A 72089-nucleotide genomic window follows, 5' to 3' on the forward strand; every position below is an offset into this window, starting at 1 on the left:
GTGGCTGATAAAGGGATAATCTTTATATTCTTGTTGATATTTCAGTGTGTTTCTGCTGAGGCTCAGTGATGTGATGTGGAGCACATCCCTAGACAATGGCTGCTTCACCCAGTAATGGGTCAGTTCCACAGCTGGGAAACAGGGCCTTTGAAACGGGTGCAGGAGTAGGCCATTCAGCCCCTCGAGCCAGAACCGCCATTCAATATGATCATGGCTGATCATCCACAATCAGTATCCTGTTCCTGCTTTCTCCCCATATCCATTGATTCATTTAACTCCAAGAGCTAAATCTAACTCTCTCTTGAAAACATCCTGTGAATTGGCCTCAACTGCCGTCTGTGGCAGAGAATTCCACAGATTCACAACTCTCTGGGTGGAAATATCCCGTTGGAATCCGTTAGCCCTGAGCTCTATCTAACTCTCTCTTGTAAACACCTAGATACCATGCCCTTGTTGACCAAGTTTGCCCAGTGGCCTCGTCCCATTTGTCTGCCTTTGGCTCAGAGAAGCTCAACTCTCCCTGAGCCGTGAGGAGCTGCTGGAGGATGTTGAGGCTGATCAGAATGTTAAATTATGAATGTATCTCCAATGGCTGCAGAGAGCTGCTTGGCTGAGAATGTCGCTGCCTTCTGATCGGGCAGTATCTCACAATGTTTCCAGTGCTGCACTATATGTAATCAATTCATCATGACTGTAAAACGTTAATGTATTTAAATATGGGAATGTAGTCAGTCAGCTGCAGGGGGACTGGAATCACCCTGCATTGTAGAAACATCTACACATATTGATCACGGCTGACACAGGCTCTGCAGATGGGATGGAATCAACTGAGCTGGTTAATTACACCCGTATAATTCATATATTTTCAGCTCGACAGCTAATTAATGAAAAGATATGAAAGGTTTTTGAGCAAATTGATTTTGTGCTACCACAACTTAAAAATGTCCATTGATTAAAGAGCTGGTTTCATTTCCCAGTGGAATGGTTTAACTAATGTGTTAATGAAACTATTCTTTACTGTCAGAACACAATATAACACTGTACTGCACGGCCCTTCACAGCGGGTAGGAAGGAACTGCAGATGCTGGTTTACACCGAAGATAGACACAAAGTGCTGGAGTAACTCAGCGGGACAGGCGGCATCTCTGTGGGGAAGGGATGGGTGATGGTTTGGGTGGAGACCCTTCTTCAGACTGAGACGTGTACTATCTTCACAGTGGTGCCGATGGTACACATGTGGCAAATGTTCAGAGTTCACCTGGGTTTGCCAACCCTGGTGCTGTGTGTATTACTGACCCACGCTGGGCATTGTTGTAGGGAGAGTGTAGGAGGATGTATGATGTAAATGACACTGTTGGCATTGGCCACTTGTAGTTGCTGCAGTGGGTTAGTGATAATGTTTCACATTACAGCTGGCACGGTGACTCGAACAGTTGGCATCCAATCACATTATATTGTCAATGGCACTCATTTGTAAAACAAAAAAATTCGACCAATACAATCTGAATGCCCAAAATTAAATGAATGCGAGTCATTCCACAAATGACCAATTTTCAATTTGACGCAAAGCCATGATTTGCCCTCCGTGAATAAAATCATTTTAGTTAATTTGCCCGTTTGTTAGAATTGGTTTTGGGAATGTTGGAGCTAAATAAAGTTCCAATTCACACGGGCGGGCTGTGGGGTGGTGATTGTGGGCAGTGGTGGGTGTAGGGGTGGGGTGGGTGGTGGTGTGGCAGGAAATGAGAAACCGCACATCTACTTGGGCTAAGATGGGATGATCTGTGAACACACAACAATAATAAACTCATCTCTTGATGCTTATTCTATTTGAGATACTGAGTGGGTCTCGTTATTTACTGGGTGACCTTGCGATGCCTTTAGCAATGCAGACATCCAGAGAATTAAGGTGCAAATTGTGGAGCAGGATTGTGAAGAAATCAATTCATTTTGCACCATGAAGCAGCTTGAAAATTCTGTGTTATGAACAAATAATTCTTGTCTTTTCGGGAGAAAGCTTAGCAATCGAAGCATGATTTTAATTTTTAATCTCGTAATATAATCTAAAACAAATTGTTTTCTGGATTTCCTTCCCTGGTTTTTAGTTCCACTCTGAATTAGTACCTTTTTATTTCACAAACATGAACTCATTTCCATTGCCGTCTGAAAAGCAGTTTCAAAAACGGATTAAATGTACAGTAGAAGCAAGTATTCTCTGTCGAGTGTTGGAGGTTTAGTCTACGCGATTGTTCAGGGTTTGTGGATGAATCGGCAGCAGCAGTGAATGTTCAGCTGGTTTTAAATATTAATATTTGCTGTAATCTCCACGTCAGATTCTGTGACTTGATAGATGATGAGATGTAAAATGTACAGCAGCCAGCCTGACGGCGATTTGTTGGATGATCTTTTTTCTATTCAGAATTAAAATTTCGTTAACATTAATTTATTCCTGTGTTGAAGATTTCAGTGTTGAATTTACTCGACCAGCTTTGAGTTAAAGCAGCCACAAGAGGTTAGATACTGTGGTTAATAGTCTAGATCTCAGTCCAGAGCACCGATCATGATCGCACTGGTATTGGTGATCAATCGATTGTGTTATTGATTATTGATTATCTGTTTGTGGGGCTTTAGAAATGAAGCCGGTATGAAGTTAATTGTCCCGTTGTTGGTGCATGACCATTAGACAAATTGACTGGTGACTGAGGGGGAGGGAGGGAGGGGGGGGGGGGGGGGGGGGAGGTGGGGGGGGGGGGGGGGGGGGGTGGGTGGGGGGGGGGGGGGGGGGGGGGGGGGGGGGGGGGGGGGGGGGGGGGGGGGGGGGGGGGGGGGGGGGGGGGGGGGGTGAGGGGGGGGGGGGGGGGGGGGGGGGGGTGGTGAGGGTGAGGGCCAGGGCCACACGTCCAGCTCATCACTGTCCCAGTACCGGGCTCCACAACGGTGAAAGTCCACTAACTCCAGGAAAATTCACCAGAACCCTCCGGTTAAAGAAACTTGGGGTTTTTTTTAGTTTCAAATTAATTGGTTCTTATCATAGAATGGAAAAAGAGATTTCTGGGAGAACTAACTATGAGCGGCACGGTGGTGCAGCGGTAGAGTTGCTGCCTCGCAGTGAATGCAGCGCTGGAGACCCAGGTTCGATCCCGACTACAGGCGCTGTCTGTACGGAGTTTGCACGTTCTCCCAGTGTCCGCGTATTCCTCGAGATGGGGATCTAGAATAAAACCAGTATTAGGGCAGCACGGTGGTGCAGCGGGTAGAGCTGCTGCCTCACAGCGCCAGAAACCGGGTTCGATCCTGACCTTGGCTGCTGTCTGTGGAGTTTGTACGTTCTCCCTGTAGTTGTGTGGGTTTCTCCAGGTGCTCAGGATTCCTCTCACGTCCCAAAGATGTAGGTTAATCTGCCCTCTGTAAATTGCCCCTAGTGTGTAGAGAGTGGATCACGTGGAACTAGTGTGTACGGGTGATCGCTGGTCAGCATGGACTCTGTGGGCCGAAGGGCCTGTTTCCATGCTGTACTTCTCCATGTTGGTTTAAGAAAGAACTGCAGATGCTGGAAAAATCGACAGTAGACCAAAATGTTGGAGAAACTCAGCGGGTGAAGCGTCATCTATGGACGTCACCAGTTCCTCTGCTCCATAGATGCTGCCTGACCCGCTGAGATTCTCCAGTATGTTTGTCTACAAGCTATGCTGGTAATCGTTCCAGAGAGAGTGCAGAGGTTTCACTGCCCTAGCACTGCATCTGATTTCTGCACAAGATGAACTGAAGCAAGGGTTTTTTCTGCCGACTCAGGAAACTACTTCTGCAGAAATGAAAATCGATGAGACTTTGCCAATATTTCACCAGGCTGTGATTTAAAAATTAGTCTCGAGCATCAGGATCCCTCTTTAAAAAAAACTAAATAAGAACTGGGATCATAAAATATCAGCCGTCAATAATTTCCCTGTGAGTAAAATGGCAGAGACTTTGATTAAAGTTGGATGTAAAGTCATTACGCTGCAATTCTACCTCGAATAACCTGCACTTTTAAAATATTAATCCAGGGAAGTACTCTGTGGGGACAATAGACCTGTTTGAGACTTGCTCTTTATGTTACTCTCAGAGATGGTGATTAAATAGCTGAAGGAGCTGTGTGGCTGTACACACAAGTGTGGACCGCAGACGTGGTCATTGACAATGTTATTATACCCAGCAGTACAGCAGAGAGGAAATTGGAATTCAGCAGCTGATGAAGTGGTGAGATATGTACGTGGCTGTGTCCCTGGCAGCTGTCGGTCGTGGTGAAGTGGAGTGGCCACATGTACTCAGCAATGGGGGAAACGTGGCAATAAATACTACACTATACACCGGGCAGCTGCAATAACTCCATCATTGCTGGAAAAGGCCAGTCTAGGTTGCTCTCAGGCTCTCTCTCTCTCTCTCTCTCTCTCTCTCTCTCTCTCTCTCTCTCTCTCTCTCTCTCTCTCTCTCTCAGGGTTTACGGGGAGAAGGCAGGAACGGGTTACTGATTGTGGATGATCAGCCATGATCACATTGAATGGCGGGGCTGGCTCGAAGGGCTGAATGGCCTACTCCTGCACCTCGCACCAGCTTCTCGTTCTCACCCAGCAAGCAGCGAACAATGGCCTGATTCCTTTATCATCGTTACTTTTTTTCATATCATTCATTCATTGTTCTTTATCTGTCTATATCTCTTGTTTCTCTTGTCCCTAACCAGTCTGGTCTCGACCCGAAACATCGCCCATTCCTTCTCTCCAGAGATGCTCCCTGCCTGCCTGACCCGCTGATTACTCCGGCTTTTTGTGTCTATAATTCTGGAAAAGGTTAACATGTGAACGGGGAATGTTGGAAGCAGGCGGCAGATCAGACCAGGATAATCTTTGGATGATTGGCTGTTGATTAAAATGTTGCCCCTGTTTCCCCTTCCAAAGATGCTGCCTGACATGCTGACATCCTCCAGCAACTGCAGGAAGAGCCGAGGGTCGTGGATCATCTGGGGAGGTGCGGAGAGCTGGAGGCAAGAACATGCCAGGTGCTGCAGACTTTACTGGGCCTTATCTTGCATCAAACATTATTCCCTATGTACCTGCACACGCCTCGATTGTAATCATTTATTGTCTCTCCGCTGACTGGTTGGCACCAGCAAAAAGTGTTTCACTGTAGCTCTGTACACGTGACAATAAACTGAAGTGAACAGCTACAGTGTGGTCCTCCTGTGCCCCAGACTGACGATCTTTGTGCTGTCTGTGCCGTTTGACCGTTTACAGCTTTGCTACAGTGGCCTGCAGGCGGGAGAATAACCATGCAACGGTACTTGATTAGCTGTGAAGCACGTTGCAATATCCTGGCTCTAGGTGAGGTTCAATATGAAGGCAATGGTCTCTCTTCAGCTGCTGCAGTCACTGATAATGCCACAGTCTGATTACAGAACAAGCAGAGTTTCAATGTGAAGCAGTAATAACACGTCTCCTGATCCCATAGATTCTCAATATTAAAGGAAATGAACCCAACTCGTTACTTGAATCACATATTGAGTGTTCACCAACGGCAAGACAGAACTCTTCTCCTGCTCTGTCCCACTGGTCAATCTATAATCCAAGATCTTGTTTACTTTAGCGATAATAAACAATAGACAATAGATGCAGGAGTAGGCCATTCGGCCCTTTGAGCCAGCACCGCCATTCAATATGATCATGGCTGATCACCCACAATCAGTACCCCGTTCCTGCCTTCTCCCCATATCCCTTGATTCCTTTAGCCCTAAGAGCTCTATCTAACTCTCTTTTGAAAGTATCCAGTGAATCTGCCTCCACTGCCGTCTGAGGCAGAGAATTCCACAGATTCACAACTCTCTGGGTTAAAGAGTGTTTCAGCGTCTCCGTTCTAAATGGCTTACCCCTTGTTCTTGAATTGTGGCCCCTGGTTCTGGACTCCCCCAACATCGGGAACATGTTTCCTGCCTCTAGCGTGTCCAAACCCTTAATAATCTTATGTTTCAATAAGATCCCCTCTCATCCTTCTAAATTCCAATGAACACAAGCCCAGTCGATCCATTCTTTCATCATATATCAGTCCCACCACCCAGGGAATTAACCTGGTGAACCTATGCTGCACACAATAGATAATAAATAATAGGTGCAGGAGTAGGCCATTCGGCCCTTCGAGCCAGCACCGCCATTCAATGTGATCATGACTGATCCGTTCCTGCCTTCTCCCCATATCCCCGCAAGCAGGTTGGACTCGTGTGTGAGGTTCTAGCTCTGCGGGTGAGAATGGGATCATCTCTCAGCCAGCTGAATCAGAGTGTCAGGATAATGAATGTTGAATATAACGACACTGCCTGGAATGTACTGTGAATGGTGACAGCATGCATCACTAATGTCGAGTGACAAGCTCATTTTCATTTCAAAAGGTGATTTCCAAGGATGTATTTCATCTATACAGCGGTCCACATCCAATCTCCCGGCCTGTCTGTCTCCATCAATATTGTCACAGCGGAGGAGGTGATCGATGTTAGATGTGGAACCTCCACTCCCCTTCTCCGGCACCACACAGTACACCTGCAGCGGCAGCTCCTGATTAATGTCACCCCAGCACTTGGGCCAAACCTGGAGATCACAGTGACAATCCACAGCACAACAGGGTGAACACACAGAGTAACTCAGCGGGTCAGGCAGCATCTGTGGAGAACATGGATAGGTGACGTTTCACAGAGTGCTGGAGTAACTCAGCGGGTCAGGCAGCATCTGTGGAGAACAGGGATAGGTGACGTTTCACAGAGTGCTGGAGTAACTCAGCGGGTCAGGCAGCATCTGTGGAGAACATGGATAGGTGACGTTTCACAGAGTGCTGGAGTAACTCAGCGGGTCAGGCAGCATCTGTGGAGAACATGGATAGGTGACGTTTCGGGTGGGGACCCTTCTTCAGATTGTGGTGGGGGAAGCTGGAGGAGAGGAGGGGCAAGACTGGCGAGTACAGGTAGATGCAGGTGAGAGTAGTTTTGATTGGCAGATGCGTAGACAAAGGCCAGAGGTGGAAAGACAAAAGGGACTGTCCCACTGTACGAGCTCATTCAAGAGCTCTCCCGCTTTCAAACACGTGGTAAGCACGTAGAATGTACGTAGTGGGTACGTCGGAGCTCGGGGACGTCTCTTAGCGGCTGGTAACGCTAACGGCAGGTACTCGGGGAAACGCGGTAAGCTCGGGAAGCCTCGTGAAGATTTTCCAACATGTTGAAGAATGTCCACGAGAGCCCCGGGTACCCGCGAGCGGCAATTACCGTAAATCTCCGAGTTCGAATCAGGGGAAACTCGGGAGAATTAGCTCGTACAGTGAGACAACCCCAAAAGTGTGAGGGAGGTAAGGATAGAAGAGGCTCAACTTGTGAAGCCGGAGGAAAGGAGTGTAAATCAGTCCAGGTGGGCGGCTGGCAAGTGGGGAGAGCGTGGATGGAGCAAGGGACAGGTTTTCAGTAGTGTTGCTTCCTGAAGTTGGAGAAGTCAATGTTCTTACCGCTGGGGTGTAAACTGCCCAAGCGGAATATGAGGTGCTGTTCCTCCAATTTGCGCTGGGCCCCACTCTGACAATGGAGGAGGCCCAGGACAGAAAGGTCAGTGTGAGAATGTGAGGGGGAGTTAGCGGTTAGGGACCGGCGGATGCAGCAGGCCTTGGTGAACCGAGCACAGGTGTTTGGTGAAACAGTCACAAGTCTAGGCTTGGTATCACCGATGATCGATTGTCCTGTTCCACACCGTCACGACTAGTGTTACGAACATCCACGTGGTCAGGTGGCGGGAACAGAGTCGTGCGCAGCTGACAACTTCACAAAGACTTACTGACCAGGGTCCTAAACAAGACGACATGTGGGCAATGGCCCTGCAGGGACCTGATGTGTTCACATTAACCCTGTCACTAATCTCCAGCTCCGGCTGCCCTGACACCATGAACAAGTTCACACAGGAGTAGAATTAGGCCATTTGGCCCATCGGGTCTATTCCGCCATTCAATCATGGCTGATCTCTGCCTCCTAATCCTATTTTCCTGCCTTCTCCCCATAACCCTTGACACACCTTCTAATTAACAATCTATCTCTGCCTTAAATATATCCACTGACTTGGCCTCCACAGCCGTCTGTAGCAATGAGTTCCACAGATTCACCACCTCTGACTAAACATATTCTTTCTCAACTCATTTCTAAAAGAGCGCCCTTTAATCCTGAGGCTGTGGCCTCTGGTCCTAGACTCTCCCACCAGTGTAAACATCCTCTCCACATCCACTCGATCCAAGCCTTTCACTCCATTGATGAACTGTACACTGCAAGGGCCAGGAAGCGAGCGGGCAAGATCATCTCTGACCCCCTCTCATCCTGGCCACAAACTCTTTGAATCACTTCCCTCTGGAAGGCGACTCCGGTCTGTCAAAGCTGTCACAGCCAGACATAAAAACAGTTTTTATCCACGAGTAGTTGCTCTACTCAACAGCCATCTGTAGCCTCCTTTTGCTCTGGTATTTTGTTGGTTCACATGTTTGATCAATGGTGTTTTATCATTAATGTCTTATTATTATTAATGTTTAGTGTTTCCTGAGTCAGTCGTAACTGTCACTGTATGTCATGTTGTTACTTGCGGGCGGAGCACCAAGGCAAATTCCTTGTATGTGAATACTTGGCCAATAAACTTACTTATTCGTTATGTTTCACTGAGGTCCCCCCTCAACCCTCTCCAGCGAGTAGCGGCCCAGTGCTGTCAAACGCTCATCATTGGTTAACCCACTCATTCCTGGAATAGTGTTGTACACAACAGCCAAGTCCATTCATCCTTTCCAACACTTTATTTTTTATAAAAACAATATCCATATATTCTACACTGTAAAATACAGAAGATTAATGACATATACAGCTGTCAAATATAGTATTCATAATTTAGATAAATTCAATATTAAACATTTATACATTCTGTGTAATGCACAAGCCCCTTATCTTAAATAGTCAACCAACAACATTTCAATTGGTACATTTGTATGTGTTCTTGTTCAGAACATTGTGTGATAAATAGATGTGAGGGGGATCTTACAGAAACGTATAAAATTGTAAAAGGACTGGACCCGCTAGATGCAGGAAAAATGTTCCCAATGTTGGGAAGTCCAGAACCAGGGGCCACAGTCTAAAAATAAGGGGTAGGCCATTTAAAACTGAGATGAGAAAAATATTTTTCACCCAGAGTTGTGAATCTGTGGAATTCTCTGCCGCGGAAGGCAGTGGAGGCAATTCACTGGATGTTTTCAAGTGAGAGTTAGATTTAGCTCTTAGGGCTAATGGAATCCAAGGATATGGGAAGAAAGCAGGAACAGGGGTACTGATTTAGGATGATCAGCCATGATCCTATTGAATTCTGGGTTCTGGCTCAAAAGGTCGAATGGCCTACTGCTGCTCCATATAACCATATAACAATTACAGCACGGAAATAGGCCATCTCGGCCCTACAAGTCCGTGCCGAACAATTATTTTCCCTTAGTCCCACCTGCCTGCACTCATACCATAACCCTCCATTCCCTTCTCATCCATATGCCTATCCAATTTACTTTTAAATGATACCAACGAACCTGCCTCCACCACTTCCACTGGAAGCTCATTCCACACCGCTACCACTCTCTGCTCCTTCTATGTTTCTATGATGCAAGTGAGGCAGAGATGTATATTGTGGACATGGATCTTCCTGCTCACTGAGATGTACAAATGTAGAGGGATGTCTGGGTCTGGGTATTGTTGCTTTGACTGGCTGAGTGTTGCCCAATGCTTCAGTGACATTTCTACATTGGTTCAAATCTTTAGTGTTTTAATTTACATTATGGTGATTGGTCCATTAAATGAGTTGATTGGGGACAAAACCAAAATGGAATAGTGAGGCTTATTGATGGACAAGTTGTCGACAAATGTTGAGTCTAGTTTATTGTCCCGTGTACCGAGGTACAGTGAAAAGCTTCTGTGTGCTAACCAGTCAGCAGAAAGACAATACATGATTACAATCGAGCCATTCACAGTGTACAGATACAGGATAAAGGGAATAATGTTTAATTGCTCTGTGTGTCTACTAGAATATGTACAGATATCCTCACCTGATGTCACCATCAGTCTTATCATTCATATCCTCTCTGCAGCTGAATTTCTGCTGAATATGTTCGCAATCATATTTTTGCAATATTTTATTTTTTAATAAACTCTTTTGACAACAACTGGATAGACCTTTGCTCATCGTTGTTAGTGCTTATAAATTCCGCAGTTCAATGCTAGGCTTTCCACATTCGTTCCATCGTATAAAATATGGCAACCATTAGACCTAGGCCTGATATTGCATCCCATAAAGAGATGGGAACTTAGAACAAAGTATTTTAGTCGGCAAGACTAAATTTGGTGCTTTCACTTGGTGGCTTGCAGAGACCCAAGTCACCGCAGAAATACTGAAAAACCAACAGATTTTCTGGATGAACTTAATAGCCAGTTCAGAGAGTACATTGAATAGCGGGCAATTTTGGATGCCAGCTGGAATTGAATGATAGAAGTCAAAACACAAGCTCAAGAGATTTACTTTTGATTAGATATAAATGTGAGAGAAATCTCGGCAAACGGAGGCGTTTACTGTGAGTGGGCGTGTTCTGTGGAAACTGCAAGCTTTGGTGTTTCTGGAACTCACAATATCATGACATTTCCAGTTGGAAATTGTTTATAATGAAGGCAATAAAAGCATTCAATTGACTGATATTAGCCACTGGGTAAAAGATGGCCAATCAGTGAATGTATGAAATCTGGGATTCAGCTGGGGTTGAATGTGCAAATTCTCACAAGCAGGAATAACAGTGTTATTCACAATACAATCATGTACTGTGTTACAAACTAGTGTTTAAATTCTGATTCCCATCGTGATATGAGTAAGGGATAAAATATGATCTTTTCAATATTCAGTCTGCACCACTTCAACCTTTGAAAGATAAGATTAGTGACGTGTGCTTTAAGTGGATGTTGCTTGAACCAATGCTCTGTTCTGTTGTTGGCTCATTGTTAAACGCACACTAACAGCTGAATGTCACACTTGTGTGACTAACACACACTTACAATGCGTGTGCTCAGCCACCGTTTGAGGTGATGCTAACAGAACAATCTTGCCTAAAGATTCCGCATGCGATCCGTTTGCTCACATGCTGCTGCTCATTGATTGTCACATAATCGTTCAATAAACTCCCATATTCAGGATAGACAATCAATGACAACCTCTCTGCTTCTGTCGACAAAGTGGACACAAGGCGTAAAATGCATTCTCTGGGCACAAGTCTGTTCTCTTTGTGAGCTGAGGATTAAATAAATTGCTGCTTGCAACTGTTACTAACAAGTTCAGCTTTCCCCCAACACAAATTGTAAAGGGCTGTGCAACTTAATATCATTAATTGTTGCAGCAAATCCCCTCAGTCTGCAGAACATACACGTTTAAACATTCTAATGGAAACAGACCAGGCAACATCTAAATGTACTCAAACAGTTCACCTGAGAGCATCCCTTACAAACACTCGATAATAAGTCTGCAGAAAGCATTCTCTTAAATCTGCAGTATAAGATCACGACAACTTGGATCAGTTTAAATCCTCAGTACTATAAACCTAGAGAATACATAGCATACAATCTTTTGGTACATATTTATCATTAAGATCTAAGTCATTTTATTTGCTGCAGTCCGTTATGGATTTTGTTGCTACCTCTTCCACTCATCTATTTGCTGCCAGTTCACACATTCAAAGGTCACAGTGATTGGCTCGCAATGCCAATTTGCTCTTTTGGAAAAGGCGTTATTAATGCCGTATGTGTAGGTTATTTACAGCTGACGAATGCACAAAGTGGTGTCCAAACAGCAGAAGAGGTAGGTAGACTTTAAAATATGCAATCATTTGGATGTTAAATGATTGGGCAAGTTGACCTTCAGATAATAATTCAGCCATGAAACAGCCTTCCTATTGTGGCGAGATCTTCATCTCAGGGAGATATCTTCAGAGGCTTCCCGTCCTTGTCGTTCTGATACACCAGCATCTTGATACAGTGCGAGTTGGCTGGTGAGATCCATGGGCTGCTGGTGATGGAGAAGTTGTGGTTTGTGTAAAACTGCACGGGCTGCTTCTGACATTTGACGAAGGCTCTCAGCGTTCCCACCGCCATCGTGCGGAAGCGTTTGCTGATGAAGCAGTAGAGGAAGAAGTTGATGGCGGTGTTGAGGAAGGCCAGCATGTTGGCCACGTCTGAAACTACATGCACCAGCCAGCCGTTGTTGATGGGCAAACCGTACAGGTGGTAGAGAATCATCACCATTCTTGGTGCCCACAGTATCGCAAAGATGGTGGTGATGGTGAGCAGGATTGCCGTGGTCTTCCCCCGCGAATAGCCACGCATACAGAAGCTGCTTTTCCTCTTCAACTTGTGGATAATTATTGAATTCAAAACAAAGAATATGGAACATGGTACCAGGTAGACGGTGAAACAGTGAAGCCAGATCAGAATCTGATGCATGGAAGTACTGGCATAGTTGTCCGTCCATATATTTGGCCACCAGTAGTACGGGATGCTGGTGATGAAACAGGTGATGTACACACTGATGATCACCTTGCGTGTGCGCGCTGGATACGAGACCGTGTGGTATTTCAGCGGGTGACACACCGCGATGTATCTGTCAATGGTCAGAGGGACCGTAATCCAGATAGATGTGTGATTGGATGAGAACTCCAGCACTCCGATGATCTTATCCACGACTTGTGGCATCTGCTGTCCCAGGATGAAGTCTTCCAGCAGGAAGTCCAGGAACACAATGAAAAAAAGGATGAAGATGTCGGCAGCAGCCAGAGCCAGCAGATAGTTGTAGGAGGACTTCTGTCTCCGAGCCACCAGCCGAGACAAGATGATGACGGTCAGGATGTTAGCTGGTGAGAGAAAGACAGGTAATTCAGGCGTTAATATCCTGCTACACAAAGCATTGTTCCTGCACTGACATTACTCTTCACTGGCTATTGGGACGAGCGTAGATGGGTTGGCAGGGACGAGTTGGGCTGAAGGGCCTGTTTCATGCTGTATGACTCTAACTGAGGAGGAATGGAAGGGGTAGGAGAGTAGGAGAGGGCATGTGACACACTTCACTCTGCTCCTTCAGAAGTGGAGCTGTGATGCCTGGTTAGTGTCCAATGCGTTAGTCTCCAGAGAGATTGCTGGTCACCCTGCAGCACAGAGGATGCAATGGTTACATTCCATCCGCTCGGGCAAGTCATGTCAAAAATAGTGGATATCTGTTGTCTCACAGTGGTCAATAAAGTCGAAATAACCGTGTTCATCAATGTTATCATCTGGAATTACTGGGACTGCAATAGTGGCAGTGGTGTGTGTACTGGTGTGTGTACTGGTGTGTGCTGGTTGGCAGCTTCAGTGGCATTCGGTGGGACTGGCATTGTGAGTGTCCTGACCTATTGGCCTTTCCCTTATTGGGGCTGCCCTCGTGTTTCTGCTCAGCCTGGTGGTCGTGGGCTGGTGGTCTGGTCTCGCTGGTGGGTCTGGTGGGTCTGGTGGTCGGGTCTCGCTGGTGGTCTCGCTGGTGGTCTCGGCGGGTCTCGGTGGGTCTGGTGGTCTGGTCTCGCTGGTGGGTCTGGTGGTCTGGTGGTCGTGGGCTGGTGGGTCTGGTGGTCTCGGCGGGTCTGGTGGTCGGGTCTCGCTGCCACCTGGAGCCATCCTCCTCCCTCACCCACTAAACAATGAGTGAGGAGTTACAAACAGAAAGCTGAAGGAGGATTGGTGGAGTTATATTCCCCTTGTTTGGACACTTTGGGGAGAAGGTCGAGAGGTCGAGAGGTCAAGAACCACGGCCTCCAGCCCCAACCACCAACCACCAGGCTCTTCAATCCAATCCAATCCAACTTTATTTGTTAAGCACTTTAAGACAACCAATGTTGACCAAAGTGCTGTACAGTGGAATAAACAAGACATCATAAACAGACAACATAACAGAACATAACATAAAGCGCAAAACTACAACAATAAATTAAAAGACATAAAACATGAGTAAAAATAATAGCCACGCAATAAAGCAATCAAAAAATAAATTAAATCAAGTAAATAAAGTCGACATCTTACTGTATCAAAGGCCACGGAGAAGAGATGGGTTTTTAGAAGTGACTTATAAACAGACAGTGAAGGGGCCTGTTTAATATGGTGAGGCAGATCGTTCCATAATTTTGGTGCCGACACAGCAAAGGCACGGTCCCCTCTGAGCTTCCGCTTAGTTTTAGGCCCACTCTTGAACACAGCACGACACTCAGCTCAGCAACTGTGACCTAACGTGGAATCTTATGGTTGCAATATGGTCTGGCTACCTAGTATGAATGTATTGTACCTAGATTAGTACTAGGTAATCTCTTTAGAGTCTGAAGAAGGGTCTCCACCCGAAACGTCACCCATTCCTTCTCTCCACAGATGCTGCCTGACCCGCTGAGTTACTCCAGCACTCTGTGTCTATCTTCTCTTTATTGTCTTGTTGCTGATCACACATTTATTTATTTATTGGGCCAGTAGAAACATAGAAACATAGAAATTAGGTGCAGGAGTAGGCCATTCGGCCCTTCGAGCCTGCACCGCCATTCGATATGATCATGGTTGATCATCCAACTCAGTATCCCGTACCTGCCTTCTCTCCATACCCCCTGATCCCCTTAGCCACAAGGGCCACATCTAACTCCCTCTTAGATATAGCCAATGAACTGACCTCAACTACCCTCTGTGGCAGAGAGTTCCAGAGATTCACCACTCTCTGCGTGAAAAAAGTTCTTCTCATCTCGGTTTCAAAGGATTTCCCCCTTATCCTTAAGCTGTGACCCCTTGTCCTGGACTTCCCCAACATCGGGAACAATCTTCCTGCATCTAGCCTGTCCAACCCCTTAAGAATTTTGTAAGTTTCTATAAGATCCCCTCTCAATCTTCTAAATTCTAGAGAGTATAAACCAAGTCTATCAGTCTTTCTTCATAAGACAGTCCTGACATCCCAGGAATCAGTCTGGTGAACCGTCTCTGCACTCCCTCTATGGCAATAATGTCCTTCCTCAGATTTGGAGACCAAATCTGAGGAGTAACACAGTATCAAGTGAGAATACCCTCGTGTTTTTATCCTCTCTTTCCCAGTTCTTGATCCTGTAACGTTGCCTCTGTCCACACATGACCTGCTTTTGTAGGATTAGGTTGAGTGGACGTGGGCGGGAATGCGGACACAGACAAATGAGCTGCCAGCCCAACATAATTGCCAACTGCTGCAAAATGGTTCCATAAAAACGTCAAGCCAGTGCCGGACCAAAGTGCTGTGGATGATTTGCAGGCGGGAAGGGAGGGAGGGAGGGAGATTTGTAGCCAAGGCAGCAGCTTGGTTGAGCTGTTCACACCGGCTCATAAATCACGGGCAGTGAGACATTCACCTGCATCAGATCTGTGCAGGGTTCAGCTCCCAGGTGTGTTGTCCATACACCTGCCCCACCTGTAGTCACTGTGGGATTAGTGATGGTGCTACATGGCCATTGCTCAGGTAGAATGTTGTGGGAATATGACACCGGCTAATTTATCAAAGATCCAGCCCCTGGTTCCTGCAGTTTGTCGAGCTCCATACAGAGAGAGGTCGCCTGTCGGAAATGGATTCACGTCCACAGCTGAAGTGGCAGTTATCACATCTCCCACGTATGTCCCCCCTACATAACTACTAGGGGGGGGGGGGGGGAGGAGATGGTGCCCCCACCATCCTGTGCCACTATTGGCCATTCAGTCAATTTGTACATTTGTACTGCCTAAGGCCATCATGTTAATTTCTGATGTGAATTGATATTGGGTTTGTCTCCGGTTCCAACATATTCCCTGCTTTGTTGATGAAGAAATCACAGTGACAGTAGTCTAGACAGGTCAGCCTTCCTTCCATTATTTATTATGTAAAAGAATATGTGTGTTATGATTGTGTTTATAATTTGTTTGGTTGTTTTGTTGTTTGTCTTTTGCACAAAAGTCCGTGAGCATTGCCACTTTCATTTCACTGCACATCTCGTATGTGTATGTGACAAATAAACTTGACTTGACTTGACTAGACACAAAGCAGAAAGTGTTGGAGGAACTCAGTGGGTCAGGCAGCATCTGTGGAGGGAATGTACAAATGATGTTTTGGGTCGGGACCCTTCTTCAAACGCATTTATTTTAGTGTCAAAAGTAAGACAGAGACAAAAGGAACTGCAGATGCTGGTGTACAAAACAAAGCGCAACGTGCTGGAGGAACCCGGTGGGTCAGGCAGCATCTGTGGAGGTAGTGGACACATAAGGTATTGAGTGGGGACCAAATAATCTAAATATCAGAATATTCTAGCAATAAAATGTTTTGAATTAGAATAATGTTTTATTAGGAGCAATATTGAATCATTCGTAAACATTCAAAGTATTTGAAATCATTGAACGGTTGTCATTGGTCACGTACTAGCTCTGCTACATGAAGCCGGGAACTGCTGACCTGTCTAGAGAGGTGATCAACACTGGTTTAGGACAATCTTCACCAAGTAACGACTATGTATCTGGACATTGTGGATCAGTACGGGTGTCTGGGGTTACGGGGAGAAGGCAGGAGAATGGGGTTAGGAGGGAGAGGTAGATCAGCCACGATTGAATGGCAGAGTAGACATGATGGGCCGAATGGCCTAATTATGCTCCTATCACTTAAGAATTTGTCAACTTATGAAACGTTTTCACTGAGTCTATTTGAAATCACATCTTAAAAATGAAATTAAGATAAATAAAACTAAAATGAAGCTGTCTGTCGTGTTGTGATCTAGTTGTCTACATTGTGACCTCTCTTGACTAGCCGTGGCTCATAACTCTGGCCAGGTTAATGAGTGTGCATGCCCCGCATCCCAGTGTGGGCAGGACTCGGATCAACACTGTGGATGGGCAGTGTTGAGCCTTGGTGCAGTGCTGGAGGGGCTGAGTTAATGTTATCAGTGGGAACAGTTTGCACATTGCTCCTTCCCCCCCCCCCCCCCCCCCACCCCCACAGGACATGGACAAACAGATGGCCAGTTTGCAGCGTGTGTCTGCTCTGTACGTTAGACCATGCACGTTGCAGCACTCCCCCACATCAGCCTCTTACTGCTCCTTGCATGGAGCGGCTCAGATCAATAATGCAGCAGAGACAGCTCAATCTCCTGAATCTACTGCTAACCAAGCTATCCAATCCCCTCCATCAGCAGACACAAACAGCTGCAGTAACTCAGCAGGACAGGCAGCATCTCCGGAGAGAAGGAATAGGTTATGTTTCAGGTCGAGACCCTTCTATAGACTCCATTAGTTCAGTTTAGAGATACAGAGCTGGAACGTGAGTCCGTGCCGACCAGCGATCCCCGCACACTAACACTGTCCTACACACACTAGGGACAATTTACAATTAATCCGAAGCCAATTAACCCACAGACTTGTACGTCTTTGAAGTGTGGCAGGAAACCGGATTAATTAACATGCTAATTCCATTGCATCTGTGTAATATTTCCCTTTTCAAATGTTGATTGATTTTAGACATTTTTGCTTTGTTCTGTTTTTTAAATTTTAAACCAAGTTGCTGTGAAGTATAAATGTAGTACTATGAATGCTGGATACTATTCAGTTAGTTCAATATTCATAGTCATAGAGCTGTACAGCACGGAAACAGGCCCTTCGACCCACTATGCCCATGCTGACCAAGTTGGCATATTGTGCTAGCCCCATTTGCCTGCATTTGTGACGGAGCCCTGTACACCTTTCCCACCCGTATATATATATATATATATATATATATGGAGCACCCAGAGGATCCCAGGTGGTCACGGTTTGGTGCGATACGGACCAAACACAGGCAGGTGGGACTAGTGTAGCTGGGTCATGTTGTCTGGTATGGGCAGGTTGGGCTGAAGGGCCTGTTTCCACACTGTATCACTCTGTGACTCTCCTCTCTATGACTAAATGCTGGCAATGAGGCCAAGCGATGGGGATATTACACATACCTGTCCAGTGGTCGAAATCTCAGTTTAATAAACATTAACGGGCCCACCTCCGTGCAATGGAGAACCAAAACATTCCATAGTGTCTGCATATGGACTTAGTGAATGTACGGGGACAGTGAATGTACGGGGACGGTGACGGGGACTGTACGGGGACGGTGAATGTGTGGGGACAGTGACTGTACGGGGACAGTGAATGTACGGGGACTTAGACTTCCCGATGGAGGTGAGGGGGTAATGGCAACCAGGCAGAATACAGATTGGAAATAAAGCAAGCTGGCCAATGCTGGAACAGTCAACAAAACATCCATGCATTAAGTTAGTGCTGCTTAAATATTTCCGTCTCATTCACCCTTGAGTTTTTATCACAAAATTTCATTCCCCGTCGACTAAATTTTCTAATGTTTTTTGGTAATTTTCGTCTAATTTATTTTGTCACAAAAAACATGAAGTGTTTGTTTGTTTTATTGAACTTTTTAAACATCCTAAAAATATGTAAAAACTAGGAGAGAAAAACAACACATGAGATTTCCATCTCCACTGCCATTAAAACCAATGAGAGCTCACTCACCACTTTGGAAAAATATATAAATATCTGAATAAATTAAGTCATTCACTCTTCATTCACCCTCTAGTTTAATTCCCCCCAAAATAATTCCATTCACCCTTGGTTGAACCATTCACCAGTTTAAGAAGCACTCACTGGATTAAATGGTGATTTGAAATATTTAAGTGAGTGTGGTTTTGATTAATTCATCAGCTACTTTGCATACTAATTCCAGTCCATCTGCATTGTTGACCGGTACAACTGGTGTGTAAAGATATCACGTTAGGCCAAAGCATTGAACTTGTCAATTGAACGTTGGCAGATTGAACCCAGCTACCTCCTCATCAATAGAGGATATCCACTTACATTTAAAGTTATCATTTATCTCAGAATAATGTATTCGTTCAATAACTTTTTAATGTTGATTCCTCTTAAGAGAATAAGTAATAAAGTCATGATTTTAATGTTACACCATCTTCCTTTCACAAGTTTGAAATGACTTGGTCTATTGTGGATTGCATCGGGTTTGGTTCCTGCATCAGTCAGGGTGTGAAATATCCAGCCCATGTGGAGAGCATGTGTGAAGATTGTCTTCCCCATGCATGCATCGCTGGTCTGGACACCGATGATGTTCACACTTGCTGTTATTGGATGGATTAGGGAGTAGGTGGCAATCTCACTTTGTGACCTCCAGCCACTTAACAACAGATCACTACATTCATGACGTTTTTAAGAAGGAACTGCAGATGCTGGAAAATCAAAGGTAGACAAAAATGCTGGAGTAACTCAGCGGGTCAGGCAGCATCTGTGGAGAACATGGATAGGTGACGTTTCACAGAGTGCTGGAGTAACTCAGCGGGTGCAGCAGCATCTATGGAGCTAAGGAAATAGGCAACGTTTCGGGTCGAAACCCTTCCGGGTTTCGGCCCGAAACATTGCCTATTTCCAGAAGGGTTTCTGCCCGAAACGTTGCCTATTTCCTTTGCTCCATAGATGCTGCTGCACCATAACTCAGCGGGTCAGGCAGCATCTGTGGAGAACATGGATAGGTGACGTTTCACAGAGTGCTGGACTAACTCAGCGGGTCAGGCAGCATCTGTGGAGAACATGGATAGATGACGTTTGGGTTGAGACCCTTCTTCAGACAGAATCATTCACCCTATTGGGGGGGGGGGGGGGGGTGAGGAACCATTCTTATTGCTCTGGTCAATATTTAACAACATTCATGACGTTTTTAAGAAGGAACTGCAGAGGCTGGAAAATCGAAGGTAGACAAAAATGCTGGAGTAACTCAGCGGGTGCAGCAGCATCTATGGAGCTAAGGAAATAGGCAACTGCCCTTGTTATTGGACATTATTCCTTGGAGCGCAGCAGGTCGAGGAGTGACGTTCCAATCACAGGGAGGACAGAGCTGGGAAGATTTAGGAGAGATATGGGCCAAACCTGAGCAAATGGGACCAGCTGCCATGGACCACTTGGTTCTAGGTTGGCAGGGGCACGATGGGCAGAAGGGCCTGTTTCTTTCACTCTGTGAGACGTAAGAGTAATTTATACATTTGAATATGGATGAAAATATAAAAGAAAGCATCACAAAATCAATTTCGCAAAACGTGCCCGGGGTATAAACACTGAATTAACCCACGGAGATACACACACAACATGATGGAGTAACTCAGCGGGACAGGCAGCGTCTATGGAGCGAGGGAATGTTTCTCAGACCCGACCTGAAACGTCACCTATTCCTTCTCTCCAGAGACGCTGCCTGTCCCGCTGAGTTACTCCAGCTTTTTATGTCTACCTTTGGTGTAAAGCAGCATCTGCAGTTTCTTCCCGCACATACTCTGATTTTAGTGAAGCAGGCTAGTATATAGTGGGGCCGAGTGGTAATCTCTGCCTTGGAACAGCAGCCTGATCTCGATGCCAAATCCACCCTGGCAGCATGTCCGTGAGTCGACAGACAAGGTGAACACATCAGGTGTGGTGGGCCAGGTGATTCCCTGAGCTGGGCAGCGTGGAGTAGACTCTGATACAACGCCACAAGGATGTCCTTTACTGCAAGATGCTGATGACCAGCTGCAGCCACGGCCACACTCGCTTGTGAACTGATGGTGTAGGCACGGGTTACGGAGCCTGGGGAGAGAGCCAAGCTTTTCCAGGAAGTGGATTGTTGATCGAGAGTCTGTGGCTCAGCACAAGTGCTGAATTGGTCAGCGCCCTTGTTATTAGTCACACTGGGACGCAAGAGGAAGGTATTAGAGGGAGGCACACACGGCAATGTCAGCAGTGGCGTACAGACAGTCACAGAGTCACAGGGTCACAGGGTCACAGAGTCACAGGGTCACAGAGACACAGGGTCACAGAGTCACAGAGTCACAGGGTCACAGGGTCACAGAGACACAGGGTCACAGAGACACAGGGACGCAGAGACACAGGGTCACAGGGTCACAGACACACAGGGACACAGGGTCACAGAGACACAGGGTCACAGAGACACAGGGTCACAGAGACACAGGGTCACAGAGACACAGGGTCACAGGGTCACAGACACACAGGGACACAGGGTCACAGAGTCACAGAGTCACAGGGTCACAGGGTCACAGAGACACAGGGTCACAGAGACACAGGGTCACAGGGTCACAGACACACAGGGTCACAGAGTCACAGAGACACAGAGACACAGGGTCACAGAGACACAGAGACACAGAGACACAGAGTCACAGAGACACAGAGACACAGGGTCACAGAGACACAGGGTCACAGAGACACAGAGACACAGAGACACAGAGACACAGGGACACAGAGACACAGAGTCACAGAGTCACAGAGACACAGAGACACAGGGTCACAGAGACACACAGACACAGAGACACAGGGTCACAGAGACACAGAGTCACAGGGTCACAGAGACACAGGGTCACAGGGACACAGAGATACAGAGTCACAGGGTCACAGGGTCACAGAGACACAGAGACACAGGGTCACAGGGTCACAGACACAGGGACACAGGGTCACAGGGTCACAGGGTCACAGACACAGGGTCACAGGGTCACAGAGACACAGGGTCACAGAGACACAGGGTCACAGGGTCACAGACACACAGGGACACAGGGTCACACAGGGTCACAGGGTCACAGACACAGGGTCACAGGGTCACAGGGTCACAGACACAGGGTCACAGGGTCACAGACACACAGGGTCACACAGTCACAGAGACACACAGACACAGGGTCACAGAGACACAGGGTCACAGACACACAGGGTCACAGGGACACAGGGTCACAGAGACACAGGGTCACAGACACACAGGGACACAGGGTCACAGAGACACAGGGTCAGTCACAGGGTCACAGGGTCACAGAGTCACAGACACACAGGGTCACAGAGACACAGAGACACAGAGACACAGAGACACAGAGTCACAGGGTCACAGAGACACAGGGTCACAGGGTCACAGAGATACAGGGTCACAGGGTCACAGAGATACAGGGTCACAGGGTCACGGAGAGACACAGGGACACAGAGACACAGGGTCACAGGGACACAGGGACACAGGGTCACAGGGTCACAGAGTCACAGGGACACAGAGACACAGGGAGACACGGGGACACAGGGACACAGGGACACAGAGACACAGAGACACAGGGACACAGAGACACAGGGACACAAACAGGCCCTTCGGCCCAACTTGCCCACACCGGCCAACATGTCCCAGCTACACTCGTCCCACCTGCCCGTGTTTGGTCCATATCCCTCCAAACCTGTCCCCCCGTTAAAGCTGTTCTAATGAGTCTGTGATACTTCCTGTAGTTTCCCTTCCCAACACACACATGTAAATACGTCTCTGAATTGGTACATTGTTTGTCCATGGAATGCAATAGCCCACAACTCTGGGTTTGTGACAGAGAGCAAGAAGCCTGGTGTGATGATGTCGACTTGTTCAAGCGATTAACCGTGAGTGGCCGTGTTGGTGTCGATCGAACCGCTGTAACGTCGCTCAGATTCTGTCAAATAACAGACAACATAGAACAGTACAGCACAGGAACAGGCCATTCAGCCCACCGTGTCTGTGCTGGACAACACCATCACTTAGCCACCTGCACAAACCCATATCCCTCCATTCATTGCATGTCCATGATCCTATCCAAAAGTATTTTAACGCCACAATGTTTAAGAAGGAACTGCAGATGCTGGAAAATCGAAGGTAGACAAAAATGCTGGAGAAACTCAGCGGGTGCAGCAGCATCTGTGGAACGAAGGAAATAGGCGACGTTTCGGGTCAAGACCCTTCTTCAGACTGATGTGGGGGGTTGGGGTGGGGAGCTGGAAGGAGAAAGGAAGAGGCGGAGACAGTGGGTTGTGGGAGAGCTGGGAAGGGGAGGGGAAGGAGGGAGAAAGCAGGGACTACCTGAAATTGGAGAAGTCAATGTTCATACTGCTGGGGTGTAAACTACCCAAGCGAAATGGGTGGGACTCCCTCTGGCCATGGCGGAGGCCCAGGACAGAAAGGTCGGATTGGGAATGGGAGGGGGAGTTGAAGTGCTGAGCCACCGGGAGATCAGGTTGGTTAATGTGAACTGAGCGGAGGTGTTCAGCGAAACGATCGCCAAGCCTGCACTTGATCTCACCGATGTAGAGCAGCTGGACACCTAGAGCAGCGGATGCAATAGATGAGGTTGGAGGAGGTGCAGGTGAACCTCTGCCGCACCTGGAAATACTATTTGGGCCTTGAATGGAGTCAAGGGGGGAGGTAAAGCGACCAGTGTAGCATTTGCTGCGGTTGCCAGGAGAGGGGGTGGTTTGGGTGTGAAGGGACAAATTGATCAGGGAGTTACGGAGGGAGCGGTCTCTGCGGAAAGCCGAAAGCGGAGGAGATGGGAAGATGTGGCCAGTGGTGGGGTCGAGCTCGATGAGTGGTCCGGTCTGAATGAATGTTTTTTATTTCTTGAGATCCATCGACAAAACAAAAATGAAGACAATTTAACTCAGACTCCCTCCAACGGCAGCGTCACCATCAGCGTCAACATGCACCTGGCTGCATTACAGCTGCCCACCTCACCTCACCTCACACAGGTGTGTAACGCTGGTGATCCAACCTGATCAATATGTGTGCATACGATGATGCTGCTCTAATAGACTTCGCTCACTGTGTCAACCTGATATTCATCATGGTCTCTGTAGAGACAGAGGATCAACCTGCACGCTACAGTATCAAGTGTCTCCGACCACAGACACCTTCTACCTCTCATCCCTTGAGAGACACACGGTTTTGTATGTAGCCTGCCTAGTGCTGGGATCAAAGGTGAACGTGAGCAACCTGCTTCCTTCCACGCTTCAATCATTTGCTTTCCGCTCTGACCTTTTGTTCTTGCTGCTGCCCACCCCTGCCATCCAATCATTTATTCCCGTGGCTTCAGGTGGATCCAGAGCTCAGTATTTGTCATTGCATGTTGGCAGAGATGATATTTTACATCATTATTCCCTTAAAAGCACCTGAATCATGAGCCCTCTTCATCAACGAACAAGAAGATTTATTTTATTTCTGTGAAGTTGAGGAACTATCTGTATGACATGGAGGGCATTGAAGTCACACCGATCTTCCACCCCCACACATCCATGTTCTCCACAGACGCTGCCTGCCCCGCTGAGTTCCTCCAGAACTCTGTTAAACGTCACCTACCCATGCTCTCCACAGATGCTGCCTGACCCACTGAGTTACTCCAGCACTCTGTGAAACGTCACCTATCCATGTTCTCCACAGATGCTGCCTGGCCCGCTGAGTTATGGTGCAGCAGCATCTATGGAGCGAAGGAAATATGCAACGTTTCGGGCCGAAACCCTTCTGGAAATAGGCAACGTTTCGGGCCGAAACCCGGAAGGGTTTCGACCCGAAACGTTACCTATTTCCTTAGCTCTATAGATGCTGCTGCACCCGCTGAGTTACTGCACTCTGTGAAACGCCTGACGCGCTGAGTTACTCCAGCACTATGTGTCAGTATTTGCCTCTTTCCTTTAAATCTGCTTCCACCATAAAGTAAATTAATTGTAAACCCAGCACTTGTGTTATTTAACCTGTCAACGTTTCACATTTTCTGCTCTTTCTTGAGGAAGTGTGAAAACTAAATGCTAAATTATTCCAATTTATTTTTTCTCTCATCATTGCTAATAATTTTATATTCTCCCAGAGCAGTTGAACTTAGATACATAGATACATATGAAATAGGTACAGGAGTAGGCCATTCGGCCCTTCGGCCCTTCGAGCCAGCACCGCCATTCAATGTGATCACGGCTGATCATCGTGAATCAGAACCCCGTTCCTGCCTTCCCCCCATATCCCTTCATTCCGTTAGCCCTAAGAGCTAAATCTAACTCTCTTTTGAACGCATCCAGTGAATTGGCTTCCACTGCCTTCTGAGGCAGAGAATTCCACAGATTCACAACTCTCTGGATGAAAATGTTTTCCTTATCTCAGTTCTAAATGACCGACCCCTTATTCTTAAACTGTGACCTGGTGGTGCCAAGTGAAATGCAACACCTGTCCCTTTACCTCCCCCCTCGACTCCATTCAAGGACCCAAGCAGTCATTCCAGGTGCGACAAAGGTTCACCTGTATCTCCTCCAACCTCATCTATTGCATCCGCTGCTCTAGATGTCAGCTGATCCACATCGGTGAGACTAAGCGGAGGTTGGGCGATCGTTTCACCGAACACCTTCGCTCGGTCCGCAAGAACCTACCCGACCTCCCGGTGGCTCAGCACTTCAACTCCCCCTCCCATTCCCAATCCGACCTCTCTGTCCTGGGTCTCCTCCATTGCCAGAGTGAGCAACACCGGAAATTGGAGGAACAGCACCTCATATTCCGCTTGGGGAGCCTGCATCCGGCGGGCATGAACATTGAATTCTCCCAATTTTGTTAGCCCTTGCTGTCTCCTCCCATCCCCCAGCCCTCGAGCTCCTCCTCCTCCTTTTTTCCTTCCTTCTCCCCGCCACCCCCTATCAATCTGAAGAAGGGTTTCGGCCCGAAACGTTACCTATTTCCTTCGCTCCATAGATGCTGCTGCACCCGCTGAGTTTCTCCAGCATTTTTGTGTACCTTTGATTTTTCCAGCATCTACAGTTCCTTCTTGAACAGTTTCTAAAACCCCATTTATTAATGATCTCCGCGACTCCATGGTTGAAAGAATATTTCCTAAATTTCCTTGCGTTGAATGAATTTAAATCTCTGTACGTGGTGATGAGCTGTTGTGTTCCTCTGCCTAGCCCTGGGATAACATTGTGTGCTCCTGCATCTCCTCCTCTCGATCGCCTTCATTCCCGGCCTCATTACATCACGAGCCTGCCCTGCCAGCAACCTCATTACCATCCAGACTTTTCATTAGTCACCCATCCTGCTAATGGGCTGCAAATGGCTTCACTTAATTGTCTGAACACAAATGAGTCCACATTGCAATTTCCACCTTGACAGAAGAAGCCCCTGACAGGGGAACCTGGTCGATCCAACACAAAGATGAACGAGAAGATCATTGGGGATGAATATTGAACTCGTTAGAATGCTGGAATATGCCGGGAGACTCAGCAGGTCGGGCAGCAAACGGTGTTAGTGGGTGAACAATGGGATTGTGATGAAGGGTCTTCAACATGAAGTGTTGACTCCATTCCCCTCTCCCTAACCCCCTACCTCTACCCCATGTCCACCTACAGACAGCAATAGGCACAGGAGTAGGCCATTCGGCCCTTTGAGCCAGCACCACAGGTACTGAGAGAGCCACTGGGAAGGGGAACCGTCTGGTTTAGTCAATGGGGTTGGGTGGTTTACATCCATTGGGGCCTTTGTCAAATGGGAGACTTCTCTCTGCTACGTATACATTGTGCCTCAACTCCTGGGACATTCAATGACTCCATTTACATCTCCCTTTGGCCCGTCTTGCCCATGCTGACCAGGTTTGTATAGTGGGCTAGTCCTATTGGCCTGCATATGGCCCAGAGCAATCTAACCTTATCCTTTCCATGTCAACCTAATCTTGTCATTTTTATTCAATCACCTGTCATTTAATCCCACCTGACTCTCATCCAACCAGTGACCTTTCACCTCCGTCCAACCAATGACCTTTCACCTCCGTCCAACCAATGACCTTTCACCCTCGTGTGTAGGAAAGAACTGCAGATGCTGGTTTAAATCGAAGGTCGACACAAAATGCTGGAGTAACTCAGCGGGTGGGGCAGCATCACTGGACAGGACGTCTCGACCCGAAACGTCGCCCATTCCTTCTCTCCAGAGATGCCGCCTGGCTCAACCGCTGAGTTACTCCAGCATTTTGTGTCGACCTTTCACCCTCCATCCAACAAGTGACCTTTCACCTCTATCCTACTGGTGACCTTTCACCACCGTCCAACAAGTGACCTTTCACCTCCGTCCAACCTGTGACCTTTCACCACCGTCCAACAAGTGACCTTTCACCTCTATCCAACTGGTGACCTTTCACCACTGTCCAACAAGTGACCTTTCACCTCTATCCAACTGGTGACCTTTCACCACCGTCCAACAAGTGACCTTTCACCTCTATCCAACTGGTGACCTTTCACCACCATCCAACAAGTGACCTTTCACCTGTCCAACAGGTGACCTTTCACCTCTGTCCAACCGGTGACCTTTCACCTCTGTCCAACAGGTGACCTTTCACCTCTGTCCATCCAGTGACCTTTAACCTTTGTCCGGGCCAGGACCCCAGTATTGGGGGCAGTGAGGGCCTCTCCTTTGACCTGAAATATTGGTCCTGAAGCCGTTTATTTCATGTGAACTGTTCAACGGGAAGATTCAATACAACGTTCAGGTAGAAATAATTAAAACCCCACCAGGCACTAGAGGATGCAATTCCCTAAAGATTCCAGGCAGACAAAAATGCTGGAGAATCTCAGGGGGTGAGGCAGCATCTATGGAGCGAAGGAATAGGTGACGTTTCGGGTCGAGACCCTTCTCTTTTGAACAACCAAGCAAAATTATATATGTCTCAACCTTGGAAAAGCTTTGAAAATCATATCCACATTTTGGTGAGAACATTGGGAAATATCTTGTCTCACAAAACTGTGACTGAATGTGAGCCAAACCACTGGGAAATCTGAATTTCAACCTTCCAGTTGTTGCCTGGGTGGCTGCAGCAACAGAATATTAACCTGTAACAACTGCATATTGTACATGGACAAAAATGTTGGAGAATCTCAGGGGGTGAGGCAGCATCTATGGAGCGAAGGAGTAGGTCACATCACCCATTCCTTCGCTCCATAGATGCTGCCTCACCCCCTGAGTTTCTCCAGCATTTTTATCTGCCTTCGATTTTTCCAGCATCTGCAGTTCTTTCTTAAACACGTTGTACATATGTCACCTGTAGATTAGAACTGACAAATACCGACTGGATTATATGAGCCTATGTCGGGCCAACAAAGTTAAGACATCGCTTCCTTCTAACTTGTTTGTAATTAGCAGTGAGCCGGAGGAATCGAGGGGGATCTGGGTTGGATTTGTGCCGCTATGAGCGCTCTCAAACAGTTTTTAATCACCTGCTGAACACTGTGTACCTCAGTACACTCCGCTCAGTAGACCGAGCTCAGCAAAGGGGACGTATGGACCATCCATGGACCATCCTCTGTACTGGAGTAGTGTAGTCCCTGCACCTCTAGGGTCCAACATTATTGAGGAGATGACCCAGCGATTCCCCCCACACTTCCCCTCCCCCCACACCCCCCCCTCCCCACATCTCCCCAGTCCATAGGTGCTTCAGCAATTCACAAATTCACACATTATAGCAGCAGTATTTGGCCATTCGGCCCATCGAGTCCACTCTGCCTCCTAATCCCATTTACCTGCCTTCTCCCCATAAACCTTGACACAACTCTCCTGCCCCTCCCAGTCCCAAGGTGCCACAGTGTGACCCCACCTTCTGCAGAGACCTACACTTGGTCGCTGAGGGTGGGACGTGCGTTAACGAGGTTTGCTCCATGTGATGAACCAAGCCCCCCCGTGGCCAGCGCTAAACGTGGTGAATCTGTGGGACTCATTGCCACTGACGGCGGTGGAGACCAAGTCAGTGGGTATTTTTAAGGAAAGATAGATTCTTGATTAGTACGGGTGTCAGGGGTTACGGGGAGAAGGCAGGAGAATGGGGTTAGGAGGGAGAGATAGATTAGCCGTGATAGAATGGCGGAGTAGACATGATGGGCCGAATGGCCTAATTTTGCTCCTTATCACTTATGACCTTATGACCTTGAATAATGCAGCATTGCAGAGCACCATTCAGCCCATCAGTTCTGTACTAGCTCCTGCAGCCGCTCCCATTTACTCTGCCTAACTTCCTCACGCTCCTCAGTTGGTTTTCAGCTTGAACTGGCTGACCTCTGCCCCATGGAAGGCCCCAATAACTCTGTATTCTCTATCATACGCCAGTCCCTTCTGAATCCAGAATACCGGTGTAAAGAGGAACTGTCAGCTCCTGCTGCTGACAAGATTAGTCAGCCGGCTGTCACAGTGAACAGATACTTCCCTTAACTGCAGAATGTCTGATCTGCCAAGAATGGACTTTCATTGAAGAGCAGTATTGCTACCTACTGTCAAATTAATTACTTGCCACCGAGGTAAATGCAAAAACACAGTGTTAATAGTAGACTGACCTTCCCATGCTGCAGAGTCTCAGCCAGTACTGGTTTCCACAGATCATATTCTGTTGTGGGAACACCATTCTCTCAACAAGATGATGGTTTAAATAATACGAATGACATTTCAGCTCTGGGTTTAAGTGAGGAGAAGGTTAGATGGATTGCTGGGATGAACAATGTGCTTCCATCAGCAGCTTACATTCCCATCTGACGGAGATAGAATCATTGAACCATTCTGCAGTGATGCCCGGACTCTTATAAAATATAAAATTACTTTTATATTCGTTGCTTTCCATGCGTGTAAACGGGCTACCGAAAAATGCCCAGCGTTGTGGCAAATATTAATGATATTAGTATCAATTATGAAACACCTCTTGCTGAGCGATTGCCCAGTTAGTTAGCTCCTGATCTCAAGTACTCATTCACTCATTCCATTGCTTTAAAACAATAATTAAAACAAAAAATGGGACCAATAAATGTAAATGTAAATCAAGCAGAGGCTTGTGATTTTGAGAGGTTTGCGGGGAACTGCAGCCGTTCACCTGGACCTTTGGCCAGATCCTTCTCTTCATTTTTCACTTACGATTTAATTGAAAATGAGACAAATAATTTTCTGAACATTACCCACGTAACGATTTGCACACGTTTGTAATTTAGAAAATAAATGGATTGGCAAACCTTGCGACAGACAGACAGACAGACATCTCTGTTGAAGACCTTATGTAAAATAATGAATTGATAATTGCAATGAATATGTTCATTAATTCACAGGGTTATCGGGTTAAACAAGAAGGTTCTTCAGCAGAGATTTTCTCCCCCAATCAGATGGAAATGTGGACTTACCTGGTAAGCCCAGAGCCAGCAGCAAACTGTAGTAGACCAGGCGGATATATTCCAAACCACATCCACGCTGGCCCCCATGGAGGGAGAGGAGAGTCCTATTGAGGGTGAAGATGTGATTGTGTTCCATGGACTTTGCGGGTGCTCTGGGACCAGCAGCAGATGAGCAAGGACGGGGAATGCCAGCAGTCTGGATCAGGCTGATGCAGTCTCCACCTCTCTGCTTCACCACATGCCTGTCCTTGGATTCTTGCCCCTGCTGCTTGCTGTAGGGTGGCATAATGAACAGTCAGTGCAATGAATAAGCTGCCTCCGTCTTACGGGGAACCGCGCTGAAGTTTCATTAAAGTAGGTACATTAATAAATTAAAATGTGATGATCTCCAGGCACCTTGCGGCATCTCTGGAGAATAATTCCCACCGAACTGCCCCTTGCACGAACTGCCTGGCTGCTTACAAAGCTGCAGCAGAGAGTGAGTGGAAAAGCCGTTGTCATTCATTCCCTTTGTTGCATCAAATGCTATTATCTGAAGCACTTACCTTGAGGCAGTGGAGCCGGCACTGTGTGTCTACAACACAATAACCATCTTGACTTCACAGCAGTGAAATAAAATAACTCTTTGTGCAGATTGCCGGTTGTTGAACATAGCCGAGAGCAGCAGAGAGTTCTGTCAAGTGTTGCCTGTCCGTGTGACGAATGTTTGCAGAATGCCAGCATGAAAGGTTGTGGTGACGTGGTATAGACAGAGCATGTTGTGGCAGTGGGCGAGAAACTACCTGCCCCCCCCCCCCCACACTCCCTGTCTGTAGTCTGGATGTACAGCACAAGCAGACACTCGTATAGAATAACTGGACGTATAGAATAGTCGGACACATATAGAATAACTAGACTATAGAATAATCGGACACATATAGATTCGCCTGCCGTATAGAATAGTCTGACACATATAGAATAACTAGACGTATGGAATAATCCGACACATATAGAATAACTACATCTATAGAATAATCAGACACATATAGAATAACTAGTATAGAATAATCTGACATATAGAATAACTACACGTATAGAATAATCGGACACATATAGAATAACTAGACGTATGGAATAATCAGACACATAGAATAACTACATCTATAGAATAATCAGACACATATAGAATAACTAGTATAGAATAACTACATCTATAGAATAATCAGACACATATAGAATAACTAGTATAGAATAATCTGACATATAGAATAACTACACGTATAGAATAATCTGATGTGCATATAGAATAACTGAACATATAGTAAGTAATTTTTATTTATATAGCACTTTTAAATCAAATGTTGAAACCAAAGTGCTTTACAGAGAAAATATTAGATTACCATACACTATAGGATATATAGAATAACCTGGCACATATAGAATAACTGGACCTATAGAATAACCTGGCACGTATAGAATGACTAGACGTATAGAATAACCATGCACAGTCACGATACTGTGTGGGCCTGATGGAGATCTAATGTTGGGGTCAATGTTAATCAGACAGATTCAATGAATCAAAACATCTTAAATTTAAAGACAATTTATAATTAGCCACTTTAGAAATGTGCAGGAATCTCCCAAAGGCTGAAGATGCTGGAGTAACTCAGCGGGACGGACAGGCAGCATCTCTGGAGAGAAGGAGTGGGTGACGTTTAGCGTCGAGACCCTTCTTCAGACTGAGTGGAGTCTCCAAGGCTACATGTAACAGTAAATGTCCAATGGAACAAAGGAAGAGATATATTTAAAACGGCGTGTGTGGACTTGTGCTGCTTTCGTGCTCGTGATATAGGGCTGAACCTGGCTCGGTTTCTCCAACACCTTCCTTTCATATAAGTCACCAGGCTGGCATGTAAATGGGTTATATGGTGGTGGGTGTGTACTGAGTGTGCTAGCCCAGACTTTGCCCATTGCCCACCCTGCCAGTCTACTCCCCAATACCCAATACCCAATACCCCAATACCCAATACCCCAATACCCCAATACCCAATACCCAATACCCAATACCCCAATACCCCAATACCCAATACCCCCCCAATACCCCAATACCCAATACCCAATACCCAATACCCCAATACCCAATACCCAATACCCCCAATACCCAATACCCCAATACCCCAATACCCCAATACCCCAATACCCAATACCCAATACCCAACCCCCCAATACCCCAATACCCAATACCCAATACCCAATACCCAATACCCCAATACCCAATACCCAATACCCCAATACCCCAATACCCAATACCCCAATACCCCAATACCCCAATACCCATACCCAATACCCAATACCCAATACCCAATACCCAATACCCAATACCCAATACCCAATACCCAATACCCCAATACCCCAATACCCCAATACCCAATACCCCCCATACCCCAATACCCAATACCCAATACACCCAATACCCAATACCCCAATACCCAATACCCCATACAATACCCCAATACCCCAATACCCAATACCCAATACCCAATACCCAACACCCCAATACCCAATACCCCAATACCCCAATACCCCAACCAATACCCCAATACCCCAATACCCCAATACCCCCAATACCAATACAATACCCAATACCCCAATACCCAATACCCAATACCCCAATACCCCAATACAATACCCATACCAATACCCCAATACCCCCAATACAATCCCCAATACCCCAATACCCCCAATACCCAATACCCCAATACCCCAATACCCCATACAATACCCAATACCCCAATACCCCCAATACAATCCCCCAATACCCAATACCCCAATACCCCAATACCCAATACCCCAATACCCCAATACCCCAATACCCCAATACCCCAATACCCAATACCCCAATACCATACCCAATACCCAATACCCCAATACCCAATACCCAATACCCAATACCCCAATACATACATACCCAATACCCAATACCCCAATACACCCAATACCCCAATACACCCCAATACCCCAATACCCAATACCCAATACAATACAATACCCAATACCCAATACCCAATACCCCAATACCCCAATACCCCAATACCCAATACAATACAATACATACCCCAATACCCAATACCCAATACAGTACAATACCCCAATACATACAATACAATACCCCAATACCCCAATACAATACAATACCCCAATACCCAATACATACAATACCCAATACCATACAATACAATACCAATACAATACCCAACAATACATACAATACCAATACCCCAATACACCCCAATACCCCAATACCCAATACAATAATACAGTATACAATACCAATACAATACCCAATACAATACAATACAATACAATACAATACAATACCCAATACCCAATACCCAATACCCAATACAATACAGTAAATACAATACCCCAATACAATACAATACAATACAATACCCCAATACCCCAATACCCCAATACAATACAATACAATACCCAATACAATACCCAATACCCCAATACAGTACAATACATACAATACCCAATACCCCATACCCAATACCCCAAATACCCAATACCCCAATACAATACAATACAACCCCATACAATACAATATACCCAATACCCCAATACCAATACCCAATACAATACATACCCAATACAATACAATACAATACAATACAATACCCCAATACCCCAATACCCCAATACCCAATACAATACAATACAATACCCAGTACAACCCAATACCCCAATACCCATACCCAATACAATACAATACAGTACAATACAATACAATACAGTACAATACAATACAATACCATACAGTACAATACAGTACAATACAGTACAATACAATACAATACAATACAATACAATACAATACCATACAATACCATACAGTACAATACAGTACAATACAGTACAGTACAATACAATACCATACAGTACAATACAGTACAATACAAGACAGTACAATACAGTACAATAGAAAAAAAAACAGTAGAAGACAATACGATACAGTACAATACAATACAATACCATACAATACAATACAATACCATACAATACAGTACAATACAATACAATACAATACCCAATACATACAATACATACAACCCCAATACAATACCCAATACCCAATACAATACAATACCCAATACAATACAATACAATACAATACAATACAATACCAAATACAATACAATACATACAATACAATACCCAATACCCAATACAATACCCCAATACCCAATACAGTACATATACAATACAATACAATACCCAATACAATACAATACAATACATACAATATACCCAATACAATACAATACCAATACAATACAATACACCCAATACCCAATACCCCAATACCCAATACCCAATACAATACAATACCCCAATACCCCAATACCCCAATACACACAATACCCAATACAATACCCAATACCCAATACCCCAATACAATACAATACAATACAATACCCAATACCATACAATACAATATACAATACAATACCCAATACCCAATACCCAATACCCCAATACAATACCAATATACAATACAGTACAATACCCAATACCATATACCCCAATACAATACAATACACCCCAATACCCCAATACCCCAATACAATACAATACAATAATACCCAATACCCAATACCCCAATACCCAATACCCCAATACCCAATACCCCAATACCCCAATACAATACCAATACCCCAATACAGTACAATACAATACAATACAATACAATACAATACAGTACAATACAATACAATACAATAATACAATACAATACAATACATACAATACAATACAATACAATAATACAATACAATACAATACAATACAATACAATACAATACAATACAATACAATACAATACAATACAATACAATACAATACAATACAATACAATACAATACAATACAATAACAATACAATACAATACAATACAATACAATACAATACAATACAATACAATACAATACAATACAATACAATACAATACAATACAATACAATACAATACAATACAATACAATACAATACAGTACAATACAATACAATACAATACCCAATACAATACAATAACCCAATACAGTACAATATACAATACAATACAATACACCCCAATACAATACAATACAATACAATACCCCCAATACCCAATACAATACCCCAATACCCAATACATACACAATATACAATACCCAAATACCCAATACAATACATACAATACCCAATACAATAACATACAATACAATACAATACAATAAATATACAATACAACCCAATACAATACCCCCATACCCACAATACCCCAATACCCAATATACCCACATACAATACAATACCCCATACCCAATACAATACAATACAATACCCAATACCCAATACAGTACAATACCCAATACCCAATACCCAATACCCAAATACCCCAATACCCCCCAATACCATACCAATACCAATACCCCAATACCCCAATACCCAATACCCCAATACCCCCAATACCCCAATACCCAATACCCAATACCATATACCCCAATACCCCAATATAACCCAATACCCCAATACCCAATACCCCAATACCCAATACCCAACAACCCAATACCCCAATACCCAATACCCCAATACCCAATACCCAATACCCAATACCCCAATACCCCAATACCCAATACCCCAATACCCCAAAACCCCAATACCCAATACCCCAATACCCAATACCCCAATACCCAATACCCAATTCCCCAATGCCCCAATGCCCCAATACCCCAATACCCAATACCCCAATACCCAATACCCCAATACCCAATACCCCCCAATACCCCAATCCCCAATACCCCAATACCCCAATACCCAATACCCCAATACCCCAATACCCAATACCCCAATACCCAATACCCCAATACCCAATACCCCAATACCCCAATACCCCATGGGGGTGGGGGTGGGGGTGGGGGGCTTGGTGCTGCATGTGTGGTCGGGTCAGTCTGGGCTAAGGGATTGAATCTTGCTGCAGCTTCTACTCTTGTGCTGGAGCTGCCGAACCAGTTGGTGAATGGACATCAACGCGAGTATTTGTTCAACATTACTGTGGCCGCAGATCACAACGTCTTCTATTGCGATTAATTCACAAACGAGTGGATTCTCCATCCGTGATGCAGCAGTGACCTGATGATGTAGTGGGATCCTGTATCCACATACCCCCCCCCATCTCCCACCCCCCCCCCCCCCCCCCCCCACTGCCCCTCTCTCCCCCCTCTCTCTCCCCCTCTCTCTCTGCCCCCCTCTCTCTCTGCCCTCCTCTCTCTCTCTCTCCCTCTCCTCTCCCTCTCTCCCCCCCCCCCCCCCCCCCCCCCCCCCCCGTATATCAATAACCCAGCGCAGAATGGTGCCACATTTGCCCAGTGAGAGCTAACGGGATCATTGACCCAACGTGACATTTCACACTTGTCCCTAACTCACCACTTGGACAATAACTCCAGCACCTGCTGCAGTAGAAACCACAGTGTTTCAGCTTTTGATCACATAGTTAGTTGATTCATGGACTCTAGAATTACGGGGACAGGGTTTAAATAATGCATGAGATCGCTTGTCATTTTGTTAATATTGTACTGCATTGAAATGAATGACCCGCTCGTGATCAATGATCACACGATGTCCCTCGTGAGTGAACGGGAAGAGATGGGAGTTCAGGAACAAATAACTGGACTTGATCTTTCCCAGTCTAGAACAGTTTTACAAATCGTGTAAGAATAATAAATGTGCAGAATTATCTGTGTGTGTGTCACTCTCTGTTTGTAAAGGTCTTCTATAGATTAACGCCATCATTAAACTGTGGCATTGGTGACTCAGACGATCAAAACCCGAGCTACTTCACTTCACTTCAGGTGATTGTCATGTGTACCGAGGTACAGTGAAAAGCTTTTGTTGCTGCTATCCAGTCAGCGGATTAAGGAGGGTCTCAACCCGAAACGTCACCCATTCCTTCGCTCCAGAGATGCTGCCTGTCCCGCTGAGTTACTCCAGCATTTCGTGGCCCAGTTTACCAACTTAGTTGGCATGGACAAGGTGGGCCGAAGGGCCTGCTTCTGTCTACAGATCTGTGCCTGTGTGAGTCTAAGAGTAACTGGACTTTACCTCCAGTGCTGTCATTGGAGAGAGAGCAAGAGGCAAGGATGGTCACGGATGTGTGTATATATATGTATGTGTACATGTATGTAAATGTGTGTGTACATGTATATGTGTACATGTGTGTATATGCATGTGTGTGCATGTGTGTGTGTATAGGTGTGTGTGCATGTGTGTGTATATATGTGTGTGTGTATATGTGTGTGTACATGTGTGTGTATATGTGTGTATATATGCGTGTGTGTATATATGTGTGTGTATGTGTGTGTGTATATGTGTGTGTGTATATACATGTGTGTGTGTATATGTGTGTGCATGTGTGTGTATATGTGTGTGTATATGCGTGTGTGTATATGTGTGTATATGGTGTGTGTAGCGTGTGTGTGTATATGTGTGTGTATATGGGTGTGTGTATATGTGTGTGTACTACTATTTTCTCTTGTTTATTATATTATTGACGTGTCATGTATAGGTGACATTTCACAGAGTGCTGGAGTAACTCAGCGGGTCAGGCAGCATCTGTGGAGAACATGGATAGGTGACGTTTCACAGAGTGCTGGAGTAACTCAGCGGGTCAGGCAGCATCTGTGGAGAACATGGATAGGTGACGTTTCAGGTGGGGACCCAGTGTAATGTTAGCCACTGGGTATGGTTTAGAATGATATAATTCTACCTGTTGACCAGGCAAAGCCAGAGGAAGGGCAAATCCGTAACAAATATCACTTCAGCCACGTTTAATTTAAATTCACCGTGCATTTTTACATTCCACCACGTTGAGCTTGTGATAAAGGAATAATGTGATGGTAGCAGGCATGGCTTCCTGTTTTGATCGTTGTTGATATTTGCTCTGGAAGTCGCGCTGAATAGATTGTCACGATCAGCATCCTGACACCAGTCATTCACATTCACACACTGCCATCAATGTGTACGGCACAGAACCTCCAGACACACGGCACAGAATCCATTGTCTATTACACCCAGGCTGCCAGGAGTCCAATATCACATCTTATTGCATCTTCTGTACAAATATCCTGCCTTGTATGTTCAGCAGCGTTTCTCTCTGACCCACTGTGTTCCCCATGTTGGGGGAGTCCAGAACCAGGGGTCACACGGTTTAAGAATAAGGGGTCGGCCATTTAGGACTGAGATGAGGGAGAAACTTCCTTCACCCAGAGAGTTGTGAATCTGTGGGATTTTCTGCCACAGAAGGCAGTGGAGGCCAATACTTCCCTAAAAGGAAGCAACTGACAGAAAGGCGTTTTCTTGTAAATGAGGAAAAGGTGTTTTTCTTTCAGCTCTCTGTGATGGAATTACTCACTTCCCTGGTATAAATATTTTCAAATTGTACTCAGAGAAGATTTGTTTTGTTCACCATTGTGTAGAGCAAATCTCAAATACCCTACAACAAGCAAGAACTCCATCTTGACAACGTTATCAGTTGCTTACTTTTGTCAAATTAGGGCAGTGTAGTAATTACAGCCAGTGGCATTGTGGGCCGAAGGGCCTGTTCCTGCTGTACTGTCCCATGTCCCATGTTCTATATTCCATGTTCCATGTCCCATGTCCTAGGTTCCATGTTGTTCCATGTCCCATGTCCCATGTTCCGTTCTGTATTCCATGTTCCATGTTCCATGTCCCATGTTCCATGTCCCATGTTCTAGGTTCCATGTTCCATGTCCCATGTTCCATGTCCTATGTCCCATGTTCCATGTTCTATATTCCATGTTCCATGTCCCATGTCCTAGGTTCCATGTTGTTCCATGTCCCATGCCCCATGTTCCGTTCTGTATTCCATGTTCCATGTTCCATGTCCCATGTCCTAGGTTCCATGTTCCATGTTCCATGTTCTATATTCCATGTTCCATGTTCCATGTCCCATGTCCCATGTTCTGTTCTATATTCCATGTTCCATGTTCCATGTTCTATATTCCATGTTCCATGTTCCATGTCCCATGTCCCATGTCCCATGTTCTGTTTTATATTCCATGTTCCATGTCCCATGTTCTGTTCTATATTCCATGTTCCATGTTCCATGTTCCATGTCCCATGTCCCATGTTCTATCCCAGTAGTCCTGCTGCGTGTAGACTGGCCCAGAGTGAGGAGACCAGGTGTGGGTGTTGACCAGCCCGTGTTCTCCACACCCAGCCTTCACCTGTTGCCAACTAGTTGCTGATCCCTCATCATGATGACACATTTCATCCAGTAATAATCTTCAATAATCTTCACTTGATCCATTTTAATCTTCTAATCCTCACAGTGTGGTCTTTGCTTCATTGGTGGCCGTATATCTGCAGCTTCTAGAATCACTTCCACTCAGGCACATCGGACAGTGCTCTGCTTCATGTACGACTTTACAATAATATTCTGTGTTAGTTGGTGAATGAAGAGGTTTTCTTGCACACTTCCTTGTGTGTGTGATGATGATCAGGGCCAGGCTTGTCGTATTGTGGTGTCTCCTGTAACAACTCACTAGTGACCACACTGTAAACATGTACAGCTTGGATCCCACATGCTCCTGTTGCCAGGATATGGCTGGGACGGTGTTCATGAGAGTGTGGAAGCTGAGAGGTGTCGGGGTTACGGGGAGAAGGCAGGAGAATGGGGTTAGGAGGGAGAGATCGATTGATCGATCAGCCACGATTGAATGTTTGTATTGTTTAATATTATTGTAATAATTAAATTAATCTATTTTTGGTTTAAAAAATAAATCTGCCTCGCTTTTCAATGCAGCGCTAACGATGTCCACGCACACTGCTTGTTAAACCGTGTGATGTGTGGGAGACCCTTGCACACTGTGCTGTACATCACCGGGACCTGTGGCAAACGCGTGGGGTAAACTGCAGCCTGCAACAGTGCAATACTGCAACATGCACCATGACAATACTGCAGCCTGCACCATGACAATACTGCAGCCTGCAACAGTGCAATACTGCAGCGTGCAACAGTGCAATACTGTAACATGCAACATGACAATACTGCAGCATGCAACATGACAATACTGCAGCCTGCAACAGTGCAATACTGCAGCCTGCAACAGTGCAATACTGCAGCCTGCAACAGTGCAATACTGCAGCGTGCAACAGTGCAATACTGTAACATGCAACATGACAATACTGCAGCATGCAACATGACAATACTGCAGCCTGCAACAGTGCAATACTGCAGCCTGCAACAGTGCAATACTGCAGCCTGCAACAGTGCAATACTGCAGCCTGCAACAGTACAATACTGCAGCCTGCAACATGACAATACTGCAGCCTGCAACAGTGCAATACTGCAACATGCACCATGACAATACTGCAGCCTGCACCATGACAATACTGCAGCCTACAACATGGCAATACTGCAGCCTGCAACAGTGCAATACTGCAACATGCGCACCCACCGTCTTCTTGTCTTTGTAACCACACTCTCATTATGTGAGGACAGCACGGTGAATGGATTGCCTCAGCGTTACATCTCCTGCTCAGCATTGTCAATGCCTGACCCACTTTGCTGCTCAATCTGATATATATATAGATATATGTAGTCCTGTTGCATTGGGCTCATCCTGTTGCAGGCTGCAGTATTGCCCTATATATATGCACACACACATATATGTATATGTATTTGTGTGTGTGTGTGTGTGTGTGAGTAGGTTACTTCCATTATCTCAAATTGTCCCAGCTTATGTCTGCTTAAAGATGGATCAGTGGCCACCAATGAGGTAGATAGTAGTTCAGGACCGCTCTCTGGTTGTGGTAGGATGGTTCAGTTGCCTGATAACAGCCGGGAAGAAACTGTCCCTGAATCTGGAGGTGTGCGTTTTCACACTTCTGTACCTCTTGCCCGATGGGAGAGGGGAGAATAGGGAGTGGCCAGGGTGAGACTAGTCCTTGATGATGCTGCTGGCCTTGCCGAGGCAGCGTGAGGTGTAGATGGAGTTGATGGAAGGGAGGTTGGTTTGTGTGATGTAGAAACAAACAATGCAGATGCTGATTTATAGTAAAGATACACACACACACAGAGTGCTGGAGTAACTCAGCGGGTCAGGCAGCACCTGTGGAGAACATGAATAGGTGACGTTTCACAGAGTGCTGGAGTAACTCAGCCGGTGCAGCAGCATCTATGCAGCTAAGGAAATAGGCAACGTTTCGGGCCGAAACCCTTCCGGGTTTCGGCCCAAAACGTTGCCTATTTCCAGAAGGTTCGGCCCAAAACGTTGCCTATTTCCTTAGCTCCATAGATGCTGCATAGATAACTCAGCGAGTCAGGCAGCATCTGTGGAGAACATGGATAGGTGACGTTTCACAGAGTGCTGGAGTAACTCAGCGGGTCAGGCAGCATCTGTGGAGAACATGGATAGGTGGTGCCTGGGGTTGGGACACTTCCTCAGACAGAGATGCAGCCTGAGTGTGTGAGTTACTCCAACACTCTGTCTATCTTTGCCTGGTGTGTTGTGGTGGGAGGTTTGTGTGGGAGGATGCGTGTGGATGGTTTAACTGAGAGCGGTGCCGTTGGTATTCATGGCTGCTCAGCAACAAGCTGTGCTTCCTGTCGGAGGTGTTGAGCAAATGTTTAGTGTTTGTCACCGGGGGGGGGGGGGGGGGGGGGGGGGGGGGGAGCACAATAAACGTGGTGCACTGTGGGGGGACAGTGGCTCTAATGAAGCGCGCAGTATATACAGCGCAGTCACAGGGACACGGGGAACCGCAGGTGCTGCCACCACGAGAAAAACACAAAGTGCTGGAGGAACTGATAGGTCCCGCAACATCAGTGGAGTGAATGGACAGATGACGTTTTGAGTCGAGACCCTTCTTGAGGCTGGAAAAGAGAGGTGTGGGTGAGATAAAACCTGGCTTTTAGGCGACTGCAGGAGTCTATGCGGTCGCCACATGGTCGCCACATGTTTGCGGGTGGTTGCCGGGTGGTTGCAGGGTGGTCGCCGAGTGGTCGCCGGGTGGTTGCGGGTGGTCGCCGGGTGGTCGCCGAGTGGTCGCCGGGTGGTTGCCGGGTGGTCGCCAGGGGTTGCCGGGTGGTTGCCGGGTGGTTGCCAGGTGGTCGCCGGGTGGTTGCCGGGTGGTCGCCGGGTGGTCGCCGGGTGGTCGCCACATGTTTGCGGGTGGTTACGGGGTGGTCGCCGGGTGGTCGCCGGGTGGTCGCCGAGTGGTCGCCGGGTGGTTGCCGGGTGGTCGCCGGTGTGGTCGCCGGGTGGTCGCCGGGTGGTCGCCGGGTGTGGTTCGCCGGGTGGTCGCGGGGTGGTCGCGGGTGGTCGCCGGGTGGTCGCCGGGTGTCGCCGGGTGGTCGCCGGGTGGTCGCCGGGTGGTCGCCGGGGTGTCGCCGGGTGGTTGCCGGGTGGTTGCCGGGGAGTCGCCTTCATGGTTGTGAGGAGTTACCGCATTCTGGGAACTAGTCGCGGCCTCTTTCGAGTCGCCGCAAATATTTCAACGTTGAACAAGGTAGCGGCGATTAGAATGAAGCCGCCATGGAGCGTGGCGAGAGGTCTCGTGCCGTTGGTAGGTCACCACAAGGTCTTAGGTTGTAGCCGGTGCTGACCGGTGAATTTCATTGGCTCATTGGGAAAAAAAACGTAAACAGTAGTTTTCAGAACCAAGAATAACCGACCGGTAATGTTAATGTTCGCCGAGCTTCACATCCGTGGATCTCTGGCTTCTTAAAAGTTGTCTCCACTCCTTGTCCCCCCTTGTCCCCCCTTCTCCCCCCATCTCCCCCCTTCTCCTCCCTTCTCCTCCCTTCTCCCTCCCTTTTTTAAAGGACTTTAGCCATCTTTTTACAGCGCCAACCTTCCTGCTCATCGCGGTGTGTGTCTGTATCACCTTGGCTTTGCACCGTGTGAATTTTTTAGACAGGGCAAGTAGGGGGAGCACGGTCTAAAATATTCCCACTGGCTGGTGAAGGAAGTGATTGTGTGTGTGTGTGTGCGTGTGTGTGTGCGTGCGTGTATGCGTGCGTGTGCGTGTGTGTGCGTGGGTGTGTGTGTGTGTGTGCGTGCGTATATGTGTGCGTGTGCGTGTGCGTGTGTGTGTGTGCATGTGTGTGTTCCACTCTGACAGTCGCCGTTCCAGCTCGCTGTTTTTCAGGCGACTGCCGGCAGTCTAAGTGGGACAGAGACTAGAGATGAAAGTGACATTATTCCCCTATCATGTATCTGCACACTGTGAATGGCTGGATTGTGATCGTGTATACTTTCTGCTGGTGCAATGCAACAGAGCTCATCACTGTAGCTCGGTACACGTGACAATTAACTGAACTGGCAGGTCAAATATTAAATATCTATTTTGTAGATTCTACAGTTAGTTGTCCTGATTTTCCCGGGCCCAGGTTCGCTGATGTGTTTCTGATCTCGTCAGCCTCTCTGCCTGGGTCCGAGTGAAGGCTTGTCCTCCACAATGATGAGGTTCCTGTTCCCCACGAGTAACACGAGACTTCCTCCCAGCGCCCCCCCTGCCTCACCACCCCTACAATCTCTCGTCACTGTTCCCACTCCATCCTGCCTGCCCGAGTTCTCTCCTCATGTGTCGACATGCTGAGTCTTGTCCCATTAAAGTGCACATTTCAAATACATTGAAAATCTCAAATTGCACCTTTAATCCAAAAATGTCCGATGCTAATGGATCACCTGAGTGAGTGCGTTAGTGGGATTGGAATGGCAGAGCTGAGTATGAGAAACTCATGAAGTGGAATAGCTCGGGGAGGATCGATGACCAGAGGCCGGCAGTTCCTTAATGTGGAAGAAATTCATTTACAGGGAAATGAAAAGCAGAGACTTCGCAGGTTTGCCTCAAGAGACTTTATCGCACAATGTCACAGAGAGATGGTGGCAGAAAACTGCTCTCCAGTTCTGTGACAACAGACAATAGACAATAGGTGCAGGAGGAGGCCATTCGGTCCTTCGAGCCAGCACCGCCATTCAATGTGATCATGGCTGATCATCCCCAATCAGTACCCCATTCCTGCCTCCTCCCCATATCCCCTGACTCCGCTATTTTTAAGTGTTCTATCTTGCTCTCTCTTGAAAGTATCCAGAGAACCTGCCTCCACCGCCCTCTGAGGCAGAGAATTCCACAGACTCAACACTCTCTGTGAGAAAAAGTGTTTCCTCGTCTCTGTTCTAAATGGCTTACTCCTTATTCTTAAACTGTGGCCCCTGATTCTGGACTCCCCCAACATCGGGAACATGTTTCCTGCCTCTAGCGTGTCCAAACCCTTAACAATCTTATATGTTTCAATGAGACACCCTCTCATCCTTCTAAACTCCAGAGTGTACAAGCCCAGCTGCTCCATTCTCTCAGCATATGACAGTCCCGCCATCCCGGGAATTAACCTTGTAAGCCTACGCTGCACTCCCTCAATAGCAAGAATGTCCTTCCTCAAATTAGGGGACCAAAACTGCACACAATACTCCAGGTGTGGTCTCACTAGGGCTCTATACAACTGCAGAAGGACCTCGTTGCTCCTATATTCGGTTCCTCTTGTTATAAAGGCCAACATGCCATTTGCTTTCTTCACTGCCTGCTGTACCTGCATGCTTACTTCCATAGACTGATGTACAAGGACCCCCAGATCCCGTTGTACTTCCCCTTTTCCCAACTTGACCCCACATAAACAAACCACGAGCCGTCACCAGTGTTGGTAGTAATTGCCACGTGAGCAAGAACAGCGAGGAAACGTAACCATGTATCATGGCAGCAGGCAGCGTGGGGAAGGGAGAACATGCGTGTGTGTGTGCAACTGTAACAGCAGAAACATAGACATGATCAATCTTCCTGTAATTCTGCTGATTGAAAGCTTTCACCCACATGTCGTGTTAGATTGCAAGATTAGTCACACACTTGATTTTGGTGACTTTATTTAACCTAACGAGTCTTCCCATTTATCTCTTTAAAGTGCACTTGTGTCTTTTGCATTGGGCTTAGACAAAGCAAACTGATCAAACAGCTTCCAGTTACTGTATTCACAAAGTAAACATGTCCTGGACACGTGTGGGACACATGTTTAGTTGTGTGTGGGACACATGTTTAGTTGCGTGTGGGACACATGTTTAGGTGCATGTGGGACACATGTTTAGTTGTGTGTGGGACACATATTTAGTTGCGTGTGGGACACATGTTTAGGTGCATGTGGGACACATGTTTATTTGCGTGTGGGACACATGTTTAGTTGCGTGTGGGACACATATTTAGTTGCATGTGGGACACATGTTTAGGTGCATGTGGGACACATGTTTAGTTGCGTGTGGGACACATGTTTAGTTGCGTGTGGGACACATATTTAGTTGCATGTTTAGGTGCATGTGGGACACATGTTTAGGTGCGTGTGGGACACATGTTTAGGTGCGTGTGGGACACATGTTTAGGTGCGTGTGGGACACATGTTTAGGTGCGTGTGGGACACATGTTTAGGTGCATGTGGGACACATGTTTAGGTGCGTGTGGGACACATGTTTAGGTGCGTGTGGGACACATGTTTAGGTGCGTGTGGGACACATGTTTAGGTGCGTGTGGGACACATGTTTAGGTGCATGTGGGACACATGTTTAGGTGCATGTGGGACACATGTTTAGGTGCGTGTGGGACACATGTTTAGGTGTGTGTGGGACACATATTCAGTTGCGTGTGGGACACATGTTTAGGTGCATGTGGGACACATGTTTAGTTGCATGTGGGACACATGTTTAGGTGCGTGTGGGACGCATGTTTAGTTGCATGTGGGACGCATGTTTAGTTGCGTGTGGGACACATGTTTAGTTGCGTGTGGGACACATGTTTAGTTGCGTGTTGGTTGCCAGAGGAGGGTCCTGTGAGCGGCAATGGAAGCACGTAGCCATCTCCTGGTGATGTGAGGTGACCAGGGATGTGCCGGTCCAGATCCAGGTCCAGGTCCAGACGCCTCCGTGGAGAAGGTGACCATGGAAACAGGGAGATGATAGATCCAATTACAGTGTCAGATTGTGGCCTCACACCTCCCGCACATTGACTGATGGACAGCCGGGGGCTACAGTGAACGGTGAATGAAATTCCATCACTCTGTAACTGATGAAAGGCAGATTGTAAATTAGTTATCAGTCACGTGGTGGGTGGTGAAATATCGCCCGTTAGCAGCTCAAAGTCCCAAAAAATGGCATCAATTTGCAGACAAATAGGAAGCTGCTTCAGCAGAGCGACTGCCAGCGTACGTACGTACCACTAGGACAAGGACATGGCAGCAGAGGTGTGATCACCCACACACACATGGAAATAATATCCTGCATCTCCTCACAGCTCAGGAACAAGATCAACTCTGCCGGGAATTAGAATCATGAAGAGAAAGTGCTGGAAATACTGATGTGGACATGACCGTCTGTGGACAGAGGAGGCTGCAAGGTTCAGGCCAATGGCCTTACATCAATGCCCGCAGTTTCCACACACCCTCCTTGTACAGCAGTCCCCTTCTCTGCCCCCCCCGCCTGACATACTATAGTCCAGACGTCCCGACCTGAAACGTCACCTATCCATGTTCTCCACAGATGCCGCCTGACCCGCTGAGTTATGGTGCAGCAGCATCTATGGAGTGAAGGAAATAGGCAACGTTTCGGGCCGAAATCCTTATGGAAATAGGCAACGTTTCAGGCCGAAACCCTTCCGGGTTTCGGCCCGAAACGTTGCCTATTTCCTTAGCTCCATAGATGCTGCCTGACCCGCTGAGTTACTCCAGCACTCTGTGAAACGTCACCTATCCATGTTCTCCACAGATGCTGCCTGACCTGCTGAGTTACTCCAGCACTTTGTGTTTTGCTCCATATTCCAGCAGCTGCAGTTGCTAATGTTGTAATTGGGACATTGGGCAGAGTTGGGTGGGAACTCTCTGAACCTGCTACAGCTGGGCACCAGTTTATCAAATCACATATTACATTTACCATAAGATGTGAGCCCTTGGCATTACTCAACACTGAATCACTGTAGGTGTCCACATCAATACAGGTGGCAATAAAAGTGTCCGCCCGCTACACGCTGGACTTTATGAAGTGAGTGTTGTTGAACTAACCGCCTTAAAGGGTCACTGCCTGCTCCCTGCATCTGTGAATTAGACAGGGGTAAGGTCGCCTATCGCTGCCTTGTCTTCAGCTTAAGTAACAATCATCAATCATCTTGGCATGAAACACCGGAACATTCTGTCCTCAGCAGCAAAGATCTCCTCATTTTTTACTCATTAAAAAGTTAGCTGTTGGGACAGCTTATGAAACCGTGCCTGAAGTTGAGAACATTTACTTATAACATATCTGGGTGGCACGGTGGCGCAGTGGGCCATCACTGCATCATGGCGCCAGAGACCCGGGTTCCATCCTGACCTCAGGTGCTGTCTGTGTGGAGTTTGCACGTTCTCCCCCTGACCGTGTGGGTTTCCTCCGGGTGCTCTAGTCCACTGGATTCATTCTGTAAATTCCCCCTCGAAGAAATGAATCCAAACGTGGGATAATGTAGAGGGAGTGAAGGCTCGATCGCTGGTCGGCATGGACTCGACGGGCCGAAGGGCCTGTTTCCATGCTCCACCTTGTCATGTGGGCTGACAAAAGAACAAGGCCATTCGTTCTTGCTGCGGTTTAACGCAGCCTATAACACAATGATAATCTACAATAATCAACAATGGTCACAGACTAATAATTGTAATGTGAGCTCGCAATAATAGTGTGAAAACTGAAGTGTGTGAACCAGCCAAAGATGGAGATGAGAGAGGAACAGCATAGAGACGGGTCACGCAGCAAATCACTGGGAAACAACAATGCTGGAGAAACTCAGCGGGAGGTGAGGCAGCATCTATGGAGAGAAGGAAATAGGTGACGTTTCGGGTTGAGACCCTTCTGGAAACTCAGCGGGTGAGGCAGCATCTATGGAGCGAAGGAAATAGGTGACATTTCGGGTTGAGACTCTTCTTCAGACTGATGTTGGGGTGGGGGGAAGAATGAAATCAAATCATTGGAACTGTTGTCATTTGTTGATGTTCCAATGATCAGCGTGGATTAATTTAGATCAAACATGCTTCAGGATTCCCGTATTGTGGAAATCATTGATCCAAATGATTCTGTTATATTAATGAAAGATACAACTGATGAATTATATTACAGAGATTATTCAGTAGCTGCAAACTTGAAATATAATTCACAACTTTAAACCGTGAATGACATTTTTTTCTAAAAAAACGATGGTTCTTGTTGCTATTATTTGTCTTATTCCCATTTCACGTAAAAATACTTCACAAAAGCTACAATGTGAAGGCAGCATATTTATGTACAGTTTGAATTACAGCGTGCACTTATGTACCAAGCAATGGCATGGGGTATTCCTGCCTGTTGCTTCCTGCTCTCTGCAATACTGGTGTGGGTGGAAAAGCTTTTCCCACTGAGAGTAGGGAAGATTCAAACAAGGGGACATGACTTGAGAATTAAGAGACTGAAGTTTAGGGGTAACATGAGGGGGAACTTCTTTACTCAGAGAGTGGTGGCTGTGTGGAATGAGCTTCCAGTGAAGGTGGTGGAGGCAGGTTCGTTTTTATCATTTAAAAATAAATTGGATAGTTATATGGACGGGAAAGGAATGTAGGGTTATGGTCTGAACGCAGGTATATGGGACTAGGGGAGAATATGTGTTCGGCACGGACTAGAAGGGTCGAGATGGCCTGTTTCCGTGCTGTAAATTGTTATATGGTTATATGGTTATATGGGTGCTGTTCCCTGCATTGTTGTGCTGCATTGCTGGTGAATGTGCTGTTCCTCCATTACTGGTGTATGTACTGTTTCCTTCAATGCATTCACTGTCCCTGCATTACTGCTGCGGGTGCTGTCCCTGCTTGTTGGTGTCTGATGCGTTTCCCAGTTGGTGTCAGATGCGTTTCCCAGTTGGTGTGTGCATCTTTCACTATTCAGTAGACTATCATGGAGGAGAGGATAAAGAGAAGATGATATTCCTGAGTTCTGGCAAACAGCCCAGAGTCGACAGGCTGTTTCTGTGACAATCACTGTGTGGACCAGGGCAGAATGGGCAGGAGGCTTTAGCAGGGGAAACATTTCAAAGTGGAAGAGACCCAGAGTAACGCTGGAGTAACTCAGCGGGACTGGAGGAAAGAAGAGGGATTGGGGTTAGCAGTGGGACGCTGTGGAAGGCAGTGAGGAAGTAGCGCTCATTGATAGAAAATGTAGGAAAGCAAGAGTCGTACAGAACACACACAACCCTTCGACCCACTATTCCCACCCCGACCAACATGCCCCCACCGCCCACCCCGACCAACATGCCCCGTCTACACTAGTCCCACCCCGACCAACATGCCCCATCTACACTAGTCCCACCCCGACCAACATGCCCCGTCTACACTAGTCCCACCCCGACCAACATGCCCCGTCTACACTAGTCCCACCCCGACCAACATGCCCCATCTACACTAGTCCCACCCGGACCAACATGCCCCTTCTACACTAGTCCCACCCCGACCAACATGCCCCATCTACACTAGTCCCACCCCGACCAACATGCCCCATCTACACTAGTCCACACGACTAGTCCCACCCACCCCGACCAACATGCCCCGTCTACACTAGTCCCACCCCGACCAACATGCCCCGTCTACACTAGTCCCACCCCGACCAACATGCCCCGTCTACACTAGTCCCACCCCGACCAACATGCCCCGTCTACACTAGTCCCACCCCGACCAACATGCCCCATCTACACTAGTCCCACCTCGACCAACATGCCCCGTCTACACTAGTCCCACCCCCCGACCAACACTAGACCAACATGCCCCGTCTACACTAGTCCCACCCCGACCAACATGCCCCGTCTACACTAGTCCCACCCCGACCAACATGCCCCATCTACACTAGTCCCACCTCGACCAACATGCCCCGTCTACACTAGTCCCACCCCGACCAACATGCCCCCTCTACACTAGTCCCACCCCGACCAACATGCCCCCTCTACACTAGTCCCACCCCGACCAACATGCCCCCTCTACACTAGTCCCACCCCGACCAACATGCCCTGTCTACACTAGTCCCACCCCGACCAACATGCCCCGTCTACACTAGTCCCACCCCGACCAACATGCCCCGTCTACACTAGTCCCACCCCGACCAACATGCCCCCGTCTACACTAGTCCCCCCACCCCGACCAACATGCCCCTTCTACACTGGTCCCACCTGCCCACGCCGCCCAACGTGCCCCGTCTACACTAGTCCCACCTGCCTGTCTTTGGCCCATATCCCTCCACACCTGTCCTATCCATGTACCTGTCTTAAATGTTGTTACAGTCCCTGCCTCAACGACCTCCTCCGACAGCTCGTTGCATACGCCCACCACCCTCTGTGTGAAAACGTTGCCCCTCAGGTTCCTATTCAATCTTTCACGGGACCTGGAGATTTGTAAGTGAACAACTCGCTGTATCGCCACACGGAACTCAAGCTCTGACTCTCTGTCATCTGTCTAGATGTATTGTGGTTGTTGTCAGCATCTAGAAGCTTCTCCTTGAAGCTACTGGTGATCATGTGATCATCAGTGACCGTAACCTGGATCTGCCCCATAGTCAGGTTCACACCTGGATCTGATCCATAGTCAGGTTCACACCTGGATCTGATCCATAGTCAGGTTCACCTGGTCTCTGCTCCTCAGCGGTGTGGGAGACACAAAGCTGAACTGCCGCAGTAACAATCTAATTAATGCATAAAACATGAAAAGTGAGAGACCGTGCGGGGGGGGACGAGTGAATGAATACTCTATGGTCACATGTGACAAGTCACGGTGAAATTCTGTGCTTGTGTACCCAAGGCATGCAAATAGTCGCCACACAAAGGGCGGTGACAAAGTTATAGAGTACCCCCATTGTCCCCCCTCCCTCACAGTAGTACCCCAACACCAGGTCCCCATTGTCCCCCCCTCCCTCACAGCAGTACCCCAACACCAGGCCCCCATTGTTCCTTTCGGGGGTGTTGTCAGCATGAATGAGTGGCTGTCGAGACTCACTCTACCATGTGTCCGTGTCGAGACTCACTCTACCATGTGCGTGGCCACTTGAGGCGGATCAGAAACACACACCATATGTTGCCAGTCACAATCCAACTCATTGAAATTCGGGCTTCTGGGAAACACAATTACATTTATTCAATTTAAAATGATTTAAGCCTCTTCTATTGACTCAAGTAGAGAAAACTAACTGGACGTAATCATTTGTGGACTGGACTTCAAACACGAGCAGCTCTGTGAAATTGTTTAGAGTTCTGCCAAAACCCCATTAAAATCGTCTGTGGATTTTCACCGTGTTAAACATGAAAGCCCAGGGTGAAAGCACTGGTTGAACAATCACAATATAGGAGCAGGAGTAGGCCATTCGGCCCACAAGCTGCTGTATCTTTCATGCCTCTGTCCACCTATCCTGTGGTAACCTCATAGAACAGTACAGTGCAGGAACAGGCCCTTCGGCCCATAATGTTGGTGCTGTACATGATGTTGTTAAACATATCTGTATTACTAAATCTCTGATCTTGACCGCTTTTGGCCGACTGTGCTGCGATTTCCGAGAGAACGCCGCCACCTACGGCCGTCATTTTTGGCCATCTCGCTCAGTGCCCCCCTCTGCTGTACGAGTGCGGAGGATCTTTTCCGTCGATGACAAATGAGAGAGATATTAATGTTTTTACAAAATTCCCCATTCTCTCTGCTGCCCCCGCTGGCGGCAGGGGGAGGGACTATAAAACCAGGAAGTGTCGTGCCTCACTCAGTCTCTGCCAGACCCAGGAAGCGAGAGGGTCACGGCTCTCTGAGCTGCGAATAACACTGAACGCACGTCTACTCCACGGTGAGTCCCCTCGATGTGGCTGTAAAGTGGCTGCAGCCCTTTTTAACAAGTTTGTGTTCACAAAATGAATTTTGGTTGTCGGGTGGGTGCAGCCCAATTGTTTGCCTTGGCTTGGCTTTTAAAATCGTTGCAACGGTTGGATGCCTGCCCAAGCATCCTTACGGCCCACAATGTCTATACTAGCCCTCTGGAAACCAGTGCCTTCAGCCCGCAACACCCATACTAGCACAACAGACAGTCTCCACCCCACTGGTGAGCAGCATTGGATTTGGTGGAGAGGTGGAATATTGCGTGGGTGACCAGCCCTCCCGTGTGATGCTGGGACCCAACGGGTCCGACTTAGTCTAGTATATAATAAATATATATATATATTAAACTCATATTCCTCGATTATCTTAAAATCTCAAATCTCTCAATCCTGAATAAACTTTAGGAAGTGGGAATATTCCACAACCCTCTTGTATAAAGAATTCCAGAAGTTTCCACACTCCCACTTTGCTGGGTTCGATCCTGACTGCGGGAGTTCGTGCCTTCTTGCTGTGATCACGTGGGTTTTCTCCAGGCTCTCCCGTTTCCTCCCACATCCTCAAAACGTGCAGGTTAATTGTCTTCTGTAAATTGCCTCTGGTGAGTGAAAGATAGAGCTAGTGTGAGCGGTTGGGTGGTCGATGGTTGGCATGGACTCGATGGGCTGAAGGGCCTGTTTCCATGCTGTATCTCTAAACCAAACTAAACTCAGAGGGTCAGGCAGCATCTGTGGAGAACATGGATAGGTGACGTTTGACAGAGTGCTGGAGTAACTCAGCGGGTCAGGCAGCATCTATGGGGCTAAGGAAATAGGCAACGTTTCGGGCCGAAACCCGTAAGGGTTTCGGCCCGAAACGTTGCCTATTTCCAGAAGGATTTCGGCCCGAAAAGTTGCCTATTTCCTTAGCTCCATAGATGCTGCTGCACCATAACCATAGATGAACATGGATAGGTGACGTTGCACAGAGTGCTGGAGTAACTCAGCGGGTCAGGCAGCATCTGTGGAGAACATGGATAGGTGACGTTTCACAGAGTGCTGGAGTAACTCAGCGGGTCAGGCAGCATCTGTGGAGAACATGGAGCCGGGTTGAGATAGGGATTACATTGCTATTGCTTTGAGTGGAGCTGCAGCTGTAATCTAGTTGCCTTGTTTCAGATGCTTGAGGAACCAATATTGTTGTTCAATGCCCCCGGACTAATATCTCATCTGAGAACAATATCAGTGAGCGGAGGAGGTGATGAGTTGCAGTGTCCTTACTCACACAGAGTGTGTGACGGGGCTCTGGGATAGTTTAGATGAATGAGTTATTTATTCATTTATCGTATTATTTATTATGATGTGTTGATCTGTGTGTTATTGTGTTCACCAGTCTGTGAAGCTGCTGCAGCAAGTAACAATTCCATTGTTCTATTGCCCGTACATAAGATGATTAACAAATATACCTCGCGCTGTCTCGGCAAGGCCAGCAGCATCATCAAGGACCAGTCTCACCCTGCCCACTCCCTCTTCTCCCCTCCCCCATCAGGCAAAAGTGTGAAAACGCACACCTCCAGATTCAGGGACAGTTTGTTCCCAGCTGTTATCAGGCAACTGAACCATCCTACCACAACCAGAGAGCAGTCCTGAACTACTATCTACCTCATTGGAGACCCTCGGACTATCCTTGATCGGACTTTGCTGTCTTTACCTTGCGCTAAACGTTATTCCCTTATCCTGTATCTGTACACTGTTAATGGATCGATTGTAATCATGTATTGTCTTTCCGCTGACTGGTTAGCACGCAACAGAAGCTTTTCACTGTACCTCGGTACAGGTGACAATAAACTAGACTGGACTGAGTGAAGGACATTGTAAACTAACTTCCTCAAAGTTAATCTCTCTCCATCTCGCACCTTCCAACAAAATCCTTTCACACTCGGCCCGAAGAGGATTCATGAGAAATGAAGCCATCATGGCATAGCGTTAGAATCAATGCACAGCAGTGAGGAATTACGTGGTGTGATGGAGCTTAATTAGCGCCTGGCACAAGTTGGGTCTCAACTGCTCAGCAACTCAGCAGGCAAGCGATTTACATTTACATCCACTTAAAATGGAAAATTAAAATTCAAAGCAATCTCCTGCAATTAATTCAGCTCTCATGTTTAGTAATTATTGAACCTCTCTCCTCTTGGAGTGCGGATGATGCGGTGTCATTACCACCGCTCGGCCCATCGGCCGGTGTACTAGCACGAGGGCAAGACAGTCATTCTTTATGTATTTGTCAGGAAAATACCTGCTGTTTCTGGCAACTCGGCTTTGAGAAACAACAATGATTAAGGCAGTTCCTTCTTTCTGCCACATATTGCATGTTTTTTCAATAATTTAGGCTCTTGTTTTGTTTAGAGATACAGCGCGAAAACAGGCCCTTCGGCCCACCGAGTCCGCGCCGACCAGCGATCCCCGCACACTAACACTATCCTACACACACTAGGAACCATTTACACATACACTAAGCCAATTAACCTACAAACTGCACCTCTTTGGAGTGTGGGAGGAAACCGAAGATCTCGGAGAAAACGCACGCGGGTCACGGGGAGAACGTGCAAACTCCATACAGACAGCGCCCGTAGTCGGGATGGAACCCGGGTCTCTGGCGCCGCAGGCCCTGTAAGGCAGCAACTCTACCGCTGCACCACCGGGCCGCAGTTTTATTAACATTCTCACGTCAAGTCAAGTCAAGTCTATTCGTCGCGTACACATGCGAGATGTGCGGTGAAATGAAAAGTGGCGATGCTCGCTGGCGGACTTTGTGCAACAACAAACAAACAAACTACAGACAGGATGGAACAGAATCACAGATTCACATATTCACATATTGTTGGAGGAAAGAACAAGGAAAAAAACAGCAATTAAAAAAACCAGTAGAATGGTACAGTAACGTTAAAACATAGAAATACATAGAAATTAGGTGCAGGAGTAGGCCATTCGGCCCTTCGAGCCTGCACCGCCATTCAATATGATCATGGCTGATCATCCAACTCAGTATCCCGTACCTGCCTTCTCTCCATACCCCCTGATCCCCTTAGCCACAAGGGCCACATCTAACTCCCTCTTAAATATAGCCAATGAACTGGCCTCAAACTACCCTCTGTGGCAGAGAGTTCCAGAGATTCACCACTCTAGTTTAACGTGGATGGGAAGGGTTTCGAGGCAGGTGGGACGGGCACAGATTGGGCATCTTGGTTGGAATGAAAGTCTGAGTGACTGTGACTCTCGCTGTGATTGTTGTGGTCACAGAAACAGGCCCTTCGGCCCAACTTGCCCGTGCTATCCCAGGCACTGGTCCCACCTGCCTAGCAGTGTGGGCCCATATCCTTCTAAATGCGTTTAGTGGGAGATTTGCCGTTGCAAGTGAGCAGCTACAATTGTGTGGGTGGTCCAAGTCAATGTGCAGGTGATTTTACCCATTGGGAAGCACGCAGAGAGTCTCCAAGCAGTCTTGCAGTGTCTGAAACGTGGTGGAGCAGCAGTGGGTGCGTTCTGGTCAAGCTGCCGGGATGGGAAGGGTTTCGAGGCACGTGGACCAGATTGGGTACATCACGTTGAAACATCCATTAACCCTTCGTTGTTCAGTAATAATGTCAGCTGGCTCTGAATGTATGCAGTGGTGTAGAGAGCAAAGTGTGATCTGGGAACGACAGCTGGAAACATGGCAGCTGCTGAACGCCACTCAAACACTATCCACCCCCGAGCAAACGCACGTGGACATCCCCACACTCACCCTGACCCCAGCCTGACCCTCAGCCTGACCCTGACCCTGACCCTGACCCTGACCCTGACCCTCACCCTGACCCTCACCCTGACCCTGACCCTCACACTGACCCCTCACCCCTGACCCTGGCTCTGACCCTCACCCTGACGCTGGCCCTGACCCTCACACTGACCCCTCACCCCTGACCCTCACCCCTGACCCTGGCCCTGACCCTCTGACCCTCACCCTGACGCTGACTGCTGATGGGCTGAAGCTGACCCTGGACATTGTGCGTGGCCGCTCGCCCACATGGCGGCGTGTGAAGGGGCTGATTGATCGACCACATGTTGAGCTCAAAGCGGGCCTGACATTTGATAAATGGGAGCATCTTTGTGGGATAGGGCAGCTCGTTAATAATTAATGATGGACATCAGTTGGACATCGAACCTTTGACAGTCTGGTCTCTTTCTAAACTTTATTTTCCAACTCATGTCTACGCTGGAGAGTTTGCCCCAGCCCTGACCCCTGTGGTCACACACGTGTCTACCCCGTGGTCACACACGTGTCCCAGCCCTGACCCCTGTGGTCACACACGTGTCTACCCCGTGGTCACACACGTGTCTACCCTGTGGTTACACACGTGCCCCAGCCCTGACCCCCGTGGTCACACACGTGTCCCAGCCCTGACCCCCCATGGTCACACACGTGTCCTGCCTCCCGTGTGAAACACAAACTCTGTACAAAATCATGAGAGGATTAGATCGGCTAGATGCACAGAATCATAGTTGTATTTTTAGTAAATTATTCCATTCTTCTTTATCATGCTTTTTCCTTTTTTTAATTTCTCTTTCTTATTTTGCATCTATATATTAAAAAAATACTAGAAGCAGAGTTAATATCAATCGATAACATAGTAATGTAGGATATGATGCACATGTAATGTAGTTTAAATATGATATTACCTAAATCTAATAAAAAGATTCTTAAAAAAAAAATTTTTCCGTTCCAGTCTGAAGATTTCTCCACCCTTATTTTCGCCCCATTATCTTCCACAGATGCTACTGAGAAGCTGAGTTTACTCCATCGATAACATGTGTAACGTCACCTATACATGTTCTCCACAGATGCTGCCTGCCCCGCTGAGTTACTCCAGCACTCTGTGAAACGTCACCTATCCATGTTCTCCATTTGCCTGACCCGCTGAGTTACTCCAGCACTCTGTGAAACGTCACCTATCTCCATGTTCTCCACAGATGAGTCTCCTGGCCCGAACTGAGTTATGGTGCAGCAGCATCTATGGAGCGAAGGAAATGCTGCCTTTCTGCTGTCGTTACCCAGCACTCTGTGAAACGCCCGAAACGTATCCATTTCCTTCTCCACAGATGCTGCCTGACCCGCTGAGTTATTCCAGCACTCTGTATATTTCTGTAATCTCTTTCTCTGTAAAATATATTAATGTGTTAAAAAACTCATTCCATATTTTCTGCCAGTTTTGAATTCAAATTAATTTCTTAATTGCATTGCTTGAGGCTCCCGTAAAACTGAATATGATCCCGATCAATTATTCACATTTAGTTACTGCCAGTACTAATAGCAATTACAGCTGGCCTTCCATACTGACATATGATGAAAGAATGGAACGGCTAGGCTTGTATTCACTGGAATTTAGAAAGATGAGAGGGGATCTTATAGAAACATATAAGATTCTTAAGGGATTGGACAAGCTAGATGCAGGCAAAATGTTTCCGATGTTGGGGGAGTCCAGAACCAGGGGTCACAGTTTAAGAATAAGGACTTGGCCTCCACATTCACCAGCGTCTGACTAAAGAAATTCCTCCTCATCTCCATGCTGAAGGAACGTTCCATGGTGTGTCCGTTCCCCGCTGATGTGTTTGTTCTCCAGCGTTCAGTCACTCACACCGTCAACACACAACAAACTGACTCAATGCAACAATATTATTGGCTGAATCATGGCTGACATGCTTCATGGATTCATGCTGTGGCTCGGGGCCAGACTGCAAAACAAGGTCTTTTATCCAAATCAACCGATAAGCAGATGACAGGAAGAACTGGTCACCGTGAAACGTGACGTGGGTTTGGAATCTCCAATCAGGTTATGTCCAGTTCAAAATGTTAAATGTTTCACTGTGACCCTTGGGAGCAGAGGATAGGTGACAGAGAATGTAGACACAGAGTAACGCTGGAGTAACTCAGCCGGTCAGGCAGCATCTGTGGAGAACATGGATAGGTGACGTTTCACAGAGTGCTGGAGTAACTCAGCGGGTGCAGCAGCATCTATGGAGCTAAGGAAATAGGTAACGTTTCGGGTCGAAACCCTTCTGGGTTTCGGCCCGAAACGTTGCCTATTTCCAGAAGGGATTCGGCCCGAAACGTTGCCTATTTCCGGAAGGGATTCGGCCCGAAACGTTGCCTATTTCCAGAAGGGATTCGGCCCGAAACGTTGCCTATTTCCAGAAGGGATTTCGGCCCGAAACGTTGCCTATTTCCTTCGCTCCATAGATGCTGCTGCACCATTACTCAGCGGGCCAGGCAGCGTCTGTGGAGAACATGGATAGGTGACATTTCACAGAGTGCTGGAGTAACTCAGCGGGTCAGGCAGCATCTGTGGAGAACATGGATAGGTGACGTTTCACAGAGTGCTGGAGTAACTCAGCGGGTGCAGCAGCATCTATGGAGCTAAGGAAATAGGTAACGTTTCGGGTCGAAACCCTTCCGGGTTTCGGCCCGAAACGTTGCCTATTTCCAGAAGGGATTCGGCCCGAAACGTTGCCTATTTCCTTCACTCCATAGATGCTGTTGCACCATTACTCAGCGGCCCAGGCAGCATCTGTGGAGAACATGGATAGGTGACGTTTCACAGAGTGCTGGAGTAACTCAGCGGGTCAGGCAGCATCTGTGGAGAACATGGATAGGTGATGTTCTGGATTGGGACGTCCGTTCTCCAGAGGTGCTGAGCGACTCCAGCACTTTGTGTCTTTTAAAATGAATCACAGCAATAATATCTGGTCTGATGGTTTCATCCCTTGCATGGTGAACTCGCTAAATCCAGTAAAAGTGGAATTATTTCCTCCTTGAAGTCAGAACTCTGAACAAAATCTGCAGGAAATCAGATCTTTCTCAAGACTTATGTTGGTCTGATGTTATTAAAGTAATTCCATTAGCATAATAGCAGAAGACCAAGCAAACATTACTCTAGCTTAATATTATAGAGTAGAACATAATATTTCTCACTTCACTGTGATTCAATAATACAGTGAAGCTGGTCACTTTTTGATGTAGCCTCGTGTAGCCACAGTGGTCATGTCTAGATGAGGTGAGTTTGTGAAACAGTTGAACAGCCAGACCTGACACTACATAACACAGAAGGTTAGACACAAAATGCTGGCGTAACTCAGCGGGACAGGCAGCATCTCTGGAGAGAAGGAATGGGTGACGTTTCAGGTCAAGACCCTAGCATCCAACCCAAAACGTCACCTATCCATGTTCCCCAGACATGCTGCCTGACTTGCTGAGTTACTCCAGCACTTTGTGTCTTTCTTCTGTATAAATCAGCATCTGCAGTTCCTTCCTCTTCACTGTAAATAATATTTTAGGTCTAGATGAGGAAGAGTTGATTTACAACGGAGGATGGTATGTTTTCTAATATTCCGTTTTGGATAATGTTCCATTTAATGATCATTTGGGAAACAAAGGAGGAACGTGGGTGATTAAAGCTCCACAAATATCCCACATTTAAACACAAAAATATCCAATACATTATTCTTGTAACCTGCAACTTCACACCATTCCTGCCCAGGCCTGACTACATCAATGTCAAATCCAATCATATTCCTGGTTGCTGCTCACAACACGTTGATATCAGGAGAAAAGAACTCAGCGGGTCAGGCAGCATCTGTGGAGGGAATGGAACCGTCTCCGGATGGATTGAGGCTAAACACCATCAGTTGGTCTGAAGAAGAGTCTGGACACAAAACGTTGCCTGTCCATTCCCTCCACAGATGATGCCTGACCCGCTGAGTTCCTCCAACACTCTGCGTTTGCTCAAGACTCCAGCACCTGCAGTTCCCTGTGTCTCCGGTCGTCCAATAGAGATTTGGGCGACTTCCTGTGTGTATGTGAACCGTCCCCTCCCACAAGGCATTTGGACTTGTTCCTTCTCGTGCTGCACACCTTTACCCTCTTGTCCTGAGCAGCTCCACGTGGTGGAAGGGACACGACCCATCAGTTCATGGACTGAGATGTACCGGAGGTCACGGCTCACAGAGATTATTTTGTCAGTGGGCGGTGAATCTGTGGGATTCTTTGCCACAGAAGGATGTGGGGACTGTCAATGGATATTTTTAAAGCAGAAATAGATAGATTCTTTATTAGTACAGGAGACAGGGGTTAAGTGGGAGAGTAAACTTTTTTCACTTTTTAGTTTGGTTTAGTTTAGAGATACAGCGCGGAAACAGGCCCTTCGGCCCATCGGGTCCACACCGACCAGCGATCCCCGCACACTAACACTATCCTACACACACCGGGGACAATTTTACATTTATCAAGCCAATTAAGCTACAAACCTGTACGTCTTTGGAGTGTGGGAGGAAACCCAAGATCTCGGAGAAAACCCACGCAGGTCACGGGGAGAACGTGCAAACTCCGTACAGACAGCACCCGTAGTCGGGATCGAACCCTGGCCTACGGCGCTGCATTCGCTGTACGGCTGCAACTCTACTGCTGCGCCACTGTGCTGCGCACCATTGATTGGCTGAATGGCCTAATTCTGTTCCTATCTTATGAATTTATGAAATAATTACCAAAACAGTTACACAGGCGATCCAGCGGAAATGTAAAACTGTCAGTCAGTGCAAGTCACGTGATTGTCAGTCTGATCACATGATTCAGGCTTTGACCTGACACATGGTCACATGTTGGATCCAACACAATATAGAAACATAGAAATTAGGTGCAGGAGTAGGCCATTCGGCCCTTCGAGCCTGCACCGCCATTCAATATGATCATGGCTGATCATCCAACTCAGTATCCCGTACCTGCCTTCTCTCCATACCCCCTGATCCCCTTAGCCACAAGGGCCACATCTAACTTAAATATAGCCAATGAACTGGCCTCGACTACCCTCTGTGGCAGAGAGTTCCAGAGATTCACCACTCTCTGTGTGAAAAAAGTTTTTCTCATCTCGGTTTTAAAGGATTTCCCCCTTATCCTTAAGCTGCGACCCCTTGTCCTGGACTTCCCCAACATCGGGAAGCAATCTTCCTGCATCTAGCCTGTCCAACCCCTTAAGAATTTTGTAAGTTTCTATAAGATGCCCTAGATCATTACAGCATCTGCCTGGTCACAAAGCCCTTGGTCAGGAATCCCCTTGAACCTAGACTGCTTCGTTATTGAATATAATGCAGCTCACAGCCAGATTAGCTTGGAGAATGCAGCACAGAATGCCACAGGAGATCCTTCTTCCCTGTGGCTATCAAACTGCACAACTCCTCCCCCTTGTGTCGTGGGGTAGACTGAGACAGAGACTGGTCTCCCCCCCCCCCCCCGTAACAGCATCACAGGTTTGAGTGACAATCTCCCAGACGAGCTACGCTGACAGGGACAAAGCTTCACCGAATATTGAAGAGGATTGGTTAGAACTATAGCCTGAGAGTTATGGATGCATGTGATACTTCTGTGCCAATTAAAAATGGGATTGGGAGTCATTTTCAGGTCATTATTGTTGGCATCAATCACCTTCAGCGACGACTCGATATATCACCGATCCCTGTCTGAGCTGAGATGAATATTCTCATTCCTGAAGAAATTAGAAACTGATTTTTAATTTATACTAGTCTATCTGCCAAACCTACTCATCTTCTGTCAGGCCCAATGAGCTTTTGACCCATTGTGTGAGACGCTGTTCGCAAATGGATACGTGTCGGAAGGGTCTTGCCCCGAAACGTCACCTATCCATGTTCTCCACAGATGCTGCCTGACCCGCTGAGTTACTCCAGCACTCTGTGAAACGTCACCTATCCATGTTCTCCACAGATGCTGCCTGACCCGCTGAGTTACTCCAGCACTCTGTGAAACGTCACCTATCCATGTTCTCCACAGATGCTGCCTGACCCGCTGAGTTACTCCAGCACTCTGTGAAACGTCACCTATCCATGTTCTCCACAGATGCTGCCTGACCCGCTGAGTTATGACCAGCATCTATGGAGCGAGGAAATAAGCAACGTTTCGGGCTGAAACCCGGAAGGGTTTCGACCCGAAACGTTACCTATTTCCTTAGCTCCATAGATGCTGCCTGACCCGCTGAGTTACTCCAGCACTCTGTGAAACGTCACCTATCCATGTTCTCCACAGATGCTGCCTGACCCGCTGAGTTACTCCTGCACTCTGTTTCTGGGTGTGGCTGCCCCCTGCAGGGTGGTCTTTGGTTCTAGTCTCGGAGTGAAGGGGGAGAGAGTGGGGAAGGACTGGGAGCAGAGTTGTCCACATGCTATTACTTCATGTGCAGGAAGGAACTGCAGATGCTGGTTTACAGCGAAGATAGACGCAGTATGCTGGAATATTTAAGAATATTTAGACAATGCATTTCGTTGTCTCTGTACTGTACACTGACAATGACAATTAAAATTGAATCTGAATCTGAATCTGATTTCAGCGGGCCAGGCAGCAACTCTGGAGAGAAGGAATGGGTGACGTTTCTTCAGACAGAATCTATTGCACATTATTTAATCAGCCTGAAGAAGCAAAACGTCACCCATTCCTTCTCTCCACAGATGCCCGCTGAGTTACTCCAGCTTTTTGTGTCCATCTTTGGTTAGTGAATGTACCACTAACGTCACTGGGGCTAATGTATGTCACCCTTGTCATGGTAACGATGTTTTAATACTTCTGTGGACATGTTGGGGTTATGAAGATGTCCCTCTGGTTAGGCACAGAATTTACCATTGTTCCTCATTGTTCCATTATAAATCCAGGGGGATTTTTACTCCGATTGTGATCATTGGTTTATTATAAATATTTCATCAAATTCAAGACGAGTTTCCACTGGAGATTTCTGTGCTACAATACGCCACAATTAATAAACGGCTTAAACAAATCCTTTTATAATAGCTTAACAAAAACCACAACACCATGTAATGATCCCATATTCAATGTGAAGGTTTATTGTACGTTTAAGAAAGATCTGCAGGTGCTGGAAAAAAAATCGCAGGTAGACAAAAATGCTGGAGGAACTCAGCGGGTGAGGCAGCATCTATGGAGGGAAGGAATAAGTAATGTTTCGGGTCGAGACCCTTCTGGAAACTCAGCGGGTGAGGCAGCATCTATGGAGCGAAGGAAGAGGTAACGTTTCGGGACGAGACCCTTCCGGGTCTCGACCCGAAACGTCACCTATTCCTTCGCTCCATAGATGTTGCCTCACCTACTGAGTATCCCAAAACATCACCTATTCCTTCGCTCCATAGATGCTGCCTCACCCGCTGAGTTCCTCCAGTTGTTTTTAGTCCACCTTGTATTGTGCGCTGGTCAGTTGAACAGTTGCATTGATCGACTGATATTGATGTTGTGGGGATGAGCTGACAAAGATGGATGGTGTTGTCCTCATGAACGTTCTATGAAGAGGCAGTAGAGACTGATGCCTCACGGCGGGGACCTCTCGTAGAAGCATCAAAGCTCGTCCTTTGTTTCCTCATCGGCGACATCTGAACCGTGACGAAGTTTCTGCAGGAAGAACAGCGTTGGTATTGGGTTATATCCTCACGTCAACTGTCTGTGCCCTAACCAGTCATGTCAGGCCGCACACGAGGACAGTCACGCCTCACGCGGGTACAACAGTTGTGAGCGACAAAGACAAACGCACCAGCGTGCTGAACGGTGGCAATGCCCCGTGGTGACACTTGAAGTGTCAACAGAGGGAAAAGTGCAAGGTCTGCATTCAGGTAGGTCGGAGGAGCGGGACAGCACCCGAGCAGCATCAGTCTCTGCTGCCTCTTGCTAGATCGTTCATGAGAACAACACCATCTTTAAGAATAAGGGGACGGCCATTTTGAACGGAGATGAGGAAACACTTTTTAACCCAGAGAGTTGTGAGTCTGTGGAATTCTCTGCCTCAGAGGGCGGTGGAGGCCTGTTCTCTGGATACTTTCAAGAGAGAGCTAGATAGGGCTCTTAAAGATAGCGGAGTCAGGGGATATGGGGAGAAGGCAGGAACAGGGTACTGATTGGGGATGATCAGCCATGATCACATTGAATGGTGGTGCTGGCTCGAAGGGCCGAATGGCCTCCTCCTGCACATGTTGCCTAATGGAGATAGCGTTCAGTAGGCTAATAATGGTACAGGCTAATAAGGAGCTGCCCCTCAGTCTGGTGGTACGGGCTTTCAGGCGAGTGTCCCTACTGACCGCGGGGCGAGGGGAGGATGGAATGGCCGGGGGTGAAACATGGTCCATCACTCTGCCACACCCCCTCACATCCCAGCACGGGTCACATGGCCACGGGTCACATGGGTCACATGGCCACGGGTCACATGGCCACGGGTCACATGGCCACGGGTCACATGGCCACGGGTCACATGGGTCACATGACCACGGGTCACATGGCCACGGGTCACATGGGTCACATGGCCACGGGTCACATGGCCACGGGTCACATGGGTCACATGACCACGGGTCACATGGCCACGGGTCACATGGGTCACATGACCACGGGTCACATGGCCACGGGTCACATGGGTCACATGACCACGGGTCACATGGGTCACTGGTCACATGGGTCACTGGTCACATGGGTCACTGGTCACAAGGGCCACATGGCCCCGGGTCACAAGGGTCACATGGCCACGGGTCACATGGGTCACTGGTCACATGGCCAAGGGTCACATGGGTCACATGACCACGGGTCACATGGGTCACATGACCACGGGTCACATGGCCACGGGTCACATGGGTCACATGGGTCACATGACCACGTGTCACATGACCACGTGTCACATGACCACGTGTCACATGACCACGGGTCACCAGCCAACAAGCTCACAATTCATCCCAATCTACAAAGCAACCAGGCTTTACATTTTAAAAAGTAGATTTGGTAAAATATGCGGCACGCATGTTAAACATCACTTTGCCTCCTTGGTGGGGAAAGTAAAATATGTACAACTTCTGCTGCTAAACCTTCTTTCCCAAAATACAACTGCCTGGATCAGTCTGAAGAAGGGTCCCGACCCGAAACGTCACCTATCCATGTTCTCCACAGATGCTGCCTGACCCACTGAGTTACTCCAGCACTCTGTGTCTGTCTTTGGCTGGACACATACCTTCATTTCTTCTTCCTTGTCCAGAAATTGAGACCAAGCTTGCAGGGTGTGAGCTGCGGTGTAGTGTTGAATCTGTGTGGAAACAGGAGGCGGGGGTCAGCAAGTGACCACTAGGCCGGCCGGCCAACACTGGGAATGGACACAGAGGGTTCTGGCTACGCACCTTTCTGTGCTCGTCAGCAGGGAAATACTTCACATTGGGGAACTGATCCACCATCACAGAGTCAACTTCATTCGCTGTGATGTCTATCTTAGCTATGACAAGACTTTCCAAAGCCGAGTATTTCATCCCAAGCTGATCCCAGAGGGAATGAATATCCTTGCATCGTTCAGCCCACGGAGCACCTGCAGAGTAGAGGGTTAGTCCTTGTTACTGAACAACTTACAAAGGGTCAAGAGGTGAAGGAAAGAACTGCAGATGCTGGTTTGAATTGAAGATAGACGCAAAATGCTGGAGTAACTCAGCAAGTAACTCTGAGTAACAGTTGTAGTAACTCTGAGTAACATCTGGAGAAGAAGAAGGACAGTATACAGTAGTGTACAGCAGTGTAGCAGTGTAGAGTAGTGTACACACAGTATACACTAGTGTACAGAGAAGAAGAAGGATCTTGACCTGAGACGTCACGCATCCCTTCTCTCCAGAGATGCTGCCTGTCCCGCTGAGTTACTCCAGCATTTTGTGTCTGTCTTTAAGAGTCAAGAGTGTTTAATTGTCACACGTACTGGTGATGGATCGCAGACAATCTTCATTGCTGCAGCTTTACTGATCCATACAGCTTGGCCAGGCCGATCCTGTATGGTCGCCAGGACAACGGGCCTTTGTGGCCAGGCTCAGAACCCTCCATTTATGCCAACCTTCAGACCAATCGTGAATCATCGCATCAGTACATGGCGACTCTTGTATACTGTCTCAGTGTATACTGCTGTACACTACTGTATACTGTGTGTACACTACACTACACTACTGTACACTACTGTATACTGTGTGTACACTAGTGTATACTGTGTGTACAGTACTCTACACTGCTGTACACTACTGTATACTGTGTGTACACTACACTACACTACTGTACACTACTGTATACTGTGCGTACACTTGTGTATACTGTGTGTACACTAGTGTATACTGTGTGTACACTACACTACTGTACACTACTTTATACTGTGTGTACACTAGTGTATACTGTGTGTACACTACACTACTGTACACTGCTGTATACTGTGTGTACATTAGTGTATACTGCTGTACACTACTCTACACAGCCTGTACACTACTGTATACTTTGTGTACACTACTATATACTGTGTGTACACTACTCCTACGTACTTGTACTGAGCTACGATTGTGCTTGGGGATGGATAGTAACGTTTTTACTGAACGGTACATAATAACGGAATCTTGGTACATGCAGTGACATGTGGTTTCGAACCATTGAAACGCAAGGAAACACAAATAAATCACAGAAGACGGAACAGTTTTCAAAAGGTTTGGAAGTTTTTATGAACATGTAAATAATAATAATCTGATTGTCGGATTTGTGAAGATGGCGGTACTTACAAAACAGGACAAAGACGTCCCTTGTGGAGTTGAACACAACTTCTTCAAAGTTTCTTCCCACCAGAACCTTGACCGGATGTGTGTTCCAATCATCTGCAAGTTCTTCACTGGACTGATACGTCTGTGGACAGAGTGGACATGGTCATCATCGTTTAAAGGGCCAATGCCCACCGCAACGCTGCCTTGCCTCCACCGCCTCCTGTTGACCAACCGCCCGGCACCATCAGGGAGATGCCACCTCCATCTCTTTGCTTCAGAGAGGTATAGCATGGAAACAGGCCCTTCAGCCCACTGAGCCCATGCTGACCAGCGATCACCAGTTGACACCAGTTCTGTGTTATCCCAACTTTCCCATCCACTCCCTACACACTAGGGGCAATTTACAGAAGCCAATTAATGTATAAACGTGATGGGGTGGAAACCGGAGCACCCGGAGAAAACCCACACAGTCACAGGGAGATCGTGCAAACTCCACTCAGACAGCACCCGAGGTCAGGATGGAACCCGGGTCTCTGGCGTTGTGAGGCAGCAGCTGTTCCCGCTGCGTCACCTTGTCGCTCTGCTGGGAATGGGCCCGTGCAGGGCAGTGAGGGACATCCTACACACCAGCGGCATCCTCCACAGTTGCTGCCTGAGGCAGTGAGGGCCATCTCCTGCTGTGTCTACTCCAGGGGGGCAGTCGAGGCTGAGGGGAGGGGGGGGGGGGGGGGGCTATTCACGGGGGGGGGATATTCACTGGGGGGGGGGGGATATTCACTGTGGGGGGGGGGATATTCACTGTGGGGGGGGGTGGATATTCACTGTGGGGGGGGGTGGATATTCACTGTGGGGGGGGGGTGGATATTCACTGGGGGGGGGGGTGGATATTCACTGTGGGGGGGGGGTGGATATTCACCGTGGGGGGGGGTGGATATTCACTGTGGGGGGGGTGGATATTCACCGGGGGGGGGTGGATATTCACCGTGGGGGGGGGGGGATATTCACTGGGGGGGGGGGTGGATATTCACTGTGGGGGGGGGGTGGATATTCACTGTGGGGGGGGTGGATATTCACCGTGGGGGGGGGGTGGATATTCACCGTGGGGGGGGTGGTTATTCACTGTGGGGGGGCCGGGCTTATTACCAACCAGTGCCTGTGTTGTGTGTTTACTGTGTGTGAGCGCTGGCTACCTTTGCCATCCCAGTGAGGTACGCTCGGCAGAATGCCCCCACGGTCTGGGCTGTCACCCTATCACCCTCCATCCTGTAGGTCACCGTCCCCGTGACGTTGATCATTCGCACTGCCGGGATGTCCAGGTCCCGGATGTGGAAAAACTCCCGGATGCGGCCATTCCGAGTATCACTGGAGTCGACCAAAATGAAGATGATCTGTGGGCTCAACAAGAGAGATTGACATCAGGACAGCTGGCAGCGCAGAGAGAGACTTAAACCCACAGCATTATCATTGGCAGCTTTGACCGTCCGGAGTCGCCTTCCAGAGGGAAGTGATTCAAAGAGTTTGTGGCCAGGATGAGAGGGGTCAGAGATGATCTTGCCCGCTCACTTCCTGGCCCTTGCAGTTTAGGATTGATGAACGAGTGCTGGTGTATCGACCAGCTGCAGCTTGTTCAATGCACGTCTCCCCCCAAAACTGAACCTTGTCGGGTCATGTTCCAGCACAGAGCGGTGAGCAGAAACATCTGGGAAGGAACTGCAGATGCTGGTTTAAACCGTAGATAGACACAAAATGCTGGAGTAACTCAGCGGGACGGGCAGCGTCTCTGGGGAGAAGGAATGGGTGACGTTTCAGGTCGAGGTCCTCAGTCTGAAGAAGGGTCTTGACCAGAAACGTCACCCATTCCTTCTCTCCAGAGATGCTGCCCGTCCCACTGAGTTACTCCAGCATTTTGTGTCCATCTTAGGAAGTAATTATTGGACTTGGTGTTTGACTGTCACATGGACCAAGACACAGTCAGATGCTTTAGTTTGCGAGCCGTCCAGTTTGATCTGACCAGACCACACACGTGCACAACAGGCCGTGCACAGAGTAACATCCCAGCGAACAGCGTCACAGTCTTGTAGCGTTAAGGGCTGTCCCACTTGGTAATTTTTTCGTCATATCAGGGTCGCCAAAAGATTGTTAACATTTCAAAATCCAGCGGCAACAAAAAAAAATGTTGCGACACTTGAAAAAACATTATGCGTCAATACTTGATCCCACTGCAAATTATTCGGTGACCTGATACATCAGTCAATGATGCCGACAGTTGCCAAAAAAATCTCCAAGTGGGACAGACTCGTTACACTTACAGAATAACTCATTGTGTTTCCATTGGGACAACCAAGCTCAAGTTGACTCAGTCATTTTCAGTTTTGCAATATAATGGACTGGTTACAAAGTACCACTGGTTATTAATTTATGATTGATAATTGCGGAGGTTCAGCACTGGCCTCCGCATCTCCCCTGCAGCCAACCCCAGTGACCAGCTGACCCTCACAACCACTTCCATCTGACAAGACATCGAGTGGCCAACTAATTGAACTAAAGCAGCTCCAATGTAACGACGTTACTAATTATTGTTTGATCTCCACAAATATAATCATCCCGTCAAATTAAACAATTTACTGGGTGTGATTGGCGAAGGGGAATGTTTGCAGGTTTGTGAGAGAGAGAGCAGCTTGCCGCTGACTGAGGAGGGTGAATGGTAACACCATGAATTGTCCTGGCCAAGCTGGCCATCCGCTAGTCACGGTGCGAGGCGGTGGAGACCTGTAGACCGAGCCGGCTGCCCGCCCCTTCTCCGGGTGGGGTTAGAGAGGGACTACACACTGTCCACGGGCACCCTGGGGGAGCTCCGGGATCGCTGGGCACTGCCGGGGGGGTGGGATGTATTCTTAATATAGTTGTATATAGAATGGAGCAGCTGGGCTTGTACACACTGGAGTTTAGAAGGATGAGAGGGCATCTCATTGAAACATATAAGATTGTTAAGGGTTTGGACACGCTAGAGGCAGGAAACATGTTCCCGATGTTGGGGGAGTCAGAATCAGGGGCCACAGTTTAAGAATAAGGAGTAAGCCATTTAGAACGGAGATGAGGAAACACTTTTTCTCACAGAGAGTGGTGAGTCTGTGGAATTCTCTGCCTCAGAGGGCGGTGGAGGCCGGTTCTCTGGATACTTTCAAGAGAGAGTTAGATAGGGCTCTTAAAGTTAGCGGAGTCAGGGGATATGGGGAGAAGGCAGGAACGGGGTACTGATTGTGGATGATCAGCCATGATCACATTGAATGGCGGTGCTGGCTCGAAGGGCCGAATGGCCTCCTCCTGCACCTATTGTCTATTATAGTTTATTTAGTATATTTGTATTGCTTGCATTGTGGTGCTGGGTTTGCTTTGAATAAATTAATATTGTACATATTATTGTAAATAATTATTTTTGGTTATAAAAATAAAAATTTTAAATTGCTGTGAAACGTGTGTGATTGAAGTTGTGGATGTAATCTCTTCACGTTTGATAGGAAACAAGATGAAGATAAATCGAATGAATAGGACCTGGGTTGAGATAAAATCTCACGCTACGATCAGAATCACATTGGATGATTGACATGAAAGAAATGTTGATTCTATTGTGCGTGGTGAGAAGATGCAAATGGCCGTCAGGGAGAGAAAGCAGACTGATGTTTCAATTTCATCATCAAAGACTGGTGTACAAAGCAGCAACCATGTTGTAATACTCGAGGCAGTGTAAAGGATAAAGTCTATATCTCATGTCTTCACTGATTTAATTTCTGGGACTTCAGTAACAGCTGAATTATATTACTTCTCATCTTAGACATTTGTAAGTGAGTATAAACACTCCGAGTTATTTTGTTTACAAGTTCTGGTCCACATGTTACATTCGATGTGTCATCATTATTCCAAATGAGGGGCTGTCCCACTGCGGTGACCTAATCTACGAGTTTAGACGAGTTTGCCCTCGACTCAAACTCGCAACATGGTCGACACGTGGTCCCAGGAGGTCACGGGAACTCTCCTTCATGCTCAAGGAGGTTGGTCAATCCAGCTTGCGGTTTCATCGCTGATGGACAATCCAGCTTGAGGTTGAAGGTCGAAGACACTCTTCTTAACTCACGGATTAGGTTGCCGCAGTGGGACAGCCCCTTTAGTGAGTAGTGGAGTCAGACAGCATGGAAACAGGCCCTTCAGCCCATCTAATCCACACCGGCCAACATGCCCCCATCTACACTGCGTTTGGTCCATATCTGTAAACCTGTCATGTACCTGTCCAAATGTCTGGTGAATGTTGTTATTGTCACGGCCTCAACTTCCTCCTCTGGCAACTCATTCCCCACTGTCTCTTGGATTCCTATTAAATCTTTTCCCCTTCACCTTGAATCTGTGTCCTCTAGTCCTTGATTCCCCTACTCTGGGCAAGAGACTCTGTGCATCTATTCCCCTCGTGATTCTATACACCTCTATAAGATCACCCCTCATCCTCCTGTGCTCCAAGGAATAGAGACCCAGTTTACTCAACCTCTCCCTGTAGCTCACGCCCTTGAGTCCCGACAACATCCTCGTAAATCTTCTCCGCGCCCTTTCCAGCTTGAACGTTTGAAGCGTTCATTTGTTTTCTCTTCCCCGTTATGTACAACGTTTACATATTCACATATTCTGTTGTGCTGCAGCAAGTAAGAATTTCATTGTCTCGTCCGGGACGTGACAATAAAACTCTTGAATCTCTTGAGTCTCGGAAAACCATGAACTAGTTCAGGTGTAAAATTCAAGTTAAATCAGAGTTAAAAGTGAAAAAGTTGCAATAAAAAGTAAATGTCAAGAGATGCATGTTTCAATAAAAACCTATTTGTTGGTTGATTGTACTAGTGCAGCTTTAGATGTCAGGGAGAGATGAACTAATTTATTTAAAAGTGGTGGCAGTGAAGCAGACCTGGCCCTTGAAGTCAGCAGCTGTTGTGTGAAAGGCTTTGTAGACGGCATCAAACTGTTCCACAGTCTTGTCTGTGAAGAGCAGGAGGTGGCTGTCGATCCCCACATCAAATGTTTTCCTCGAGTTCTGGGGAATAGAAGAAACAAATACAAATACAAGGCATAGAAACATATACAGTTCTCACAGGATTGGACAGGGCTGGAGGCAGGAAACATGTTCCCCATGTTGGGGGAGTCCAGAACCAGGGGTCACAGTTTAAGAATAAGGGGTCAGCCATTTACATAGAAACATAGAAATTAGGTGCAGGAGTAGGCCATTCGGCCCTTCGAGCCTGCACCGCCATTCAATATGATCATGGCTGATCATCCAACTCAGTATCCCGTACCTGCCTTCTCTCCATACCCCCTGATCCCCTTAGCCACAAGGGCCACATCTAACTCCCTCTTAAATATAGCCAATGAACTGGCCTCAACTACCCTCTGTGGCAGAGAGTTCCAGA

At 47.3% G+C, this 72089-nt stretch overlaps 2 protein-coding genes across 2 annotated transcripts in view; both read right to left on the minus strand.

The window, feature by feature from the left end:
- Window positions 1-8596: 8596 nt before the first annotated feature.
- Window positions 8597-30874, minus strand: gpr139 (G protein-coupled receptor 139). The gene is made up of 2 exons (XM_055650965.1): window positions 30095-30874; window positions 8597-12951 (listed from the first exon to the last, which is right to left on the minus strand). Exons 1-2 carry the CDS (start codon window positions 30369-30371, stop codon window positions 12017-12019), a joined length of 1212 nt encoding a protein of 403 aa, XP_055506940.1. The 5' UTR covers window positions 30372-30874; the 3' UTR covers window positions 8597-12016.
- Window positions 30875-63270: 32396 nt separating this feature from the next.
- The window catches only part of LOC129706614 (protein disulfide-isomerase-like), a 20633-nt gene continuing 11814 nt past the window's right edge, over window positions 63271-72089 (minus strand). Inside the window, exons 6-11 of the mRNA XM_055650966.1 lie at window positions 71591-71716; window positions 67836-68033; window positions 66667-66787; window positions 65272-65453; window positions 65109-65180; window positions 63271-63514 (exon numbers count right to left, since the gene is read on the minus strand). Coding sequence (XP_055506941.1) covers window positions 63461-63514; window positions 65109-65180; window positions 65272-65453; window positions 66667-66787; window positions 67836-68033; window positions 71591-71716 — 753 coding nt within the window. The 3' untranslated portion in view covers window positions 63271-63460. The remainder of the gene's footprint in view (window positions 63515-65108; window positions 65181-65271; window positions 65454-66666; window positions 66788-67835; window positions 68034-71590; window positions 71717-72089) is intronic.

This window comes from Leucoraja erinacea, chromosome 20 (genome assembly GCF_028641065.1).
Source record: "Leucoraja erinacea ecotype New England chromosome 20, Leri_hhj_1, whole genome shotgun sequence".
Taxonomy (NCBI): Eukaryota; Metazoa; Chordata; class Chondrichthyes; order Rajiformes; family Rajidae; genus Leucoraja; species Leucoraja erinaceus.

Bases quoted from the DNA above. Each gene is read 5' to 3' on its own strand.
- gpr139 (XM_055650965.1), bottom strand. From the start codon at position 30,371: ATGCCACCCTACAGCAAGCAGCAGGGGCAAGAATCCAAGGACAGGCAT. The intron at 12,952-30,094 runs GTAAGTCCACAT...TTCTCTCACCAG, and splicing joins GCTGGCTCTGGGCTTACCAG to CTAACATCCTGACCGTCATC.